The 71,014-nt window shown below is 46.8% G+C and overlaps 2 protein-coding genes across 2 annotated transcripts; one reads left to right on the top strand and one right to left on the bottom strand.

Moving 5' to 3' along the window:
- Positions 1-1,674: 1,674 nt before the first annotated feature.
- Positions 1,675-14,500, bottom strand: Rsad2 (radical S-adenosyl methionine domain containing 2). Its single transcript, XM_006980933.4, has 6 exons — positions 14,110-14,500; positions 11,772-11,933; positions 8,104-8,333; positions 6,217-6,366; positions 4,662-4,694; positions 1,675-2,976 (listed from the first exon to the last, which is right to left on the bottom strand). The coding sequence occupies exons 1-6, from the start codon at positions 14,453-14,455 to the stop codon at positions 2,812-2,814; spliced, it is 1,086 nt and encodes a 361-aa protein (XP_006980995.2). The 5' UTR covers positions 14,456-14,500; the 3' UTR covers positions 1,675-2,811.
- An 8,787-nt stretch (positions 14,501-23,287) lies between these two features.
- Cmpk2 (cytidine/uridine monophosphate kinase 2) lies at positions 23,288-34,561 on the top strand. Its single transcript, XM_076559455.1, has 5 exons — positions 23,288-24,355; positions 25,709-25,823; positions 28,614-28,815; positions 31,292-31,525; positions 32,711-34,561. The coding sequence occupies exons 1-5, from the start codon at positions 23,681-23,683 to the stop codon at positions 32,826-32,828; spliced, it is 1,344 nt and encodes a 447-aa protein (XP_076415570.1). The 5' UTR covers positions 23,288-23,680; the 3' UTR covers positions 32,829-34,561.
- The last annotated feature ends 36,453 nt before the right edge of the window (positions 34,562-71,014 follow it).

The raw sequence follows: 71,014 nt of genomic DNA on the forward strand, positions 1-71,014 counted from the left end.
TGAGTCAACCATATCCATAGCTTGGCTGAGTTTTAATGTGAACTCACCTCTAGCAAATTCACTATGTAAAAGTGAACAGTGAATATAACAGGCCAAAGAGAGACTAACACAGAATCTTAGGCCATGTACAGAACATTTTAATACATGTTACCATACATTAGACCAATGCTTCAAAACACAGTGTAATTCTATAGGGGAATGCATATACATATATCTCCCAACACTAAACCTTATCTAAACACACTCAGATGATATGTGGTCACCCACATTATTGTCCTTTGTCTTAAAGAGCTTATTAAACAATATCAGTTCATCAAGAGGTAGGGCATGAGCTGAATTATTGCTGGAAGGAACCAACTGTGGCTGGGTTGTTCGATTGTTTGGCTGTTGTTCTATGTAACAATGTGGCCCCAAAATCCAATGCAGATCAAACCTGAGACCATTTTTTTTTCTCCAATAGTTTAGTGAAATAACACCATCTGGCTTCCAGCATACAAGAAAACAGCCCATGATTTTATCATTTAACACTATATAATAGAGACACTAGGGGCTTTTTGGATGTCCTGCCCTCCAAAGTTCTTAAGTAAATCCCCTTTCACAGCATGCCCATCCTAAGTCAAGTAGTCATCTAACACAAACTATCTGTAACACTTAGCAAGTAAATGTCAACCAAATAGCTCTTCACTTTCCCAGTAAAGAGCATATGTTTCACAAAATGAACACCCAGATTTAAAACTGAGAAAGCAAACCAACCCATGATCTAATCCAACTTTGATTTTTACTATGATGATAAAATATCACAATTTTTCCCTTTAAGAAAGAGGGATTTTTGAATATTTTAAGCATTGAGTTCTCATATGTCCTGTGCATACATAAGGGGTTAGGAGTCAGAGAAACACTTGGCAGTGCATTTAGAACAGCTCATGTCCCAAGTGTACACTTTTCATGCTGGTTTTCCTTAGGGGAAGGAGACATACAGGTCCCCTCAGCTTGAAGAAAACATACTCTCTAACTCAGAAGATGGAGCCTCAACTCCAAGTTTGCTTTCCTGTCACATGACCAAGCAGGCATCTGCTCATGTCCTCTGGGGTTTCCCAGGTAAACTGAGTACACAGGACTTAACTAAAAATTATCAAAATCTGCAGCGGAAAATATGACTCAATTTTCTCTTTAAAATATCTACCTAGGAGTCAGGTGATATACAAGTGTAATCTCTAGCTCTTGGGAAGTTAGGGCAGGAAGACCATGAGTTCTAGGCCAGCCTGGGCTACATAGTTATATACAGTTTCAAGCAAAAATAAATAGGTCAACAACCACACACACAAACAAAACAGAAAATTCAGAACACCTGACCTATTTTTGATGAGACAAAAGTATGTCTCAGTTGAATTATAGAGACTTAATTGAAGTATGAACATCTTTTGTGAGAAAAATCCAGTTCCTTATCAAATTCTTAGTACTGATCCAAACACACACACACACACACACACACACACACACACACACACACACACCAAACAATGAAGAAACAGAACCAAATTTCACCAAGTCCTAAAAAATAGACTCTGAAGCAAAATTTCTGAGATGAAGTCCGACGTCTTATCGCCCTCTGGTGGCATCAGTGGAATTCCAGGGGAGTTAAATTTCTTGGGCATAAACTTTTCAATGATTTTTGCTCTTTAATTGGAAATTATTTCCTTTCAAGCAGTGAGACGCTGTGTAGGTTTGATAAACTTCATGCAATGCTCCCACAGGAGGAGGATTTTGACTCAGTCACATTGTCTCTTCTGCTTTTCGGTGTGGAGAAGGAACTGGTTCCTCTCATGTCGACCTTGACTGGGTCTCATTTCAGATTCCTTGGGAAATGTTCTATGGAGCCACAAGTGCTTTTATACCAAGCCAGCCACACCCCACATTCCCGACAGAGTCCCTCCTGCCCATGCTCCCTTGACCTTGGCGGAATGCACCAACACAGCCATTGTTGCTTTTTCAGAGTGAGATGGTGACCTTCTTCTACTCAAACTCCTGCTTTAGAGTGACGGACTCAGGCAGCCTCACACCAGGAGGATGCAGCTGTGCCAGTGCCATCCTCATGGCCACATCATGAAAGGCAAAGCATCTCTTGGTTTTGTAGAGAATCCTGGAGACGTTGGCACCGTGCAGAACACGCATCTTTCAAGCAGCAGCAGCATCACGTGCTGGAGCCATCAACAGCATCCTTGGAAGTGATTCCTTCCATGAGCTCTAGGCAAACGAGGAAGGCAAATGAGGAAGAGTCTCATTGATGGCTCTTTGGGATGTGTCTTCATTCTCCGTATACTTCTGAGTAAAAAGTCCAACATTCCACAGCAGAACAGCGATAGAATAGCAATGGGAGGATGTATTTTGTGATGTTTCCTGGTGACAAAACTGGAATACTTAGCAGAAAATAACTCACTTTCTCAAGTGGGGGGAACAAAGGAAAAAGGAAGCAAGGGATTCACAGTAAAATTCCTTAAAAATTCAAATACAAGTTAAATACACTGGTCTCTGAGACCTTGCTCCTCTGTGAACTGAACTCTCTCCCTGCACACAGGCAGATTGCCTGTTTTATAGGTTGTCATTGCGTGGTTTTACCTCTTTCTTAGTTCAGTCAAACTGAAACAAACAGACAGACAGACACACTGCATTCTCAGTAACAATAAACCACCGACAGCCAGAGGATGTGCAGCAGACAGTCAGGTCTTCATTCCTGGAGAATGGCCAGGAGCCTAGGGTGGTGGAGGCAGCTGCACATGGACCTCCCCAGAGCTCATCAGAGTCTCCACAGCCTCACCAGTCCAGCTTCAAGTCAGCTTTGCTCCACACATACTTCCCGCCACGCTTCAGGAACATCTTTTCATCAAATCCACTGAATTTTATTGCTTCTTCTACCCCAACATCCAGGATAGACCTGGAAGGGTCCTTCCGGCCACCAGTACAGTTCAGAAAGCGCATCTGGGAAATAAAAGGTAGAAATAAGTATGTTTGCATATGGTTTATCCTATAAAACTCAACTGAGGGTATCCTCTGAAAAGCACCTCTGACATCCCAACCATGTCAAATGTGTATTGAGATCTAAGATTCTAAAATCATCAGGCTCCATCCCCAACTCATACAACTCATGCCCATGGAGAGCTCGGCTTGAACATGTCTAGAGGCAGCCGAGAGTCATGAACAGTACAGTTTAACTACTGAAGGACTCGATTGTCTATTGGAGTGGAGAGAACGATAAGAACAGACTTCCTCTAAATATGGACCTCTGAGTCCATATTTAGACATTGTGCACTGAGGTACGTGAGAACATAGAGCACAGCAGAGTGGACTGTGGGCACTGTGCTGTGGAGAAGCTGATCTGAAGGGTCTTAGTCAAATGGCCGCTGTGCATGTGCGAGGTGAACCCTCACAGAGGCTTCTCCTGACAGGATAAGACAGAGGCTACTGAGGTGGCAGAGAGCTGGGCCAAGGACAGAAGTTCCCCAACACATCCTATCCATTTGCCTTCCTCTGACTCTTTCCTTTCCAACTTTGTGGCAGGAAGGAGGTCTTCACACTCGTGTGTCTACACTGAACATCCTGTAGGGCAGCAGGTGGTGCACACGGAGTCACAGTTAGTTATCCAGTTGGGAAAAAAAAGAAAACAATTTTATCCATGCACTTTTGTTCTAGCTATGTGGAGATCACAAAGTTTGCTAAAGAGCATTGTGCAAAATCCCCAGCCAATTATGACAATTTACACTCCAAAATAGCTTTCATTTTCTTCTTTCTTTACCTCAGATCCACAAACTGAGTGTTTCTATGGTCGCTTTCCCCCTTATGCTTCATAATCATGTTGACAAAAAACAAAATTGCTGGAATTTATCTTTGATTAACTTGAAAATGGCAAAATGCAAAAGTTGTAACAAATGTTTCTCAAAATGCCAAGGTCAATACTGAGCCCTTGGTTCCTTTTGTAGCTCATTAAAAAAACAAAACAACAACAACAACAAAAAAAAAACAAAAACAAAAAATCAAAACCAAAACAAAACAAAAAACAGAGCCTGGAATGGAATCCTCTGTCCTCTGCTGGGAATATCAGCAGAAGTTATAAATCCAAAAGTTCTAAATAACAACAAAGAAGAGGAAAGCAAGTGTGACTTCCCTTCCTTTTTTTAAAATAAGGGCGGGGTTTCCTTTGGAGGCAATGGCCTCAGAGATCACGGGGTGATGTCTGGAGGGACAACAAGACTTCCTCCCATTGTCAAGGTCCATCTGCAGTGGAGGGGTTGGCAGTCTCTGTGTTACCCAAGACAGTGTGGAGTGGAGGGGACCGTGTGCTGTCACAGGGCAGCCCTCCAACCCACGCCAGACCACACGGTGGGGTCTCTACTGGGTGTGACACCCTCATGACATCTGCAGATGCATGGCTACCTGGGATGTCACCTCGTGGTGGTTAACAGCAATGCAGGTCCAGGCTAATGCCCTGGCTTGATCTGAGAGAGAACTTGGCATGTGAAGCCGGGGTTGTACCATGCTGACAATAAAACCACCAGAGAGGCACTGGGCACAGCAGATGTGTTCAGAGTGTGCTCATTTGGGGACGCCTCTGGTGTTCTGAGCTGCTGGCTTTCCAGTGATATTATAGCTCGTGAAAAAATACTCACATATTCATCCAGAATAAGGTAGGAGTCTTTCATCTGCAGAGGAAAACAGAATCAAAATTTAGTTTTCATCCAACATTGTTTCCTTTGTATGCCTCATCGGCTGTCACTCCTGCGGTGTGTGTCTGCCTTGAATGGCCTGCTTCCCATATTCCCCCTCTCTCTGCAGCCTTTGGAGTGGTTCTCAGCAGTGGAAGGTCTGCAGGGTCCAGTCCATCCAGTCATTCTGCATTCTTCTGCCTCAGACCAGAAGAATTTTACCCTGCAGGCTGCTCTGAGCAGCCTGGCTTCTCCTACCCCTCCAGCTGTTTCCAGGATGGCTATTGTCTGTGTCTCTCAGTCCCCCGCCACAATGGCTACCATTCAAGGAATCTCCAAGGTTTTCCAAGTTCAAGCCATGCTCTCTGCACAGGACAGCGTTTCTGAAGCTCCTGCTGTTGCTGTGAGCTGACTTGTGACAGTTTTGCACTCTGAGGTGTACTGGGCACTGCTGTACTTTCTGCAGGAGGTTCTGACACACACACACCCACCCCAATATGAACTAGGCAGTAAATAATATCTCTTCCCCTTTTTTTATAACCCATTTCCCTACTTCTTTCCTCATTTTCCTTCCCTCCTCTTCCCTTCTTCCTTCTCTCTTTCCCCAACCCACCCCCTCTTTTGACAGGGCATCGGGTAGACTAGGCTGACCTCAAGCTCGCTACACGGCCAAGGATGTCCTTGAGTTTTGGGTCCTCTGATACCACTTCTTGAATGCTGGATTATAGACTTGCAGTGACAGTGTTTAGCTACACTGGGGGATTGAACCCAGAGCTTCCAGCATGCTAGGTAGGCATTCTCCCAAGTCAGACACATTTAATATTTCTTGTATGCAGGGCCCACAGTCTGTGTCCCAGTTAACCAGCTCAGTACCACTCTGTGACAGCCACTGCCACCTCCACCATCCAAACAAAAAACCAACAACAAACAACAGAAGATGGAAATAAAATCGTAAAAGAATGGAGTGCAGACCCTGCTCCTTGGCAATTTTTAGACAGAGACCCTGAGAACTAGCCGATCATTTCTTCTACATTTCATCCAGCTTTTGAAATAATCGCTAGAGAGGGTGTTATGGGACAGTTGTAATGGTGCTGACACCAACATGGAAGCATTCACACATTCCTTCATTCAGTGTTTGAGCCCTCCCCACATGCTTCCCAAACATGGAGCGAGCGTGTGTGTGTGTGTGTGTGTGTGTGTGTGTGTGTGTATTTTATATTAGAGTTATATGATTATCCATCTAATCATTTCTGAGGTGGCCTAGTTGAACTCATTCTTGGTTAGAAAAAAAATCAATGTCGTTGAAGAACCCCACCTCCAGATGACAGGTGGCCACAGTGGACCTCCATCTCTTTGACTCTAGCATTGATTACACCCCACCCCTTTCTCCTTCCAGAATGTCTAGAATAACAATATGGTAAATTGCAAAGCTCTCGAGAGAGAGTCACCCCTTTCCCCACTTTGAATCAGCGTAGCCCTGTGGTAGTGAATGAACATGGCAGCCTTTGCCGCATACAACCTTCTGGTTAGATTCGGGCACCAAACAGGACACCTCTTTGTGACGCTCTAAGAATGCTTCAAATTCTTCATTGCTTATAAGGAATCTTTCAGCTTCCCTCAGGGCATCTTCGCCAGAGTTCTCACCCTCAATCAGGAGACACTGGAAGACCTGAAAAAAAAAAAAAAAAAAAAAAAAAAGGATAAAATGTTTGTTAGGCCAAGAGCCCTACATCACCCTTCACTCCAAGCCTGCAGGAAACAAAGCCAGCCCTACGCCTACCCCCAACACACACACACACAGTTCAGGACTAGCAAGCTCAGAATACAATTGCTAGTCACTGCTAAGCCTGTGAAAACTCATAATATGAGGCTCTGAGTGATGGAGCTAACACAGGACAGACACTTTCCCTCGGGGCATTGCTTACTTCAGCCAAAAGCCCACAGATACCAGAGGTTTTGAAGAAGCAGCAGGAATTGACTCTTATCCCAGAGAGCCAGTGTCTTGAAATAACTGATCAGGAAGCCTGTGCAGAAGGCAGAGGAATGTAAGGCAAGCCCATGGGAGAAGAGGAGTCCAAGGCAAGGAGGGAAGGGGTACAGATGGATTCTAAGAATGAGAGGGTGAAGGGGGAACAGTGAAAGACAGCAAAGATGAGCAGCCTGGCAGGTGGCTGGGGGGACAAGTCTTGGGTCTCTGGGCCCCTTTATCTGAGGTCTCCATTTCTCTTTGTCCTGACTCTTTCTACCCTTCATCTTTCTTTAGTTGTTTTCCATTTATTCTGTGCCCAAGGGTGTCATTGACATTTGATTTCAATACATCCATTGTTTTAAAATACACATCATTCTTAGCTTCCTCCTAACCTATTTCCAAACATATTACATGAACGGGGAAAAATATGCTCTATCCTCATCCCCTACCGTCTTGGCTCACTTGGCATCTAAAGAAGATTCAAGGTGACCTTGAAATGACCACTTTTCTTGGAAGAGCATGACTCTGGCCTACCTTAGACCTTGCCTGGGTCAGCCCCCGTGTGGAAATTCTTTCCTGCTTTCAAAATACAGCCAAATGCAACTTCTTTCATGATGTTTTGCAATTCGCCTTGGTGTGCCCCACCTTCCCAAGGTTCGCCACACACAAGTGTCAAGGAACATGCGGCTTCCATGTCCTAGTCCTCTCCAAAGCTCAGTTTCCAAATCTTATCCTTAGGTATGTCTCCAGGCACAGATTCAAAGGAACTACACAAGGGTCACCATGTGGCTTGTTAAAAATGCAAGCGCATGCCAATGCTCCTGACCAGGCCTGCCCTTCCTGGATATCAGTGGATGTATGAAGAAGAAGCTGTTTTCTAAGCAGCCCCCTTGATGGGTTCTGAGCAGCCTGGGGCAGAAAGCTTGAATTTGCAGTGAATTTCCCCTGTGCATTGTAGGTCCTATCTGTGATGGGCTGGCTTGTATCCTTGGGAGCCTAGGACTTCCAGTGGCTGCTATCTGGGCTAGTCCTAAGGAGTGCATTTTAGAAAAGGACTGGCATTACTCTATAGACTTCCTCTGCAACCAAGTAATTCAATGCAAACCCAAGAGCATCTGCATATATGAAGAACATGTAGCCCCATCGACACAGAAGCCAGGAGTAGGAAGACATGTCATTTTCTTGACAAGCTGTTCTTCAAAGCATCTCCAAGCACCCAGCATGGCCTCAACCTCTACTCTCAGAAAATTCCTGAATAAAATAATTTCAAGATTTTGGAAACAAAGAACATTGGGGGTGTAAACTTAATAGAGCCAAGAGTCAAGGTCCTGGCTAGAAAGTTCGAGTCCTCGGTGTTCCTGTTTACAGTGTCACTGAGCCAAGCTTCCCCTGAGTGTTTTGTGGATTCAAGTCAAACAGGCTCCCGTGTGGATTTACCTTCCAGCGGACAGGACTCAGATCCTTGATGTGTTCATTCATGTCTTCGTCCACGTTGAAGCGATTAATGACGGAATTAATCTTGAAAGCCACCTTGTAATCTCTGCACCACTTCCTCAGCTTTTGAAGGTTTTCCACGTGGTTCTTCTTTCCTTGACCCCGGCCAATGAGAACATTAACGTCCTCATTGAAGCTGTCACAGGAGATAGCAAGAATGTCCAAGAAGTAACCTGTAGGAAAATGATAATGATAACAAAAAAATTCTCCCTGAGTCCTCGAATTAATTTACCTCTCTTTACAGTAAAGTGTATCATCTTCTCAGCTATGCCTTAAAGAATTTCCCGATTCTCTGTTTTAGACACATGAAAGTCAGAGATGTGAATTACGCATGGTATTATATTATCATTAAAATACATACATGGATAATGAAATCACAGAGCTACTTAATGTGATCAATTTTAAATTCTGCATACATGTGTGTGCATGAATAATCATTAGCATATTTTAATAAGGTTTGGTCTGGTGAAGCATTTGGCTGGTTAAGCTTTCAGGTTTTGAGCAGCACAGTTCAGCTGAGAGCCATTCGGATATGAGGACACAGAGGCTTCCAGTCTGAGGAAATAAGATCAGCTGAGAAGTCGGCCAGGTGAGGAAGCTGTGGCTTGTTCTGTCTCTCTGACCTTCTGGTGTTCACCCCAATACCTGGCCCGGGTTTGTTTTATTAATAAGAACTTTTAAGATTCCTGCTACACACTTGTTTCATCATAGAGATTATATAACTTATGAAGCCTATTTCTATTAATTATGAAGAGTTATAGATTTGCTTTGCCCAGCACACAGACAAAATTGTGTCCTAGATATTTACTACTTTTGCCAAGCTCATGAGCTTCCTCTTGACATGACTTATACATTTTATTTACTATGTAAATATTTGCAGACACTTTGTGCTGTGTCAGGTACAAGTGATATAGAGGCTGAGAAGACCCAGATAAAGGAGAGCTGGGTACAGGAACCCCACCCTGCAATGCCATGCATTAAAAGTTCTGATAGGGAGTCATTTGAAGAGCTATAAAATATTGAAACCGATCTCTGTGTTGGGCCTCTCTTCAATGGTTTTGTAGCTTCAATTTTTACTCTGCGCTTGCTATGACCCCCCTTCTTCCTTTCCTGCTCCCTGCCCTTCCTTACCTGAGAAGAGTAAGTACCCTTGGGGCTAAGATATCCCTTGCAGCTGACCAAGCTTGAGCTCTCCTGGTTGTTGAGAATTTCCAAACTTCTCTATTTTACCTTAAAATTCTCTTCACATTATAGAAGCTAAGAGTTCCAAAATTTCTTTCGGACGCTATTCTCTATAATCACAAAAAGACTAACTTTAGCTCCTATTTTAGGTTTAATTCTTGCTGTCTGGATTTAACAAGCACAAACTGGAGCCAGAATAAATTTCCTGTTATTTAAAACAACTCAAAGTGTTCCAAAACTTGACCTCAAGTAAATTCCTAAAGGGGTGTCACACGGGATGAGGAAACGGCACACGTGGTCTCCAACAAAACCGAGGGAAAACAGAAGTTCGAAACCAAACCCACAGAAGCCAGTCCCTTCCAGGAGCACCTCGGCTGGCTGATTGACAAGTGTGCTGAGCCCCTGAGTCCTTGGCTGGGTCCTGACACCAAGCTCCACCTTAAGCTGTGCTTGTGTGGTGTCCCCTGGTCGCAGCTCTTGGGAGGAATCATTTGACAGAGCCAGTCTGTTTGCTCAAGCCTTGTGTTTTTCCAGAAGAGCTGAGGCTCTGGTGGGGCCCTGGGCAGCCCCTGCGTATACAGCCGCTACTCCAGCGTGCAGAACAATAGTGGGTGATGTGTGTAAGCTCCAGCCGTGGGGCCATGTGTCAGGATTGTAGTGTAGACACATATATGATGTGCTTGGATGTATTGCTGGGGTCCTGGCGGCTATGCACTTAGCAATATGTGCCCGAGTGACCAGCACTCTATGATTCTCTCTGATCCAAGACTGAAGTGAGTCTCCTGTGTGAAGACAACCCAAACATTGACTGAGGTTCCTGCTAGGAAGAAAGTCGAACCTGTGTGGGCCCAGCTAGAGATGGGCTCAGGAGGAGATGTCCTCTCTGAGCTCAGTGAGGCATGCCTGTGTCCCGCTGCCATTGTGCTCTGCTTTGGCTCTCACTGAAAGAGTCCTGCTAACAAACTCCCAAACTTGGAGCGGCTGTGGGGCTCTGACCAGCTTCTCCTCATGCCCAAGCATGCAGGTTCAACTTCAGGTTAATTTGTAGACATTTATAATTGGGATATTTAACACAGAATATTGTTTTACTCATCCTGGATAATTTGAGATGGGCAAATTTCCATCTAGTATAAAAGCCGATTATCATTTGTAAATGGCATCTACCTGACTACTACGAAGAGAGCCGTGTATTTGGCTTTTGCAGTCTGTGCGTTCCTCTCTCTCTCTTTCTCGGTGATAATGCTGGGCCATATCACTATTTCTGGGTGGCCAGTCTCTGGCACTGTACTGCAGTAATCCTCCCGTCCATACTCCTTGCCACAGGGACAGATATTTTGAGCATATCATAAAGGATGAGTGCTACCCAGGTACACCCTCCAAAACATGGTCTACTGCTCTCTATTCATGAGGCTTCTGTCTTCTTTCTGTCTCACTATGTACCTCCCAACGGTCTCCATCAAGCACCTCCCTTCACAGAGGTCTGGTTGACTATACTACCCAGCGACCTCCCTGAGTCACTGTCCTTGATCCTAAGGATCCTCCTTGCGGGCCCAGACTTCACAGACAGCCTTCACCCACATGCCAGCCTCTGCCTGCAGGTGGATGCATCCTCTGAAATAATCTGGTCAGTGTCTCCAGACAAAAGCGCCAGCCTTCCCTTTGAATGGCTCCAGAGCTCCACAGGGTCACAAAGCAAGTGTAGACAAAGGGACTCTGAGGGGAGGTTTTAACTGTCTTCTAAATCGAAAGTAGTCATAACTGCACATTTGTTTGTTTGTTTTTTCAAGAACTGCCTCATGTCATGTGTTGCTTCAAAGACACTACAAACAGGACAACTCGGTCCTTGGAGTTCTCAGAAAACCTTAAGAGTCCCGAATTCAGCCAGTCCATGTGCTATGAGCTTTAATGTGGCTAGACTTGCAAACAGCTTAGTTGTAACAAAGATTTAAAAAAAAAAAAAATAAGGTCTCACTAGATAGCCCTGGCTGAGCTAGAATTCGTTATGGATCAGGCTGGCCTCAAAGTCACTGAGATCTGTCTCTGCCTCCTGAGTGCTGGGATAAAAGGCATCCACTCCCATGCCCTGTCTCTAACAGAGACATTTATATAGCTACAGAGTGTTGATTTTCCTCAGCAATGGCTAAGCTTAGATCCTAGTTAGCCATGAGCGCTGTTAGAAGGCGTAACGACAATCTGTATGCTGACCTATTGTGTTATCTCTTTCTCCGTACCTGTTTATTAGCACCCAACAGAAACAAAATAACCTAACACTGTGCACAGCTTAGGAGACATTAGAATAAACAAGATTAAATTAGATTTTCTTTCCTCCTGGTTCCCCAGATGCTCTGGCCTGGAGCCCAGAGAGGGAGGAAATGCAGGCGTCCACGGTATGAGCTGCAGTGACCAAGGTATCGCCCGAGGAAACTTACCGTAGTCCCTGAACCACCTCTCCCGGATGACGCTCCCGTTGCTCACTATGCTCACGGACGGCAGGGCCAGTTCCTCCTTGCAGAACCTCACGAGCTTGCCCACGTATTCACCCCTGTCCTGCAGGAAGGGTTCTCCTCCTGAAAAGTTGATCTTCTCCATACCTGTGAGAGGCGAAAGCTATGGTTTTGCATCTTCCAAATACTTACCTCGTTATTTCGGTTTGTGAGGCTGGAGAGATAACTCAGTAGTGACGATCACTTGCTGCTCTTTCAGAGGACCAGAGTCCACTTCCTAGCACCCGCCTTGGACAGCTCACAATTCCCTCCAGGGGATCCTATGTCTCTGTGGACATCAACAAACACATACATAATATAAATCTTATAATTATTTTGTTTTTTAGTGTGTGTGTGTTTCTGTGTGTGTGGGAGGGGAAGAGAGAGAGAGAGAGAGAGAGAGAGATCGAGATCCCAGGGTCTTGTGCAAAATAGCCAGGCATTCATGATAAGATACAGTCTCATCCATTTTTGTTTTAAAGACAAAATCAGCATTTACTTGTGGTAAAATTAATGAAATAAAACCAGTCGTTAATCTCTTTTTACCTCATCCTGTTTTCCAATATTAGCACCACTATCAATAACTGCGGGTTCCATTCCTGGTCTAAAGCAGGAAGAAAACTACTGTACTATTTTGTTACTCTGCCTTTTCTATTTGAAAACAGCTGCACTCAATTATTGGAAACCAACTCCTCATCTCCGCAGACTCTCTCAGAAGTTCAAGAGCACCATGAGTCCACCTGGAGATGCTCGAAACAAAAATGCCCATTCCAGAGGCATCTGGGAGAAGATGTTCAGGTAACAGTGAGCTCATCGCCGCTGGGATGTCTGTTCTGGGAAACACCCAAGGCTCAGATGAGTCAGCAGGTGACTCCAAAAGGTGCATGTTAAGGAGACACCAGGCTTTGAGTGAGAAAAGCAGAGACAGTGACTACCTTACCAAATTCCTGGTGATAAAAGACCAAGCCTTAATCTAGGTCCCCGTGAGGTAACAAGGCTCATGGTCTTTACCGTGGGTAATGAGCCGGTGCAGACTGGAACTGAGCGAGTCAGATCCTATTGTGCAGTACTGTGTACTGTATGATTTTATTATCACAGCACAGAATCAGGTGAGTCTAACTCGAGCATCAGAAATCCAACTGGGGGTCCCCATGGGGTCAGAGCGGTGGCTGGAGGCCAGCGTGCACCTGGAGCGCTGGCCAATAATTCTCTGGTAGAATCATCTGGAAGTGTAGTCATTGTGTTTGATGCCTAGACCTGTCCACTGTGCTTTAGTGAAAGAGTAAGGAGGGAGAGAAGGCAATCTCTAGGTGACTAGGTGTTCTGGGAAGAGAGGAGGAGAGAGAGGGAAGGAAGGTTTGGAGGAGAAGATGCTGCATTGGAACTTCACTGCTGAATTCATACCTGGGCATGATTGATGGAGTGGGACCGCAAATCTTGGGAGAAGAATCCCATGACATGCCAGTCAAAATCATTTCTAGATTCATCTGGGGCTGGAGAGGTGGCTGCGTGTGTGATACACTTCCTACACAAGTCTGAGAACCTCTGCTCGGATCCCCAATACCTGAGTAAACCTGAACACGGCAGTGAGGGTTTGCAACGCCAGCCTCCCTACTGCAGGACGGGAGGAAGCAGATGATGTGTGAGGCTCAAACGCCAACCCACGCTGCTGCACATGGGCAGCCGGTGACAGAGACACCCTGTCTCAAACAAGGTTGACAGCTAAGAGCAGGGTGACTTCTGAAGTTGTCCTTCGATGTCCATGGGCTTGGCGTGCCAAGCAGGTGACCACACACACACACACACACACACACACACACACACACACACACACACCAGGTGTACACAAATAGTTTTTTTTTTAAAGAGAAAGAAAAGTTTCCAGCATGACCACAGAAGGAACAGGGTGAACAGCCTGGCTGCTCACACTGGGGACGTGGGTTTCCCCTTCCCCTTTCCTCGCTTAGTGTTTCTGGAAATCAGATTCCTCCGGACAAAATCTTCGAGTGACAAAACTTTTCTGAATGCCTGTTCCCAAACACCAGGAGGAACAGGGGCCACTGTCCACATACCTCTGTTCACAGGAGCCAGTGTCTGTTACATGGTCCTGACCTCCCAGTCTGGAGGTCCTTCATGTCTTTGCAACGTTCCCTTGCCCATTCATGCAAGACCTGCCCGGTGATGCTGTGTCTAGTTCTCGGGGAGCCCTTCCCACCCTCATCCTATGCACAGCCCCTGCTCGCGGTCATCCACGCCTGGGCTTCTGCCTGGGTTAGGGGCTTACCGGCCTGCTTGAGCAGAAGCAGCCCTCGCTTGGCCTCCTCCAGGGGCAGCACGAAGGAGGTCTTGGCTGTGTGGAAGCAGAAGCCGCATTTGTAGTTGCACTGACGGGTGAAGTGATAGTTGACGCTCACGGGGGTTGTGGGCCGAGAACTGTTCGGTTCTTCCTGGGTCTCCTCGAGCTCGGTCGGGACCTGTGGCTGTGGCTGTCCCCTTCCAGAACCTAGCCACCCCAGGACTATTCTCAGCCAGCAGAACAGAAGGGCCAGGCCACTCCAGAGGGAGCCCAGCTGCTGCTGGAACAGGCTCAACAGCCGCGCAGCCAGAGCAGTGGGCACTAGCATCCCCATGGTGAGCGGCACCCACCTGCAGCTGCCCCAAAGGACTTATAAGCTGCTGCGGCCGGCCAGCCACACCCCCGAGCATTCTGTCACAAGGCTGAGGGAAACACCTCCCTTGAGCGAGTCCCAGCTGAGCAGAGTTTCTGTTTTCTGAAATTGAAAGTTGAATCGGAGCCAAGACTGAAGCTCCGGATGGAGGCCACCCGGTTGCCTTGCTCTGGCTCAGGGCTGCCCCTATGACCCGTGTAAACACCGTCTGTCCCGATGACGCTGCAAACATTCCAGCGGCCACCGCTTTCTAAACAAGGGTCTTGGAGACCGTCACACAGCTGCCTCCTTACAGGTGATTATTTGAACACAAAAATATGTGTTAAGCCTCTTGGTACGAATGTCTATGCATACTTAACAATTTCTAAATATCCTTCTTTCATTCCCCACATGCCTCACAAACAAACAAACAAACCAAAAACACCGAAAAACCCTAGAGTTTCATGACTTTGTAGGTAGCAAATCAGATGTACCCTGACCTTGGTAGTGCCTGGCAGCACCTGGCAGCTCTCTCAAAGAGGAAAGAAAAGGAATTCAAGACTGCAAACAAACAAACAAACACAGGCAGAGAAATTCCACAAAGTAAAGTTAACCATTTGAAAACTTGAATACTTAGTAATTAGACATTTCTCTTTTTATATTGTCAGAGGCCATGTACTGTAAATATTTCTCAAACTCTTTCTTTTAAAGCTTTGGCATCATGGTACCTTTCTGGAAATCCCAACAGTCACACTGTGCAATGTGGGGCTGGTGCCTTTCCTCCAGGCAAGCTCCTGTATTTTGGTAATAAGGTCCCTCGGGGCAACACATTAACCTTGCTTTGCTCAGTCTCTGGACTTCTCTTCTGATGACTCTGCCCACCCCTGACATCTTCCCCTAGGAGCTCCGTGTTCCTTCTTTGTGATGCTTCTAGTTCTTCTGGGGTTTGGGAGAAGCAGGCAGAGTCTTGTGTACACTGTCCCTTCTGCCTGTGCGAAGGAAAGGACAGGGCCAAGGCTCAAGACCGCAAGTTAGCAGGGTTCATAGATGCTGGTGGAGATGTATTAACCAAGATGAGGCTTTGGAATTCTCCTGTATATATCCTTTCGTCGTTTTTTAAAAGTCTCCTCAACGGAACATTTTGCATTTTTTTTTTTAACACCGGAAATTCTGTTCCCAATTCTTCCTCCTTTGCTTCCAATGCATCTACTCTCTCCTGTAAATAAAGAGAATGCAGGTTGAGAGTTCCTTATCAAACATCTGGAGGTGAGATGTGGTTCTTCGTGGTTTGCTTGTCAGATTTGGGGAAAATTTACATAGCATGTGGTGGGGGAGGGGTGACAGCCCAAATCTGACAATAACATTCCTTGACGATTCATCCACACTTACAGCCTGGTAGTAGTTCTAGACACATTTTAAAATGGGTCTACACTCGGAGCAGTTGCATATGTGGAGTTTCACGTGTGTGTGTGTGTGTGTGTGTGTGTGTGTGTGTGTGTGTGTATCATTCCAGATTTGAATTTGCAGGCATTCAGCTTGAATAACCATGTGGCAGCTTCTTCCTATGATTCTCATGAAGTACTCAGGGTTGCTTATTGTGACAGCCAGATAAAGAAGCGTTTCCTGGGGGTCCAGCTGGCCAACACTGGTTATATATTCAAGGTAAGACGTCAGTTGGTCAGAGGGATGACTCTAAGCCCAAGTTCACTGCAGCATGACATAGCCAGGATGTGGGTCCATCCAAGGGCCCATCTACAGACTGACAGATAAGAAAATATAACATGGGAGCTGGGAAGAGAACTTTGCTGGTAAAGGGCTTGACTTGGATTGCGTTAACATGCCTGAGGCAATGAAAACAACCACTGTCTTCTCATCTCAGATGGGGCAGCAACGAAGGACAGGAGCACAGTTCCAGCCAAGTCCAGCTTGGTGAGCCAATGAGTTCATTGGATTTAAAGAGCATGGGGGATAGGCTACTTACAAAGAAAAGCATCTTGGCAAAGTCCCACCCCATCATGAATGAGGACCTCCTGGACACCGCATCATGCAGGGCCCCTTTCAGCTAATCTTAAACTTCTAGTGTATCCTAGCATTTCCCAAGATCACTAGAGTTAGTGAGAGCAGGAAGGAGTCACAGGGATATACCAGGTGAGGGTCTTGTGACATTCCCCTTTTCTCCCTACCAAGGCACCACGTCAATAGTTCTACTCGGTTACCACAGACTTGGATACCACTGCACTGTTTTCCTGCTTAGTGAACAAGAAAATCTTTGCTCCAAAATGACAGTGAGGTGAATGTGTTCTGCCCTCATGGGGGAAAGAGCATGCTGTAACACCTTACAAGTGTGTGGGCCTGAAATTGGTTCCCAGGACTATATAAATAATGGTGTGTGTGGTATCACCTGCCTGGAATCCCAGCACTGGCGAGTAGAGACAGCCAGGTCCCTAGGACTTGCTAACAGATTTAGCTAGGCTGAATTCACGGCAAGCTCCAGGGGATCTACCTGCCTTTGCCCTCCTCATTGCTAGGACTACAGGCACATGCTGCCATACCTGGCTTTTTTACATGGATACTAGAGATCTGAACTCAGGCCTTCATGCTTAGATGGCAAATTCTTTACCAGCTGAGCCACAGCCCAGATCCCATTTTCACCTTTTCTTAAGAAACATAACAGACTCCCGAATTGGGCTGTTTTAGGCCCCTCTTTTGATCAGAATGATGGTTATATATGTTCTGTGAAAAGTAAAAATGTCCCATGCTGAATCTTGGGTGTGGTTCTCTGCTCAGGGTCTAGGTGATACTGCTGAGGTACTGTGCTCAGGGTCTGGGTGATGCTGATGAGGTGCTGTGCTCAGGGTCTGGGTGATGCAGCTGAGGTACTGTGCTCAGGGTCTGGGTGATGCCGCTGAGGTACTGTGCTCAGGGTCTGGGTGATGCAGCTGAGGTGCTGTGCTCAGGGTCTGGGTGATGCAGCTGAGGTGCTGTGCTCAGGGTCTGGGTGATACTGCTGAGGTACTGGGCTCAGGGTCTGAGTGATGCAGCTGAGGTGCTGTGTTCAGGGTCTGTGTGGTGCAGCTGAGGTACTGTGCTCAGGGTCTGGGTGATGCAGCTGAGGTACTGTGCTCAGGGTCTGGGTGATGCAGCTGAGGTACTGTGCTCAGGGTCTGTGTGGTGCAGCTGAGGTGCTGTGTTCAGGGTCTGGGTGATGCAGCTGAGGTACTGTGCTCAGGGTCTGGGTGATGCAGCTGAGGTACTGGGCTCAGGGTCTGGGTGATGCAGCTGAGGTGCTGTGCTCAGGGTCTGGGTGATGCAGCTGAGGTGCTGTGCTCAGGGTCTGGGTGATTCAGCTGAGGTGCTGTGCTCAGGGTCTGGGTGATGCAGCTGAGGTACTGTGCTCAGGGTCTGGGTGGTGCAGCTGAGGTACTGTGCTCAGGGTCTGGGTGGTGCAGCTGAGGTACTGTGCTCAGGGTCTGGGTGGTGCAGCTGAGGTACTGTGCTCAGGGTCTGTGTGGTGCAGCTGAGGTGCTGTGCTCAGGGTCTGGGTGATGCAGCTGAGGTACTGTGCTCAGGGTCTGGGTGATGCAGCTGAGGTACTGTGCTCAGGGTCTGGGTGATGCAGCTGAGGTACTGTGCTCAGGGTCTGGGTGGTGCAGCTGAGGTACTGTGCTCAGGGTCTGGGTGGTGCAGCTGAGGTACTGTGCTCAGGGTCTGGGTGATGCAGCTGAGGTACTGTGCTCAGGGTCTGGGTGGTGCAGCTGAGGTACTGTGCTCAGGGTCTGGGTGGTGCAGCTGAGGTACTGTGCTCAGGGTCTGGGTGGTGCAGCTGAGGTACTGCACTGTGAACTTTCCTCTCCTCGGCAAACATCCCCTGAGGTCTGGGAAGTGGGAAAACTCTCATTTTCCTGAAGGAAGGAACAGAACACCATCTGCACTGAGCCATTGTTGTGAATGGAAACAGAAACTTGTTTTCCCTGCACTGGGAAACTGAAAGTAAACTTTGTAACACAACCTGGTAGCTTAATGAAGCCAATTGTGCCAGGGTTATCTGACCCAAGTCCTTGAAACCCGAGGAAATAAAGATGCTGTAATCTCTGGCACAACTGGAGAAATGCCTTCTGGGAGGTCACATGCATATGACATCAGTGCAAGAGCCGGGCAAAGGTTTCAGCGGATAAATCCTAGCTGAGCTGGAATCACACGCTCTGGGGTAGATTTCGTTACCTCCCCAAGATCTATTTTATGTCATTCTTTCAGGTATTAGAGCCTGTTTTCATCATGCCGTCTTCCTTTTCTTTGAGGCATAGTGATTGAGAGTGCCCTGTGAAGCTGTCATATGTAAATGTCATCAAGTATGAATGAAATATGAATGTAGTAGTTAACTCCACTGTCCACTTGACTGGATTTAGTATTATGAAGGGAGCATCTGTTCGTTCTGTTTAGGTGAGAGGTAGGTCACCTCTCAGCTCCAGACCCAGCCATTCATCTGCCTGACCTTCTGATACATCTGGGAAACACAGATAGCCGTGCCTGGCTCACACATGGCATCACAATATCACACGTGGCTTGGTGCAGGTTAAGCATGAAGGGCAGTGGTTGTCATGATGGAGTGAGGAATGTCTGCTCCCCTTGTGAGCATGGCTCTGTGCGGTAGTTTGCACGCTGATTCACGCTACAGCTTGGGACACCTACCTCACTCAGGGAGCAAGATCTCAATGGGTGTTTAAACACTGGCCACACTGCTCCATAACTGACTACCATAACAACGGTATTACCTTATCTTTGCTGGTAAGATTCTCTGTGCAGGCCAGTTTCCTTCCTTCCTTCCTTCCTTCCTTCCTTCCTTCCTTCCTTCCTTCCTTCCTTCCTTCCTTCCTTCCTTCCTTCCTTCCTGACATTCAGGCATGCTTTCATTTCCTCATCTTTCTTTTCTTTGATGCATATTGATTGAAATTTCCCTGTGTAGTTGTCATATAAAAATATCAATAAGTGTGGGTGAAATGTAAATCTGATAGTTATCTTCACTGTTAACTTGACTAGGTTTAGTATTACGGTGGAAACATTTGTATATTCAGATGTTTCCAGGAAGTTTAACAAAGAAGGGAAGGCCTCTCTGACTGTGAGCATCACTATCCCCTAGGCTGTAGGCCCAGACTAAATAACGTGGAAAGAGGAACCAAGCCCTAGCATGTATCTCTCTCTGCTTCCTGACTGCAGACACATTGTGACCAGCCCCAGACACAAGGTGACCAGCCCCATCACGCTCCTGCCTCCATACCTTCCCTACCATCTTCCATCACACTCTGTGCCAACAAGAATTCTTCTCCCCTTAAGTTCAGGTCAGGTACTCGACCACAACAGAGTAACTAATACAACTGAGGAAGTGAATCCCTGGTGTTGAGAGCTCACAAGTCAGTCATTTGCTGTTTCTGAGTGCAGGCCCGGTCTCTCCTAACTCCTGTTCCAGCGGAGAGTAGAGATCGGGGGAGGGCACACCCAGTTTCTGTATAATTTAAGGAGTTCGTGTGGTTGTGGGGGTCAGAGTACAGCCTTGGTGTTGAGCCTTGTCTTCCACCCTGTTTGAAACGGGGTCTCCTGTTGTTTCACTGTGTACTTCAGGTTAATATGTCCACAGATTTCTGGGGATTCTCCAGTCTTGGCTTCGCATCTCCTTTAGGAATGCTGGGACACACACACACACACACACACACACACACACACACACACACACAGAGAGAGAGAGAGACATACACACATACACAAGTATGCACACCTCACACTACTTGGTTTTGTGTAGGTTTATACTGTTTTGGCAAGTGCTCTTTATCCCTATGCCCCTCCCCACAACTCCAGACTTCCTGCAGAACTTATGGAAGCATTTGCCTTGAGCTACAAGACCATGGTGGGTACTAACCAATGTCCTACCTCCACAGACACCTGCAACTTGTAAACTTGACCTTTGGGCTCATTTACAGTCCAGCTGTTGGCAATAGCTTGAAGGCCAGTGCTGATGGCGACGGCAGGATTCTAGATCTGTTCAGGACTCTCCCCAGACCCCCTCACACCATTTTCCTCCTCCATATTCTAGCAAAGGCTGTCACATGGCTGTTGTGCCTTCCCAGGAGGAAAACAGCAGCCTTCAGGGGCCGAGATTCACTCCTAGTCACGGTTTGCAAAAGCCAGGGTGGGTGAGCGGATCCTCTGCAAACCTCTGAAGGTGGGTGTGGGCCATGGCTGACATCATAGAGGCCCCTGTTGGCTCTTCTCTCCTTGGGAGTTCTCACACTGAAAACAATTCAAAGGCATTGTAACAGCAGCCAGAGGCACTTGTGCATTCCTAACATGGCCCATGCACTCTGGTGGGGATAGCTCTCCAGCAGGGGCTGTGATGCTTTGCTGGGTTATGGAATCTGTCTGCTGAGTTGCGAATGTCATCGTCTCTAGGAAATCTGTCATGGAATTGTCACAGGGAGAGCGCATCTGTGATCAAAGCACAGCTTTGGGATGCTTCACCTTGGTGTCAGCTGGGCCTGGCTTGGAGTCACCTAGGAGACGCACCTCTCTCCTGGATATTTGGTACTTACATAACTGCTCTGAGCTTCTTAACCCTTTCATTGTACTTGACCTGGATTTGAACTCTACAGCCATCATTCTTTGTGAATCTGTTTTGTTGACTTCTGTTTTCTGACTCATTTATATCATGACAACTAATTCATTAATATGTAATTATGTAACATGTTCTCTCTGTGAGGAGTCCTTGACATTCTGTGGCTCTGTGTAGTTATGTGTTCTCACAGTTCTGATTTCTTTTGTCTTATTTCTTAAACTTAACTAGCTAAAGCATAGGTAACTGGTGCTTCAAACCCTGAGCCATTTTTCATTTTATATTAATTACTATATTTAAATGTCTTGAACTTACTCTCCTTGTCTCCCCCACCCCTCTTATCTATGAATGCCTAGAATGATTTCATCTTTCCCTTTGGTCTGACACCAGGAAGTTCTGAGCATGGGCCATTGTTGTGAATGGGAACAGAAACTACCTGCCTGCTTGGGGAAACTGAAAGCAAATTCTCTAAGTGCTGAAGGCAATAGGTCTTCCTTAGACTACATGCCTGCTTTCTCTGAGTTCGAGGCCAGCTTGGTCTACAAAGTTACACAGAGGGAAAAAAGGAAGAAAAAGAAGAGTAAAAGAAGATTACAGGACTGCTACTCATTAATTCATTCACTCATCCATTCAGCTTCTAGTTTCTCATCTCTGTGCCCCCATGGGCAAATTGCTACAGGCACAATCATTCAATCCAAACCAGATGGTGCCACCAGGTTCTCTTTCCTAGGAATCTTAACTTGGCACTAAAAGTTTGACTTAAATTGGCCGCTGCTGTCTATTCAATAACCATGTGCACAGAAACCAAGAGCTGCAGTTTCTATTGTAGCCTTGGCAAGCATTCCCTCTGAAGGGTCTCTCTGTTGGTGGTTAGAGATGTTGTGTGTATTTGCATGCCTTACCAGCTTATTCCAATGACTTCACACAAAGGTCAAAGGTCAAGCTGATCACCTCATTCTATGAAGAGGAACCTGGCATGTTGTTATGGGTCCTGGCTTCAGTATGTCAGAAATAATTTTTTGTTTTGCTTTCTATCAAAGGAGGCTAGCTCACCAAGGGTCAACATTCTATAAATCTCTCAATTTTGTTAAACTTTTGTGCAAAAGCATTCAAATCATTTCATCTAAATGCAATTTTTTAAAATGAAAACCCTATCCTCTACATTTCTGGAACCTGATGGCCTGGAGAGGCTGATTCCTTGCCCCCTTTTCATTCCCTTTGCCCCCCCCTTTTTTTTTTTAGTTAGCCAATCTGGAAAGGTTGCGCACCAGTCAATGAGAAAAAAGACACAGCTACCACCTTCATTAAAATGACTCCAAGTAACTTCTCCCCTTGGTGTGCTTCCTAGCCAGGGTTAGGTCTTGGTGCAACCCCCCCCCCTTTTTTTTTTCCAAAAGCAAATTGACTTTCATTGTGTTTCCTTGTGTGACACCCAAACTACTTACTTCTAAGAATTACAACCCTGCACTCTGATACTCTATCAGGTGTCCCGGGCTATGATTTCACACAGCTCACCCTTGGAGGTGATGTGATCCTTGAACAGCCCACTCCAGATTCTATTGCACATCACATCTTCTTGCTCTACCAATTCTATTGATGGTTCTCACACCATGACCTTAACCCCTCCTGGTGCTGGGGTAAATCCTAAGTTGGGAACATCATTGAGACACACATCTTTATTGTGAACCAGCAAGGTGAAGGTGATCTAAAACACAGCTAGTACACACACACACACACACACACACACACACACACACACACACACACACACACGAGAGAGAGAGAGAGAGAGAGAGAGAGAGAGAGAGAGAGAGAGAGAGAGAGAGAGAGAGAGAAATAAACAAAAATTTCAAAACACCAGACATCAATGCAGGAGATTTTAATTGGCAATCATTCAATGTTTCAACCTGGCCCAACCTGGCCACACATCCCAGTTTGCAAGAGGATTCCATGCGAGTACGGAGCCCACTGGAGGAGTCCGTTTGCAAAGCTGAAAAGCTGCCCAAACTGGTTGCAGGACTGGCTAAGTGGGTACTACACGGTAAACTGAGGTCAGATACCGCTAGGCACCTACGTGAAGGTCTCTGGAGTCAGGTGCCTGAGTACTGGTGGGTCATGAAGCTGTGTGTGTGCGTGTGTGTGTGTGTGTGTGTGTGTGTGTGTGTGTGTGTGTGTGTGTGTGTTCTCTGAGAGGAGATCCCTTTGTGCCTCAGTCTCCACCTTTTCCAGTCCTCACCGGTCAGGAATTAAGTAGCCTGGAAGAAGTTTAAAACTCGGACTGGGAGCACCTGCCCCTACAGAACCAAGCCAGACAAAGCTGATGGCTCCGGAGAGGCTGGAATGCTCAAGGGCAGGCGTTGCCAGGGGACCACAGCGGCGATAGCAACGAGCCGGAGTCCCAGGGCCGGGAGAATTTCCTAACCGCCCGCCGGCGGTTAAAAGCGCGGCTGGGGCGGGAGGCGGAGAAGCCCAGGCGGAGAGTAGCGCGGCCACACCCGAGGTCCCGCCGGCAGCCGCCTTCGCTTTCGTTTCTCACCGATCCCGGGTCTGTGGTCACCCGCAGTTTCGTTTCCGAGGCGTGGCTGAGGGCGCGGCCCGGGACACCCATGGCCTTAGTGAGCCGCCCTCGAGCCCCACTGTGGCTTGGGCGACTGTCGCGGCGGCTGTGCGCGCGGCACCGGGCCTGCGCTGGGACCATGGCTCGGCCGCGGCGCTTCGCGGTGGAGATGCCGGATTGCTCCCTGACTCACTTCGTCCTAGGGGACACGGCGGGCCACCCGGACCCACGCCTGGCAGCGCTGCTCGGGCCCCCGGGGCGCAGCTACGCGCTGTGCGTGCCATTGCCTCCGGGCTCAGGCTGCGGGCCCCGGGTGCAGGCGGCCCGGATGCATCAGCGTCTGCTGCTGCAGCTGTGCCGGGGCCCTTGGCAGCGGTGCCGGAGGAGTAAGCTGCTAGGCTACGGTCCCGGCGACCAGGACGGTGAAGCCCAGCATGGCTTCCTGCTGCGCGACCCTTGCGACCACCCGGACACTCGGAGCGCCTTGCTGCAGCTTCTGGGCTCGTGCCAGGAGGTGGCGCACCCGCAGTTAGCCGAGTTCCAGGCCGACTCTCAGGGTTTGCTGTGGCAGCGCATGTGGGAGCTGCAGGGAGACAGGCAGGTGCAAGTGGACTGCGCATGCGTCCTGCCGGCCCCTGAGCCTCATCTGCACCCACTGCTGCCAGATCTGCTCAACTCTGCGGTGTTCCAAGACCGGGATGCTGCACGGGCGGTATTGGAGGAGGTAAGTTAAGATTTTTTTTTTTCTCTTCGTCCCCGAGTGGAGCTGGGTGTTCTGCCCCAGGCTGGCCAATCAAGTGCTTTCCGCCTGGTTTATTTATTCTTATTCATGAGTCAGTTGGTGTAGGCAAGCTGTGCAAGGCTCTGTGTTAGACACTGCCGTTGCCTTCAATATTTCCTGTGCAGGTTTCTGTCAACCGAGTGCTGAGTGCATGCAACACCTGGCTGAGCAATGCTTGCTAGGAAGACATTCTCGAAGTCCTGCAGGTGGAGTAAAGAGTCCTCTGGGAATTGGGGAGAACGAGGCCAGCTAGTTAAGGGGACATTTTGCTGGATATTTGCTTCCAATCTGGGATCTTGGGGGCGCAGAAGATAAACTACGTGGGTTAGAGGATATAAGCATTTAACTGGTTTGTGGACCATATGCGGTCCCTCACTGCTCAAGCGTTTTTTTGTCTTTATCTTTCCCATCATCTGTAAATGTTCCTGTGAGCGAGGACAAGAGGTTTCTGGCAGTCTCCAGGGAAAAACCTAAGGTTGTGTTGGTGCCTGGGGCCGGCAGATAGGGCCTGCTGGTCTATGTAGTTAACATTACTTTTTACAAGCTGTCGGACAGGGCTAGAGGATGGTGAAAAGCCCGTGGTCAGCCAGGGAGGTGATGAGGTTCCTGGCATTTATCAAGAATGCACTTCCAGCTTGCTTCTTCTCTAAGGTGGTAATAACAGAAGCATTCGCACAGATTGGCCAGTCCACTACTTATAAAGCTCTTGGGTGCTTGCCTTGCTCACAGGAAGCATATGTATGCATGAGAGTGGGCCTCAGATGAAGGTCCTAGGGGCATGGGATGTGGTGATGGAGAGTAAGGAAGTTCCAATTCTCAGCAGAATCTCAGCTTGAAGCTGTACCAGCTTCCACCACCGATGTCAGCTTTCTGGGCCATTAGGAGGATGTGTGTGTGTGTGTGTGTGTGTGTGTGTGTGTGTGTGTGTGTGTGTGGTGGGGGGATGCAGGGTAGATGCGCTTACCTGGTTATGTCTACAGGGTGGTTCACATGCCTCCTGTTCTCAGCAGGGCCTGGAGTTCTGTTGTGGCTGTGGTTGGAATTATGTGCCTACTTGTCCTTCCTCTGGGGTAGGCTAGCCAGTGAAGGATTGAGGTTGTGTAACACAGACATTTGCAGCCCTCCCTTTTTTTAGGTGTCTCAGCTTCTAAACTCTAGGAACCCATGGGCCAGGCATTACGTTCAACCTAGAAAAGGTCTCTTTAGCACCAGGCGGTGCTGTCCTTGGCAGAGTCACAACAGGTTCCCAGAAGCCACAGTGCTTCCCTGCTTATGCAGTTTTTCCTCCCCATACAGTGTACATCCTTTATCCCGGAAGCCCGGGCAGTGCTTGACCTGGTTGACCAATGCCCAAGGGACATCCAGAAAGGAGAGTTCCAGGTCATTGCCATCGAAGGACTGGATGCCACAGGTAAGTGAGCACTGCTTTCTAGTCTCTAGTCAATACCATGGACCGCACGGTTGCAGGAGATTGTTCTTACAATATTAAATGCCATGGGACGCAACTTTTTTTTTTTTTTGTGTGTGTGTGTGTGTGTGTGTGTGTGTGTGTGTGTGTGTGTGTGTGTGTGTGCGCGCGCGCGCGCGCTAATGGGCCTCTCAGGAGGTCCTGTTTTGCTGTAACTTGCAGAGAAGACCCAAGGTCATACCCAAGCTGTAGTCTAGGAACAAACAAGAGCAGTCTGGGTGATGAAAACCTGGAAGGTGGAAGCAGTGGCTGGGCAGAGGTCCAGTGCTTTCGCAAACAGCTTACGTTCAGGAGCCACAGGACATCCAGAGGCCCCCGATAGAGCAAACTGGGGCAGGAGGCCATGGAGCTTCCTGAACTACTCAAGAGGGGTCAGAATATAAAAATGTGTTAGCACAGTAACTACAACACTCAAGCCCAGGAGAAGGCTGATGGAAGATGCTATTATCTTTAGGCTTCCCCTGCATCACTTGGAGGGGTTAAGACGGCTGTCATTCTCTTTGTTTTGGTGGTTGTATTTTTTTTTTTTTTTTTTTTGTCAACTAGACACAAATTAGGGTTATCTGCCTACAGGAGATCTCCAATGAGAAAATGCTCCCATCAGATTGTCCTGTGGGAACGTTGGCGGAGACATTTTTTTTCTTGATTGATGATTGGTATGGGAGGACCCTGCCCACTGTCGGTGGTGCCACCTAGGGCAGGTTCTGAGCTGTATAGCAAACAGTCTAAGCAGCACAGGTGGAGTGAGCCTTGAGCAGCATCGCTCCATTGTGTCTGCTTCAGCTCCCTGTTTTCCCTCGGCAATGCAGCGTGACCCGGGAGTTGTAAGATGAAATAACTTCCTGGTGATGGTTTCAGTCAGCGCTTTATCACAGTGGCAGAGAGCAAACTACGGTCAAAGTACCGATGACTGAGTCTAGGGATTTCTCACATGCTAGGTAAGGGCTTCACCACAGATCCACATCCCTGGTCACAGGCTGTGATCTTTAATAATGCCAAAGGTCATTTCCACATGGAAACTTCTGTGTCACAAGGAAGTGGTACACTGGGATGACTGTTCCCTGCTGTCCTGGCTCTGCCTGAAAGTCAAAGTCATCACAGGGAGAAGCAGTGTGCTCAGCATTCAGCACTTCTCATCACCACGCCAAGACCTAGCTGAGGTTCGTTTTTAGCCACGGCTAGAATTTTAACATCAGCTGTCCATGGTGGTTTTTTGGGTCATATTTTTTTTTTTGGTCTGGTATGTCTTTATGGTCATCTATTTTTTTTCACTTAGAGATAATTCAGATTCTGTGGGACAAAAGGAAAATACAAACCTTTAACCTCAACACACCTATGCCCGGACATGTGAAGTTCAGAAAGTGATAACAAGGAGAGAAGAAAGGAATAGCTTCTATTGCTACAGCTGCATCCTGTGTCCAGCCCCATCAAGGAGGCCACTGTGGATGGCTCCATTCCCTTCTCTGCTGCTCAGTGACTCAATGAGTACTCTTATGTAGAATAGGGCATTCCGAGCATGCTATCTGTTAGCGGTGTGCTCATAGCACAAACACCAAAATGGTCAGCACTGTTGGGATCTGCCTAGTAGTAAAAAGCAGTTGGTGATGAAGTCTTGGTACCCTGAGTGTTAAATATGACAGAGGGAAAAGGCCTTAAGTGTAAACAGTGGGTGCTCAGTGAAGCCAGTGAAGAACATCTGTCTAGAGTAGATTATGCCTTATCACTGTAGTCCTGTGCTCAAGGCAAAGGATGGGCCCAGGAAGTGGCTCCAGGCAGTATGACACCCAGGGGTGTGCAAAGAAGAGTCCAAAAATATACTTAAATGTACCCTAATGGGGGAACTTGACCTCTGACAAGTCAGTCTTAGGAGCTCCAAACGCCAAGCCAAATGCCAGGCACAGGGTAGCAAGAGTGGGGGCTGGGACAGAGCAAGGTGGACCTTGGAGGGGAGTTGAGCAGAAGTAGAGTGAGCTGGACCAGGAGCAGGTGGAGAAGCTGAGAGGTGGAGTTAACTAGAGATGGAGCAGGTGGAGAGGAGCTGAGAAGTGGAGTGAGCTGGACCAGGAGCAGGTGGAGAAGCTGAGAGGTGGAGTGAGCTGGTGTAGGTGGAGAGGAGCTGAGAAGTGGAGTGAGCTGGTGTAGGTGGAGAGGAGCTGAGAGGTGGAGTGAGCTGGTGTAGGTGGAGAGGAGCTGAGAAGTGGAGTGAGCTGGTGTAGGTGGAGAGGAGCTGAGAAGTGGAGTGAGCTGGCGCAGGTGGAGAGAAGCTGGGCAGACGTGCTGCAAGGCTGGAGCAGGTGGATCTCGAAGAGAATGAACAGACGTGGAAGAAGAATGTGAAGGGGCCCTGAAGGGGGGCAGGGAAAGGAGAAGGTGTCTTAGTTAGGTTTCTGTCGCTATATAAACAACCATGACCAAAAGCACCTCAGGGAGGAAAAGGATTATTTCATCTGACAGCTTGCAGCCCATCATGAAGCAAAGTCAGGGTAGGAACTCAAGTAGGAACCTGGAGGCAGGAGTTGAACCAGCGGCTGCTGGAGGGATGCTGCTTGCTGGCTTTCTCCTCGGGGTTTTGTTCAGCCAGCTTTCTCATAGAACCCGGGTGTTATTTAATCACTTCCATCGAATTACAGATTTTGACATTTACTCTTCCTTGGCTAATAGGTTAGTGTTAACCTTTGGGAGGACTGTGGCAGCTTCAGCTAAGAAGTGGTCTGTTTTGTTTATGTCCTGCAGGTAAAAGCACCTTGACCCAGTCGGTGTCAGAGTCTCTCAAGGCTGTCCTCTTGCAATCACCACCCCCCTGCATCAGCCAGTGGAGGAAAGTCTTTGACAATGAGCCTACTATCATTAGAAGAGCATTTTACTCTTTGGGCAATTATCTTGTGGCTTCTGAAATAGCTAAAGAATCAGCCAAGTTCCCTGTTATTGTAGACAGGTGAGTAGCAAGATGCCTTCTCTGTGACACATCATTCTCTCTGTCTCTGTTTCTGTCTCTGTCTCTCTCTCTCCTTTCTTCTCTCTACATGTATACTTAGGTACTCAGTTGTGAACATGCATTATGATTACAAGAGGAATATTAAATTATGAACTACATACATCACACCCTGACATTTTATACTAATATCTGAATAGTGCCTTGGGTAGGTTGGAATCAGACAGTCTCTACAATTAACGAATAAGGAATGTGGGTCTGAAAAGATTGTGTCATAACCACCAGGCATCATTCTTCTTAATATCATAACCAATGGCAATCCCCAGGCTAATGCAGTGGACCTATCATGTGGTCCCCACTGCGCTAGCCCTCTGACAAAAAGTTCCAGAACTATTGAAAATTAAAGGACTGAGGAGTAGCTATGGTCACACAGGTTAAGCTGTCAGCCTTGGAGAATCTTCAGACCTAGAAAGGGTTTTCTTTTTCCTGGGAACTTCAGTTTATATGATAAGTACTTGCTATAGGTGATTCTCCTTTGATGTTGGATATGAAGTTTCATATTTATTCACTTTACATTAGAATGTTGCCTGAACAGGGCAAGAATCTGATTGTAACAAAGGCTTGGAGGGTACCTTCACTAACAACATTTTGCATTAGGACCAGTAGAGGCCCCCCCAATGCTCATTAATGCCTGATGGGTTACTTAAAAAAGAAAGAGAGAGAGAAATAAAGGAAGAAAGGGAGGAAGGAAGAAAGGAAGAAAGAAAGGGAGGAAGGAAGGAAGGATGGAAGGAGAAAGGGAAGGAAGGAAGGAAGGAAGGAAGGAAGGAAGGAAGGAAGGAAGGAAGGAAGGAAGGAAGGAAGGAAGAAAACAATAGAAAAGACAATGCTTGGCATCTTGGTCTCCTTTGCTCTGAGTCATTCTGTCTTGTGGCCACCTTTGATTCCAGGACATTGTCTGTATCATGGGTGAACATCTTCCAACAAGGGTTGAGTCTACCCACTCAGCAACAGCAACTCTTTCATGGGGACCACATCTCTCCTGACTGGTCCTGAGTTTGTGATCAGCCAGGTCACATCCAGACCAAGACTGACTAGCTATGTGTGTATCTTCTATCCCAACATTTTTACCCTTTCCCTACTTAATATTGGTGCTCATATCAGTGCCCCCAAGGACAAAACTAGGAATACAGGTAACTTCTGTCTTCCTGGTGTGACTGCAGTGACGGGAACCCCTTTCCTGCTGGTCACCATTGGTTTCGGTGACAGTGGTTGGACTTGGATTTTCTGGGACACACATAGTTAAGTTCCTGTTCTAGTAATATCACACACTTACATTAGAAAATATTATCTATTGACTTTTGCATGCACATGTGCATCAATAGCTGTAAGGATCATTATTTATTACATGCTAATAAATTTCATTCATTAATAGACATAAGAGGCATTCGCCCATTGTATAACTACCATGTGCTGGTTTTGTAGTTTTTATGTATGAGAATACGGAAGTGACTAAGAAGCATTTCCCATGGTTTTGTAGTTTTTATGTATGAGAATACGGAAGTGACTAAGAAGCATTTCCCGCTCCGTGGAGGAGACAGGATCTCCCTCCTGAGACAATAGCTGTGGTCCCCAGTGAGAAGCTCCTCAGTAGAGTCTCCTCTAGGGTATGAGGAGCCAGAGGAGGAGCTTGGATCCTGTATGGGGCCTTCATGGGAGCAGGACTGTGAAGGCAGAGGTGGGACTTCCCTAGTTGAGGGTATCACCCTTGCTAAGAGACAAGGAGTAAAGATGGTGTGTGGTCCAAGCTGGGGGGAAGTTCTATGCCTCACGGGGAGACAGACTCCTTTCCTGTGGGTGGTAGACAGCTGTTGGGCTTCCAGAAACAGTGTGCTGGGTTCTTTTCCATTTATGGCCATGGCTGACCTTTCTACAGCTGCCCAGTCTGGTCTCCTCATTGTCTAATCACCGCTGCACAGTTAGACAACTGGGTTTCGTTTTGTTTTTTTGTGAAGGGAGGGAGGGTGGCATTCTAGCCTCTGCTCCATGAACATGGATTTCATGGGCAGTTTGAGTTTGGCACTGTGAGAAATGGCTCAGGCCTGCCTGATTTCACTAGCTCAGGACATAGTGTTAACTAGAAAGGCACTGCTGAGCAAACCAGTCATCCTTACCCTCATGGCCGCATAGAAGAAGTTAGTGTACGTGAAGAAGGGCCAGAACGGTTTGATGCCTGTCCTTACGGTATAGGATAGTTTCAGTTAGATATATGATTTCATGACTAGCCTACTTGTTACTACTGTTGTTGACTCTGTTTTTTTTTTATGTGTGTGTGTTTTACACATTAATAATAAATCCAAATGTAGTTCTTTTGTGTGGTGCTGGGAAGACTTTAGCAGAGCCAGCCTGGTTTGATGGTTCTCCAATGGTACCCTGACTCCTTCCATAGATGAGAGCTCACGGCTGCCTCGTTTCCCAGGTACTGGCACAGCACAGCCACCTATGCCATAGCCACAGAGGTGAGTGGAGGCCTGCAGTACCTCCCTCCTGCCCACCACCCCATCTACCAGTGGCCAGGAGACCTGCTGAAGCCTGACCTGGTCCTGCTGCTCACGGTGAATCCTGAGGAGAGAGTGAGGAGACTGCAGGGCCGGGGTGTGGAGAAAACGAAAGAAGAGGCCGAACTCGAGGCCAATAACGTGTTTCGTCAGAAGTAAGTGTCCCCAGGGTGATGTGAATGGTGGGGAGTCCCTCTCGTCCCCGAGCCAGGATCAGAACTGCTTTAGGACACAGTTCCTGTGCTTCAAGTGCAAGAGGCAACGTCCCCTGAGACACCCCTGTCTCTATCACTATGCCTGTTACCATCTGGCCTTCAGCACGGCCAATTAAAAACAATGGGGTTGCTGTGTCAGAAATGGTAGGACTTGGATTAGAACCCAGAGTTTCAGGACTGGGGACGTACTCCATCAATAATGTGCTTGCTGTATAAGCAAGTGGACCCAGGTTTGACCTTCAGCATCTGTCTTAGTTAGTGTTCTATTGCTGTGAAGAGAGACCATGGCCACAGCAACTCTTATAAAGGAAAGCATTTCTTCAGGGCTGGCTTGAGGTCTCAGAGCTTTAATCCATTATCATCATGTCGGGGAGCATGGCAGCGTGCAGGCAGACATGGTGCTGGAGAAGGAGCTGAGAGTCCTACATCTGGACTCATAGGCACGGGGAAGGGAGAGACACTGGCCTAGCTTGGGATTCTGACACCTCAGAGCCCACCCCTAGTGACACACTTCCTCCAACAAGGCCACACCTCCTAATCCTTCCAAGCAATGCCACTCCCTCCTGACTAAGCATTCAAAATCTATGAGCCTATGGGGGCCGTTCTCATTGAAACCACTACATTCCACTCCCTGGCCCTCGAAGGCTTGGAGCCATTTCACAGTGCAAAAAAATGCATTCAGTCCAACTTCAAAAGTCGCCATAGGCTGTCACAGTCTCAGCGCTGTTCAAAAGCCCAAAGAGTCTCCTTAGAGACTTGTGGCCCCTGTGCAGGGGACTCTGACTGTAGGGTGATCTCGGGGGATGCAAAGCGGGCCTTGGCTGGATTGCCTTCTCTGCCATGAGAATGAAGGTGGTCTTTCCCAGTTAACTCAGAGTATAAACTGAGAAGAAAGGACCAGGAGACTTGATTGGCAGGTAATAGGTTGTCAGTTATTACGCATCATGGGCTGACTCATCCTTCACTGAACGAACTTCACTGAATCTGTCTAGGGACAGTGATGGCTGCCAAGGTGAGTTAGATGGGGGTTTGCTCCGAGCTGCCGTGACAAGGTAAAAAAGCTGCTTTTTCAGGATGAACTGGGTAGGAGAGGGAGCTGACTTTTCTCCTTCTCTCTGTCCCCAGGGTGGAAATGACATACCAGCGGATGGAGAACCCAAGCTGCCACCTGGTTGACGCCAGCCCCTCGAGGGAGACTGTCCTACAGAATGTTTTGCAGCTGATTCGGAGTGCTGGTCATTAACTGTAGTTCCTCTGGACATGTGCCTACTACACCAGAAGAGAAGTTGTGTGCTGTACACAGACCAACACTTGTCATGCTGCTTCTTAGATTCAGGTTGCGTGAGAATACAGAGAGGAGGAAACTGGAGAATGGGCATTTTTGCTCTATTTCTGACCAACAAAGCCAGCCAGCCGCTGCTGGTTCTTTTCTGCCTGGCCATGTACCATCTCCTTGGGATATATTTTAACACTGTGACCACCTGGAAAGATCTTCTGATCCAGTGGTGAGCCTGTGGAGGTCTTCCTGCACCTGGAAGCTGAGGATGTCAAATGTGGCCCACAATGATCAATTGTGATGGGCTAGCCTTGTCTCCTCTCACCCCAAATCCTATAGCTGAGCATTGTCCCAGAGTCTGGCTGTCCCATCCTGTTTGCTTTGAGCCATTTACGGGTGGGGACACTCTCAAAGAAGCCATTGATCTTGTTCTTTGAGCTCAAAGGCTCAAAGAACACCTTGGACAGTTCCCGGAGGGAGCGCCTCAGACCTGAATAGACACATGCCCCTAAGCTGCTAGCATGCCACCCCCATCTTGTTCTCCTTTCCTTGTCTGTATTCCGTTTCTCTCCTCTGAAATCCAGTGCTGCGTGTAATGAGCCGTCTGCGCTGAGCTGGATGCGTTGCACTTACCCAACGCACTGATTTGTTTATATTGATGTTTACGTGTGTGTTTCCTCAGTGTAGGAGCTCTGAGTCACTAACCAAAACCGAGGCCAAGGAGCTAAACGCAGTGTTGGCTGTGTGTTTTCACAACACAGATTTAACTTATCTTAATAAACCCTGTAGATTCTGGAATGAGATCTCATAGTAAATTGTCTTGCACTTTGAATGTCTCCTGATTGCATGTGAAGTCAGCATTAAGGGCTCTTCGGATAGAGGAAAGAGCCGTGGAAGAGAATCCCGGTGGCTCTGTAGCCTTGACTGAGGCGTTTAACATCAAGAGCGTTAACGGTTGGGTCTGAAAGAGAACAGTTGGTGGGCCAGGTGGCATAACCCTCTGGTAACATTTACCTGGGAGGCTGAGAAAGGAAAATGGAACATCCAAGGCCTTCCTGGGCTGCAGCATGGGTTCAGGGCTATTCTGGGCAATGTAGTGAGACCTTGTCTCAAGATTAAAAACTACGAAGAGGACTGGGGGGTGAAATTCCACAGTAGAACACTGTACTGGACATTCTATCCCTGGGTTCCATTCCCAGTACCATAAAAATAAAAATATGAATGAACAATTAAACAATAAAAAGAATTAAGTAATTTTTGGTCATAAGGAGGTGGCTGGGTCAGGCTATAATTTAACATTCCAATTCTGATGTAGATGCCTTTCTACATCATTTTGATCCCACATCTCATTTCTGAAGAAGAATTCATCCCCAAGTAATGACATGTAACGCCTTAACAGGTTTACCCTAATCTTAAATTATAATAAGATTTAGTATTAACTTAGAAAATATTTTTTTTTACTTTTGGAACTATGTATAACTTGTAAATAATATGTCTATTATCTAAATACATTGCTGGCTTCAGTAGAGCATGTTTTTAAAGCTGATAAATAACGTTAGGGCTCTCTGTCATGTGGCAGCTACTTCCACAAAGGGTTTTGTTCAAGCCTTTCTGAGACGATTGTGACAGAGGCTCGGAAGAAAGTCTTAGTGCTCTCTTCATGAAACCTGCAGTGAATAAACTTGCTGTGACTTTCCTAACCCGATCTGTTATTATGGCTGTGTGACATACTTGTCTGGACATCCCCATGGGTTTGTCTTTCTATAGTCTTATAGTTTATTAGTCTTATAGAACTTTCCATAATTCTTATATACTTGAGAAGGTGGAGGGTGTGAGTTTGGAATCTGTGGTCAACGGGCTTTGGTGGGGGAATGTTTGTTTCAAACGTTATTTTCATACTATAAATATGGAAGGGATTTAAAAAATTCCATTCTCTGTATGGCTCATAGGTAGATGATTTATATCAGAAAACTCCGTGGCTCTTACCAATGCCAAGATGCATGGCTCTGCTCACTGCAGGATGGGACTTGATCTTATTACAGGGTCCATTCTTTGTTCTCAATAATGGAAGTTCAGCTCAGCACGTTGCTGCTAAGGCCACAGTGTTCAGGTCTGAGTTTCTCATACACTTAGATGTGTCTGGTTGGCTGGATCTGGCAAAAGGAATGTGAGGAATGTCAAGTGAATATGTTCCCTTTCTCCTCTGTCCCTGCTGTGATCAGGTAGCAGCCAGGAGGAGATCCTGCAGAGAGGTGACCAGCAGGATAGGTGGGGGTGTACAGAGTGAGAAGGTCTTTGCTGATTAGGGATATATAGAATAGATGGGATCCGATGTTCATAGGTTTCATGTACCTAAAGCATGACTCACCATGGTTTGCTCTCCCATATTCCTATGCAACCACGTGCCTGCTGTGATGGTTAATATTGATCGACAACTTGACACTATCTAAAATCCCTTAGGATACAGATCGCTGGGCATATCTGTTGGGGGAGTTATTTGAAGCAAGAAGACCCACCCTTAACCATGGTATTATTCCATGGAATGGGGTCCTGGGCTGGGTGAGAAGGGGAAAATGAGCTGCGTACTCACAGTCACTGGCCTCTGCTTCCTGACTGCAGATGCAGTGTGACCTCACTCTCTTACCATGCCTTCCCACCAAGGTGAACCATCCATCTTCAACTGTGAGCCGAAACGCGTCTCGTCTTTGTTACCTTGCTCTGGTCAGGCATTTTTGTCGTGGCGATGGGGAAAGTAACCCGTGAACAGTCTTACTGCGATGCCCAGTCCTCCTTCCAGACACGATTTCTTATCTTGACATCCCATGTAGCTATGTGAGCCTTAGAACCTGGTCTGGCTGGTGGGGTGCGACCAATGGGCATTGATGATAGCATTTCAAGACTGTTGTTTGTACAGAGCCATGCTTGGGTCCTTTGTGCTTTTCTGTCATCGGCGGGGGGTGGGGGGGGAGGACGACAATCAGCACAGGAAGAAATGTTTTGTCTTCAGAGAGGGAAGCTGGTCATGAGGTCAATGATTGAGTGAGTCTACCAGCCAAGACTGTTTACCCTGGAGCTCTATGGGAGAGCACCATGCATTTCATTGTGTGAAATGGTCTCTCATTTTCGCTCTTACTTTTTTATAAGCAACTTGTCTTCCTTTTAAACATATATCCAGTATGTTCATTTACTGTATAGTGAGTTGGTATACTGGATCTCTCAGCTGCTTCTAACATTATAATTCACAAAGTAAATATACAATAAAATGCTATTTGATGTGCACTAGGCAAAGAGGTGGTATAAGAGACAGAGAGGATGACTAAGCTTAGCTTTGAGAAATGAATGGTTCTCCTTCAAAATGACTTTTATCTTACCCATTTGAGACTGTAGATAAAAGGATAGTGTTACAACGAGTCCAAAATACTTGTTCTCTTCCCAGTATGTGTGTGTTGGTGGTGGGGGGGGTCTCTTGATTTACTTGAGTATTATATTGACATTTATTTTCATCCTTGATGTGACCTTGATTTCCTCAATCTTTTGCAATCTCTGGTATAGAAGTGGGAAAGGCAAGATGTAATTGATAGAGATTCACAATATGCCCCCATGTCCGGCGGACCTAGACACTTCTGCCTAGCCATTTCCTGGGCCAAACTAGCCATTTCTGGGTCAAAATGTCTCGCATGACCAGGACCCTGTGGCTTTGCATGGTTGCATAAAGAGTGCAGCACAACCATGTGATCTACGCGCATGCGTAGAGTAGCCATATGAGCCTGTGTATGCAGGCGCGGCCCAGCCTTTATAAGCCAGCGCCATATTCCCTGTGTCTCTCTTTAATCACATGTGTTACCACAGGCCTGTCACATCTGTCTCTCTTTCCTATCTTAATAAAAGTCTTGTTGGTGGATTCTGTTTCGTGACATTTCCTCTCAGGGTAAGAGCTCACAAATACTAACAGTAACCACATTTCTGGTTGCAGATAATTTGTTACTTTTATTCTCTGTTCTTTTCTGGGTTCTGTAATGTCCCTATGTAAAGAGAAAACCTTAGTTTTCGCCAAGCATGCCTTCTCAAATCATCTGTAATGATTGTGCTCCTGGAGGGCTGAGCAGGCTCCTTTCATATCTGAACTTCCTGGGCATGGCAACTGTATGCTTTGGGGGAAAGGGTGAAATGTTCTGAAGGTTAAAAGAAAAGGAAGATTCTAAAGATTCCAAAAAATACTTGGAAGAAATGTGGGGTAAAGAATGCCTCTGGCTTTCATCAGAATGGCATGCCAACAGTTCCTTCATTTCCTGTAGAAAATCCATAGACCTATAACTATGGACTGAGCCCACTAGAAAGTAAGGGGGCGATCTTGTAAAAAGATAGCCAGAAGCCACTTGAGTGGTGGTTAAGTGGACTTGTGAACTGGGTGGGATTTGGAACGACTTAGGAGGTATCTCTCCAAGCATATCTATGAAGGCATGTCTAGAGAAGTTTCAGTGAGGAGAGAAGCCTGCCCTTTGGTAGGGAAGAACCTAGTTTCTGCTGCTGATCCAGATAGGCAGCGGTCTGAGGAAAGAGCCACGCTGTCCAGCTGCCTCCACTCCTTCATGAGTGGGTGCTCTCATCTCTGCCACTGACACCCTCAGTTGGTGTCAGAATGAAGCTTCCCCAGCCTTCTGATGTGAACTAAATACAAGTGTCTCTCTGGGAATCTTCCAAGTCTTGATCAGCCAACTGGGATGGCTGAGACACCCAGTCTTTTGGAATTAGCAGCCACCAGGCTCTCAGCCTCTTCAGCATGCAGATGGCCACTGTTGAACAACCTAGGCCCTATTGTATAAGTCAACCCAACATATATTACACACACACACACACACACACACACACACACACACACACACACACACACTGTTCTGCTTAACACATGTGGGAAACCTAATTTATTTTATACATACTTTAAATTTCAAGATAATCTACAAATCATACATGGACTCCATACATATATCCCAGCTAAGGGCAAGATAATTACACTGACCTCTTAAGCCCAATGAAATTACTTGCCAGCTAAAACAACAATAATGAGATTCCTATTGCCTTTAAAGGACTTAGAGGGAGCCCAGAGCATCTACAACATAATGCTCCTCAAATCTAGGATACAGTCCAAAATGACCCAGCTTGCAACGAAGGAACACCCATGTATATTGTTGAAGAAAAAGGAGCCAAGTCGTGGAGAGCACCTCCAAGGTGACCTTGAATAGATGGGAGCAGCTGGGAATTTAGTGTAGCTTTATACCTGTGCTTGAGGATGGAATGGGGACATGCCTATCACATATCATGAAAAGGTAGCACACACAAAGAGACAGACATTCTGCAGAAGTAAGTCTTGCTCTTAGCTAGAATATATGTGTAGAGTCCGTGTAGGGTTTGTAGATTACCTTGAAATTTAATTAAAGTACATATACAAAATCAGGGTTTTCCTCATGTGTTAAGCAGGGTTCTCTAGAAAAATAGAGTCAATAGAAGAATGTGTGTGTGTGTGTGTGTGTGTGTAGAATATTCATTGGAGTGACTCATACAATAGAGGCTGGGTATTACTGAGTGGATATTATTCAGTGAAAAGAGCGCTATCTAGAAAAACAGGCCACTGATGGATTGAGTTATTAGCGGAGCAAGTGTGTGAAGGGAAGAGTCCAGATACTTTGATGTATAAAAAGTATTCAATCAGAATAATGCCAGAAATATAAACAAAGCTGTGGAGACCTGAAATATGCAAGTTTGAGTCCTAGAAGAAAAAAGGAAGAACAGAAAAGGAAACATCATATAAAATTAAAAAACGATTTTTCTCCAATAGGATGAAGTATATGTGTACAGATTCAAAGATCTCAGCAAACACCACATCCTAAACACACAGAACACCAGGGCTATGTTCATCATGGTTATATGTGTAGGACCCTGAGAGTCACATCCTTCTGGGAAACCCAGACCATCCCCTCACGAGGACATAGGATCTTTGTAGATATTGTCATTTACCAGAACATGGTACTGGAGTCAAGTCGTCCGGATCCTGGATGATTAATGTAGTTACACACAGTGGAGAGAAAAGGTGGAATTGATGCCATATGATGAGTAGCACATGGGTTAGGATGATGCAGCTGACGAACACCAAGAAATGATGGCCAACAGAGGCTGGAAGAGACAGCAGAGAGTTCTACCCAGAACCTCAGAGGGACCACAATGCTACTGACATCTCCATTGTAAATTTCCAGTTTCTGTGGATGCAAAATATTGCACTACTTAAAAAAAATTGTGTGTGTGTGTGTGTGTGTGTGTGTGTGTGTGTGTGTGTATGTGATGTGTGCACATCCACGTGTAACACAGTGTGGGTTTCCAGGTCAGAGGACAACGTTCAGGAGCTGGTTCTGTCCTCCTACCTTTATGGGAGTCTCACGATTTTGTGTCGTGTGCATTGGTTCCTCATTTTATTGGTTTTGTTATGTTATTATTATTATTATTAAGAAATTTTTTTCATTCATTTTACACACCAATCAAAGATTCCCCCTTTTCCCTCCTCCTTCTCCCCCAGCCTCCCCCTCTGAACCCCCCCCCACTCCTCCCCACAAGAAGGCAAGGCCTCCCTTGGGGAGACACATCCAGTAGAGGCAAGTCCAAGCCCTTCCCCCTGAGTCAAGGCTGAACAAGGTGTCCCATCACAGGTAGTGGGCGACAAAAAGCCTGTTCATGCACCAGGGATGGATTCTGATCCGACCACCAGGGGGCCCTCCAAGCAGATCAGGCTACACAACTGTCTCATCATGCAGAGGGCCTAGTCCAGTCCCATGCAGGCTCCACAGCCATTGACCCAACTTTCATGAGTCCCAGCTAGTTTGGTTTGGTCATCTCTGCAGGTTTCCCCATCATGATCCTGATGCACTTGCTCATAGAATCCATCTTCTCTCTCCCTGATTTGACTCCCGGAGCTCTACCTAGTGTTTGGCTGTGGATCTCTGCATCTGCTTCTATCAGTCACTGGAGAAAAGCTATTTTTTTTTAACATCCTTGATTCAATGTTTCCTCCTTTATTGTTTCTGATGAGAAATGGGCTGTCAGTCTTCTCTTCATTGGTGTGTGTGTGTGTGTGTTTGTGTGTGTGTGTGTGTGTGTGTGTGTGTGATTTTTCTGGCATCTTTTCTCTATATGACTGCTTTAAATAATTTGATTATGCTTTTCAAATTTACTTATATGCTTGAAGCTGAGTATGTAGATTTATAGTTTTACTTACTTTTGAGCCAACACTTTGTGATAATAAATGAAACCCTCTTTGGTGCTATTAACTTAGGGGAACACCAGCTTCCTTCCACCAATCCGAGAGCTGGGAAGGTCACCAGACAGCATCTTGGGTCTATAAGCAAGCTCCCCTCATTTCCCTCTCTGGGGCACCTACTGATGTATTGAAACCCGCCTTGCCTTATGACTGTCTTTGTTCCATTCATTATAAAAACCCCAGTGAAGCCGCATCCACATTGGAACATGGAGTTTGGGGGTCACCTAAATCTGTGTTCCCAGGCCATGGTCACTCATAATGGCTCCAGAATAAACTTTCTCTTGTTCCCTTTAAAGTGAGAGCTGTGGCGTTTATGTCAAATTCTGACTACATTGCAGGTTCTATGTCAGCCCTGTATACATGAGACTCTATCTCAAAACAATGAATGAATGAATGAATGAATGAATGCAGTTTCCAGCATGGCAGTTACCAGACAACTGTCACCCATTGTGTCCCACTCTCTGATGCCATCTTTTTCATCCCTTCAAACTGTAAGGGGCAATCAGGCTCCCTCAGTGGGGAGGCAGACACAAGGTCAGGTGGGAAGAAGCAGCCTTCTTCACTATGGTCCTCCTGTAATGGCTGTAGATTTGTGAGATAAACCCTTGGTTTGGGGTGTCCGCTAAGGTCCCAGAGAGGTACACTCAGGAGACCTCGTCTAGGATATGCATCATGCATGGAGAACTGAGTTGAAACTAGCATCTCTCCCGCGGGACTCTGATGAGCAGGCTCCTGTTTCCCAGAGCGCTAGGATCTGCCCAGCCAGTAGGCGTCACCCATGCGCTCTGCGCTTTCCATTCAAGAACCAATTTTAAGACACGAAAGGATAAAACTAGATGCAAACCATCTCCTTTGGCCTGTGAGTTGTCTTTGAAGACCATGCATCGGTCTTATTCTCCTTTGCAGTTTTTCGTTTGGAATCAGGAGCTCCTTTAAGGAAGTGCTATGTGCAAGATGGCTTCATGGAAAACCTTCACTCTGGCTCCTGGTCCCCTGGCTTGCCTTTTTGCTTATGGTCTGAGGAGTGATTGGACCGATGAGCGACAGTCCACTCCATTCCCACTAGAGGGAGGAAAAGCGCAGATTTCCCTCATTTCCAGGGAGCTGCTTTCTTTGCTGGATAACCACCTCCCTCATTACACACAGCCTGGAAGAACAACAGTAGTTCCCTTCATTTTTATTTAAATGTCGTCTCTAATGGGAAAACAAAGGACAGACTGAGGAACATTTCTAGGTCAAAGCAGCAAGTCTCTCAAAGTGGCTAATTTCGTGCTTCAAGAATTCTAAATACAGCCCCGAGGTCAGAAAAATATTCAAAGAAAGGCCATGGTGATCACAGGGTTCAATCTCCTTAATAGTTCTGGAAAATGAGGCCCAGAGAGGGACCTGCCCTGCTTTGGGTCATATAATTTGTAACAGCACATGCATACTGGAGTAATAAATTCTTCAACTCTTTCTCTGGTGCCGTTTATAACTCCATGGCTTGTGTCAGCATATTGGAGGGGGGCGGCGGTAAATTATATACAACCATACTTATATACACACACTTTGTGTGTGTGTGTGTGTGTGTGTGTGTGTGTGTGTGTGTGTGTGTGTGCATATTTTCCTCCTTGCGAGGTTTATGATTTGGGATCTGGCATGAAAAAACATTCTCCACTTTTATGTGACCTTGATCATTTGTTTTTAGAATGTCCTTCCCCTGGTCCCCTCATTCCATGCTGCTGTGTGTGTCCTGCTTAAGTCGGATTTTGCTAATGGTGCCTGCAAGGTCTCTGCTCTTGGAATCACTGAACAGCCATCAACATACCAGGGTTTAGAAAACACATCGTAAACTTTTTTCCCCTGTGGAGTTTTCAGCATTTTTATGAACATCCACGATTTTAATGGCTGTGTTTGTTTTGACATAATTGAGGATGTGTCCCATTTCTCTAAAATAAGGGTGACATCAAAGTTCACTCTTGGCTTACCTGGTGTGTTGGCTCTTTCAGTCCTAATTCATTCTTGGATTATCTCTTAGGTGAGGCAGATTATTTTCTGAGTTTTAATTGAAAGCAAAAACTAAATGAAAGCAACAATGCAGAGTTCCCCTGTAGCCTGGATGTTGTAACCTGTATTTTCAGCTATTTTTACTTGTACAGAGCTTGAACTAGAAGTAAAGGGCTTAGAGTTGATGCACTTGAAGACATGGTTTTGATGTGACACGTGGGCAGAACCATTCGGGTTTTTTTCTAATTAAAAACAATGGATGTCCCCTCTTTTTTTTTTTTTTTTTTTTTTGTTTTTTCGAGACAGGGTTTCTCTGTGTAGCTTTGCGCCTTTCCTGGAGCTCACTTGGTAGCCCAGGCTGGCCTCGAACTCACAGAGATCCGCCTGCCTCTGCCTCCCGAGTGCTGGGATTAAAGGCGTGCGCCACCAACGCCCGGCTGGATGTCCCCTCTTTTTTGTGCGTAAATACAAGTTGATGGATGAAGGAACTCCAGGCTGCAAGCAGAGCTAGTATCTTTCTCAACTAGGTGGATATGACCTCAAAGAAGTCATTCTTTGTCTCTAGGCTTCAGTTTTTCTATTTACAAAATAAGACCAGGCTCCAAGAGGTCCAAGGGCCCTTTATTTATGCCGGACCATTGCTGAATCTGAATTAAAATGGGATTTACTTCTTCCGTTCTAATGAGTAACAGGATTGCATCACAAGGTGTAGGTGTTTTTCAAGAACTCGAGAAAGTGTGGATTTTGCATATTATATATTTTATACATATCTCTTTCCACAATACCTTTAAATAAGTGGGTGTTTTGCATCAAGATTCCCCTGTGAGTTCCCTAGGGACAGCGAAAGGACCAGTAAATAGGTGACCACTCACCTCATTCCCTCTTAGTTCTGCACCTTGACCTCCCGGGGGGTGAATGGAAATCATTTCTTCCCTGTTGGCATGACACTCTACTGCCCCCTCTTGTGGAATATTATTTTAACTAGGCAAAGATGTATGACATTTGTTTATGCTGTGGAATATTACTTTAACTGTGGAAAGGTGTGTTACATTTGTTTATGCTGCATTTGTTTAATTATGTAAAGATGTGTTGAATTTGTTTCACCTTGCCTGCCTAAGGCATCTGATTGGCCTAATAAAGAGCTTTATGGACAATAGCTAGGCAGATAGAATAAATAGGAGGAGAAATCTAGGCTCAGAAAAAGAGCAGAGAAGGAGAGAGAAGAGGGAGAAGGAGAGGGACATGCCCGGGGCCAGAAGCCATGCAGCTGCCAGCCAGCCAGACATCAGAAACAGTGAAAGTAGGACATACAGAATGGAAAGAAAAGTAAAAAGCCCAAGGCAAAAGGTAGATAAACAGAAACAGGTTAATTTAAGCTAAAAAAGGTTGCCAGACATGAGCCTAAGCTAGGCTGAGCATTCAAAACTAATAAGTTTCCTGTCATGATTTGGGAGCTGGTTGGTGGCCCAAAAGAAAAAGCCTGGTGCAGCTGCCTACAGTCTAATCATTGAACTGTGTGCAATGGGATTCCTTCAATACTTAATTCTGATTGTAATGCCCCCACCTATTCATCTCACTACTCATTCAGTTCTCCTTTTAGCATCACTGTTCACACAGACCTTCATTATTCCTCAATCTACATTAGTACCTCTCATCAGCCGAGTTGGCTCAAACTCATGAGTATTTTTCACATCTATCTTGCTTATATCTGTACTCTACATCCTGATTAGAGTTTCACTGATACCCATGATCAGGTGCATTCCTATGTCCCATCTACACCCATGAGCAAGTCTCTATCTTCTACAATATCTTTCTATATTTTTATCATCTGTATCTCTGTGGTTGTTATCTGTCTGCACAATGTGTTGATTATTTCTACTTCCTCAACTCACTGGCCACCCAGCAACTTTATGTTACACATATCTATAATTTCAGTTTCTACATAGCAGCCAACACCCATGAAGCACTTAATAAATGCTTGTCAATGGAATGGACAAGTTTTACATCATGTTTGTGGGGCCTGAGCTGAGGTTAGTATTTGAAATCATATAAGGAAGGTGATTGTGGAAGAATTATTTAACACCAAAATGACTTTGTTCACTGGTTTCTAAATAAAAATATCATCCTTTCCCTCTGAGATCTGTTTGGAGGATGAGCTGAGATGATGTAATAGAAAGGGGTGACCCCTATACCTGGAGGAAAGGCTCCAGGTCTGGTGTCTGACTCCCTCCTCTTCCTACCTCCTTGAGCCAATCAAGGAGATTTGCAAGATTTCCTAGCCCCACTGAAAGTACACATATCAATATTGCTGCTGTGTTATTTTGAAAGCTGGCATATTGAGATTTCCCAGGTTAAACATAACCATTATTTTCCATGAGAGGAACAGTCACAGTGCATAGCACTTACCTAAGAGTTTGTGATGGTGGCATGTAGGTTCCTTTTCCCATAGCCCAGAACATCGTTGGTTAATGACTTAATTTTACCAAAAGACAACTGTTAAAGTGTTATGAGCCAGTTATGTAGCCATGGAAGCATTTTCCTTAGTATCCAACACAAGCAATGCTACTTCATAAACGAGAAACCTTTCAAGGTCTCTTTCTACAGTTAAAGATCAAACACTTCCAACAGGTAAGTGTCTACTCTGGCCAATAAGATGATTCCCACTCAGCTCTGGCCAAGAATACCCAGGAGTCTTGAGACACCTCTATCACAGTTGTTCTGAACTTACGTCATCTGCCCAGGGTTGTGAAGTTGGACAGCAATGACTCTTGGACATCTCACGTGTGTCTGCCTCTATAGACAGAGAAGGAAGGCTGTAGCTGAGATGTCATAAATCAGTGGTTCTCAACCTTCCTAATGCTTCGACCCTTTAATACCATTCTTCATATTGTGGTGACCTCCAACCATAAAGTTATTTTCATTGCTACTTCATAACTATAATTTTGCTACTGTTATGAATCATATGTAACTATCACAATATGTGGGATGCCTGAGAAGTGGCCCCTGTGAAAGGGCGATTTGACCACCAAAAGGGTCACGACCCACCAGTCGAGAGCCACTATCATAAACATTGGGAGAGCGAGCATCAAGTTAACGTTCTTGCAGAACAGAGAAAAGCCAAACCAAACTGGAACCCCCGGAGCCTTAGAGGAGCAGAGCAGCCCTGTGTGGCGCTCTTTATTGTTTATATTATTATTATTATTATTATTATTATTATTATTATTATTATTATTGTGGCTCTGGTCTAAGTCAACTCCAACTATTTATCCAAGAATAGCTCTGCTCATTCTTTCCATTCTCAAGAGAAGAGGCCGCTGACAACTCTCCTGGGGAGCGCTGGGTCGTAAGAACTAGATCCCAAGTGATTTCAAATCTTGGTTCTTTCCACACAGTTAAAGACCTACTAATCTATGAATAAAGGATCTTCTTATAGACTGTGTGTGCATGTATATGAGTGTGCAGATGGGGGTCTTCATGTGCATGTGTGTATGTGTGTACAGATGTGTGTATGTGTGTGCATTTGTGTGTCTGCTGATGTGTGTATATGCGTGCATGTGTACGCATATGGAGGCCAGAGGTTGGCCTCTGTGGTCATTCCTCGGGTTCTGTCCACCTTATTTTTTTGAGACCCGGGGCTAGTTAATTTGGCTGTCTGGCCAGATAGTCCAGGAACATTCTGTCTTTACCCCCTGGGCACTGAGATTATAAGCAAGTGCACACCACTGCACCTGGATTTTTCTCAGTCTCTGAGGAAGGAGTTCAGTAAACGTTTGACTAATGGATCCATCTCCCCAGATGCATAGTGCATCTTCCACCCACTGGCCACTCTGGTGCTGTCGGCAGAGTACAGGGCTTGGACTAACAGGGGTGATGCTTTATCTTTGTTTGGCTTTCCTCCTGGACTACAGAGACAGATGGGAAATAGGGAAGCACGCAGAGCTGGTGTAAGCATCTAGATGTGTGTATCTGGTGAGGGATCCCAGACAGGAGCAGCATGGAGGTGTGACACTGGTTGGTGCAGGGACACTGGAGGATGTTCCAATATCGGATGAAAATGAGGAAGCCACATAGATGATCGTGAAGGCTTCAGCGGGGGCCAATGCAAATGCAAGACCCTAAGGTGATGGGAAATATGGGTTGTATTCAAAGAACTGCAGCGGGGTGAGAAGGAGGCATTGGAGACTTGCCCAGCTGTTTTGAGAAGTAAATTCTGGGGTTGGCTCCTGTGTGTGTGTGTGTGTGTGTGTGTGTGTGTGTGTGTGTGTGTGTAACAGTGGGTCAGGGCCATCAGTAAATTCAGGTGGTGTTGGCTTCAGGGCTACAGAAGAGTAGACTTTGAAAATTAAATAAGAAACAAATGTGATTCAGGCACATGCATGCCTCCTACATCCTCAAACACATTTCCTTTAAGTAGATGATTTAATTTTCTGAAGCAAGCAGCTCTGGATAGGAGTTGAAGTCTCATGTAGCAAGGGTCCAGCTAGCAGCTAGCTGTCAGTCATGTTGGAAGCTAAGTCCTCATCTAGACTCATGCCACCTTTCAACTCTGGCATTCTCAGAAATGGGATTCCTGATCCTGTCTTTTCTCAGAGACTTGGGCCAACTGATCTTTTCCAAGGGATGGAAGACTTCCTGGAAGTCATCACTACTCTTTTTTTTTTTTTTTTGGTCACATTTCCCAGAAAAGCCCGGCTTCTCAGGCCCATATATGTGAATTATCTATAGTGCTAAGAAATGTCAAGAAGAGGCAAGAGCCTCCGTAATTAATCGGCTTCATAAGCACTCAGCGGAAGTCGGGTGATGGGATCCATTTCTCTTCCTCCTTGACATTTACGTAACACACTTTAGCATTTAAAATATATGATCTCATTTTATTGTCACAACAAGCCCATTAACTAGTTAAGCATAAAGGACGGCCCTTCCCTGCCTTCCCTGTCCCCCCTTTCTTCAAAGACTGAAAAGTAAATGGATTTGGTATAATAGAAATTCCTATAATCCTAGTGATGTGTGTGTGTGTGTGTGTGTGTGTGTGTGTGTGTGTGTGTATGAGTGTGTGTGTGTTTTAAATAAAGAGACATTTTCCATCTATCAAAATTAATTAGTATTTAGGGCCGGGCAATAACTCAGTTAGTAAAGTGCTTGCTTCATGAGCATGTGGACCAGAGTCTGATCTCCTGAAACTACATTAAAAAAATTAGCATGGTGGTGGTGCTTATAATCCCAGCGCTGGGGGTGGCAGAGACAGGGAGATCTTTAGGGCTCACTGGCCACCCCGCTTCATGAGAGCTCCAGGCCATGAATCACCTTGTCCCAAACAAACAAGATGAAGAAGGACTGAGAAAGAGACTTGAGGCTGATCTCTGGCTTGTGTACATGCACTACACACACGTGAACACAAACAAAATTAACAAGCATTCAAAGAAAACATGTTAACTTGGTGGAAAAAAATAGAAAGCAGCAGCCATGGCTATGGGAAAGGACAGATCCCCAAATTATGGAAAGTTGCATTAGAAAATGTACCAAGAGTTTTAAAACATGTTTACCTTTTGACCTAGAAATTTATAAGCAATTTCCCTAAAGACATATTTAGAACGGCAATAAACGGCTAATAAACTGAAAACACATGAACACATTGTTAAGAGTGACATCTTGAATAAGGCTAAATGTCCTTGACAGCAGAGCCAGGCATCAGAGAGCCCCGGAATAGTACTGGAAAGTTAGCTGTTCACCTGTGTTGCCCAAAGGTAATGGTCTTCTGGCCTCTGACTGTTTGCAAAGCCATTTCAGAATCCCGGAGTGAGGAGCAGATAACGATACAGCTGTGGATGGGCAGAGTCAGCTGGCTGCCATCGCATCTTCTGGAATCCTGAAGAGAAACGGCACCCTGTCAAGGACTGAGGGGAGATGGGCGGAGGGTGGGCCCTTGCTGGCCTACAATGAATGCTTCTCAGGTTTTCTTGCTCCAGAGGGTCAGAACCAGGTTCCTGAACCTGGAGGATTCAAAATAAATTTGGAGAAACTATTTTGACATCCCGTCTGCCAATTTTTTTCTTTAAAAAATTATTTTAAAATATTTAAATTTGTTTTTTTAACATTTGCATGCATGTATAAAACACACTCTGATTACTCTGACCTCCCACTTCTGTTGGCTCTACCAACCCACCCCACCTTCACCTATAAATCCCTTTCCCACATCTGTCTTTCTGTTTTGAGATCTGCTGAGTTTAGCCCAGGTTTGTCTGTGTGACCATTTTCTCACCCCTAGAGGGTGGATGAAAACTGGAGTTAAGTAAACAGTATTTCTGTGCCTCATATTTCTTATCAGTCAGGGTTCTAAAACTGTTGCTAACTCATTGGTTTTGAAGATCTGATGGGGCAGGGAATGCCATTTTGTCCCTTTTACACACAGGAACTCAAGACTAGATGGGTTAGTCACCAGCTCGAGGCTGCGGTTTTAAACCCAGCACTTCTGACCCTCCCTGAAAACTCCCCAGGTCCTGCCTAGCATTCTGTCCATTGCCTGGAACTCTTGGGTTATTTTAGATGGGAACCTCTTGCTCTGCTTGTGGTCAGGCAGCAGTCACGTGGGTTTTGATCTCTTAAGGTGGGCTTCTGCCTGAAGTTGCCTGTCTGTTCCTTCATAGGAGACATGGCTCATGCAGGAAGCCAATACTCAGGACCCCAGTGTCCTGGGTGTCATCGAAACTTTATGTTTTCAGCTCCTGCAGGTCATCGGGAGCTCAAGTGGAATGGGGCTGCTCTCATTTACCCTCCCTTGCTTCTGGTCACCTCTCTCCTCTGAGGACCCCAAACCACACTTAGAGAGCTCTTGGTCACCCAGCTTCTCCCTCTGCCTGTGTGTGGATTTGCATAGCTTCAGGAGCTCGTCTGTAGAATAAATTCATAACAGAAAGTCTGCAGAGCTCAAGATTATATTTATTCTATTCATTTCTAATTTGTTCAAATTGGATAACCAGCATTGGCAGAAAAAAGCACATTGGTTTAATTATGCCCACAGTGTAGAATACTCTCATGTTTAAATGTGTGTGAGTCACATATGTGAATAATTTTATTGCATATATATATATATATATATATATATATATATATATATATATATATTGAGCTTGAGTATCTACATTTTTTTTTCTGGGTCTATTTCTGTCTCTTCACAAATATGCTGATTGAATCCTATTGATTCTTGTCTTTTTAGAAGTTCAAGGTATTTCTTTATCCATGTATAAATGTAGGCTCTGTAGTCCTGTGGGCTATACATATATTTTTCAGTTCAGTGTTTGGCTACTGATTTTCTGGAAAATGGTCTCCATTTGTGTACTGAAATTCATACTTCTGTGCTGTGGTGGTTTGAATGGCCCTCATAGGTTCATATTTCAATACTTGGTCCCCAGTTGGTGGAACCATTGGGGACAGAGGTGTGGGCTTGTTGGAGGAGGTGTGGCCTTGTTGGAGGAGGTGTGGTCTTGTTGGAGGAGGTGTGGCCTTGTTGGAGGAGGTGTGGGCTTGTTGGAGGAGGTGTGGGCTTGTTGGAGGAGGTTGGGGCTTGTTGGAGGAGGTGTGGGCTTGTTGGAGGAGGTGTGGGCTTGTTGGAGGAGGTTGGGGCTTGTTGGAGGAGGTGTGGGCTTGTTGGAGGAGGTGTGGGCTTGTTGGAGGAGGTGTGGCCTTGTTGGAGGAGGTGTGGGCTTGTTGGAGGAGGTGTGGGCTTGTTGGAGCAGATGTGGCCTTGTTGGAGGAGGTGTGGCCTTGTTGGAGGAGGTGTGGCCTTGTTGGAGGAGGTGTGGCCTTGTTGGAGGAGGTGTGGTCTTGTTGGAGAAGGTGTGGCCTTGTTGGAGGAAGTGTGGCCTTGCTGGAGGAGGTGTGGCCTTGTTGGAGGAGGTGTGGCCTTGCTGGAGGAGGTGTGGCCTTGTTGGAGGAAGTGTGGCCTTGTTGGAGGAAGTGTGGCCTTGCTGGAGGAGGTGTGGCCGTGTTGGAGGAGATGTGTCACTGCAGGTGGGCTTTGAGGCTTCAGAAACTTCACATTGTTCCCATTTAGCTCTCTCTCTCTCTCTCTCTCTCTCTCTCTCTCTCTCTCTCTCTCTCTCTCTCTCTCTCTCTCTCTCTCTTTCTCTCTGTCTCCCTCCCTCCCCTCCCTCTTCCTCCCCCTCTCTGCTTCATGCCTATGGATCAGACAGGAGCTCTCAGCTGTGTTCCAGCGCCATGCCAATCCTCTGACACCTCATCTCTTTATTTCTATTTTTGTTGACCATTTACAGTGATTTCAGTGTTGAGATAAAACGGACATTTCCAAGTTTGTGACACAGCCAAGACTTGTTGCAATCAGAGGGTCACGAAACACAACCAAAAGGTGTGGATGTGGAAAAGGGGCCTTTTGGGGAGGAGATGGGGGATGACAGGAGTCAGAGTCAACAATGCATTATGTATTTGTATGAAATTGTCACAAATTCAATCAATTTTAAAAGAGATGTGTCTTTTTTTTTTAAAAAAAAGATATTTTTAAAATCATGTGTGGGTCTGCGTATGTGCACACATGTGTGGGTGTTTGCAGAGGCCAGAAGAGAGGCTCAGATCCCCTAGAATTGGAGTTGGAGGCAGTTGTGTTGTGAGCTGCCTGATGTGGGTGCTGGCAGCTGGATTGCGGTCCTGGGGAAGAGCAGCCTGTGCTCTTACCTACCCTGCCATCTCTCCAGCCCGTTTTCCTTTTCACCTCTCCTGTGAGCTATTGATGCCAAGAGTCAGGTTTTGCACTAGAAGGCAAGGATGAAGTGTTCTTCATGGACGTGATACTGAACGCCCCGATGACTGCCGTCAAGATGTGAATTTGCCTTCTCAAACATGGGACAGTACCAGGACCACGTGGTGCTGTGCATGGTGCTCACCTTGTGAGCTGGCAAAGGCTCTGGACCCTTGGCCACCGAACTCTAAGAACCCAGAGGGCACACACACCGCTGTCTGCAGCACTCCATACTGCACTGCTCGTGAGGTCACACATCTTAGTGGCAACACGAATCGGACTTGAACCCAGGTTAGTGTGTGTCTTAACGCTGCAGGGCCGGGACTAGGGAGGGGCCGGCTCAGGGAGCGGCAAAGGGGGCTTGCTGTGCACATAGGAGGACCTGCGTTCGGATCCCGAGAATCTATATGAAGGCAAGCACGTTAGTTCAGTTCTGCCAGCCAGGCCTCCAACAAGGAGACGGGACGTGGAGACAGAACAGCGGCAGAACAGGGTAGGTCGGCTTGCCTGACATACATTGTGGCGGCGGCGGCGGTGGCGGCGAACGCGAGACCCTGTCTGAAGGTGGTAGGTGAGGAGTGGAACCCAAGCTTTGTCCTCTGATCCCCACACACTCACAGATCACACACACGTCGCACGCACACTCCAGGACTTCCTGAGTTGACTCCTGCTGTCAAGGGTAGGAGAGACTGAATGATACATGAGTATCTAAAGGGACCCCTCTTCCTGACCCACTAATCATAATTCATAACCCCAAAGTTTCAGGCTTTGCATTAACTATTTTTGTAGAACTAGATTTAAACCTCCTCACCACGCACTGAAGCTGATGCGGTTAAGACTCATGAATGTTACATGTTGGCTTCTGTCCCAGGGCATGAGATAGGGCACGCCACGGTGATAATTCCCTCCTAATTGGTTGTAAGTAATGCATTGCCATTCTGGAATTTGTCACTTACCAAAATGGACCTTAGCAAATGGACCATGTTTTCCATCTAAATGGAAATTCACACACACACTAAAACACAGCTCCCTGAGAGGTGGTGGGGTCAGGAGGAAAAGGTAACAGGAAGAATGCTCAGCCACAGCTGGCTGCTGGCTCACCTGTTTTTTTTCTGATGGTGGGGAAAGGTAGAAAGAAGCCAAATTATTATTGGAGGGCCTGGGACAGACAACCTGGCTCAATGCTGTGTGGGTCTCCTGAGTATGTAGGTATTCTTTGAAGGTCTGCTTTTTTGTGAATATTGTGAAGAGCCATGGGCACATCCAAGCTTCCCACCTTCTGCTCTGGGAGATCCCTGCTGGCCATGTTGGAGGAGATGGTCCTGAGACAGTGTGGGTCCCAGTGCTTCTCTGTTCAAGCCCACAGGTTCCCATCTTAACCATTGCATCACCTCTTAGTTCTTGGATGACAGCATTGTAAAGAGTAGTTCAACAGTCTCACCCCCAGGTTCCTCTAGCTCTCACACTATGAGATATGGCTTCCCAAACCCATCTTCAGGGTCACCTATTGGTGAAATTATTAAGGCTACTCCATGTAGTTAAAAGGGAGGTTTATTTAGTGGCATAACTTACAAATGAAGGGATAGGTAGGTTGCGGGTCCTGGGGAAGATGTAGCGCAGTTAGGCAGTGTTCTCTGGAGAACTCTGCTCCGTCTACCTCCAGGGTCCAGGGTCCAGGAACCAAGAGAGACAGTGCATCCAGATCTTGGGTCTTCAGGGTTCTCTCTTGGCCCCACCTTGTAGGCGGGAGAGTTACCGAAGCCTCAATGGGGTTGGAACATCCAGATCAAATCTGGAATGGCTACCCACTACAGTCACCCTCCTGCAAGCATGTGCGGCAGCCAGGTAGGAAAGCATGAAGTCTCCCCGATCTCTTGCTCAATGAGACATGGGAGAGCCAGATCCATGATGTTTTCTGGCCTCATGTTCTTCTCACCAGATGCAGAGACTGCAGAGAAAGAACAGTGTCAGAACTCCAGACAGCTTCGGGACTCCACAGAAGCAAGTCAGCATGCCTCACAGGGCAGCAGGCCCATCCCGCGAAAGGAACTGGCACAGAAGAGGATGGCATGTCCCTGTGTGAGACTTCAGGGCTGGCCAAGACTGATAATATAGGAAGGTGCCCACCTGACCCAGCTGGCCTGAGTGGGCAGCTGACCTGGGCCAGGAAGCCATCACCAACTCACAGGTGTGCATTCTCAAAGGGCAGATTAAACACACAGGAGGCATGGGGATGTGTAGAAATTTCCAGATAAGAAACATCCTGGCTTTGTTTTTGTTATACAAATTATCAATGATCTCTAATCTCCCTTGCTCTGACTCCAGTTCATCTCTCTTTTGTGTTCTTCTGAGCTGTGATTATTATTATTTTTTTTAAGAACTCCAGTAGTCGTAAGGTTTCCATCCCAATGTAGTCAATTTGCATGAAAAGTATTGGTGTAGAGGAATTCTGAATTCTGGCTGCTCTGGGGACTGGCTGAAGCCACAAGACTCTGGAGGAGAAGCATGCATGTGAGAGAAAGAGATACATGGAAGAAGAGACACAAGTGTCCCTAGCTCCGTCTTTTTCAAGCTCCTGAGCAATCATAATGATGACATAAGCTGCCTGTTGCCCTCTCCTGCAGTTGAGGCTGGACAGACAACTCAACAGCTAAGAGCATTTGCTGCACTTGCCCAGGACCCGAGTCCAGTTCCTAGCACCCATATGGCATCTCAAAACTGTCCATGACTCCAGCCCCAGGGAATCTAATGCCATCTTCTGACCTCTGTGAACTCCCAGTACACACAGGCTTTACATTCATACATTCAGGCAAAAACACTCATACACATAAAATTAAAAAAAAAATGAAAATAAGGGATGTTGGCTAGTTTTAGATTTCAAGTATCTGCCCTCTAAGTGGGTTCTGGGAACTGTTAGCAAAGGGATGGTCTTTTCTCACCTAAGATGTTTGTTTATAGAGAACAGCTATTAATTCACAAAGGTTAAAATGTGCCCTGGCTGCTGTGTAGGTGTGTGCTGCTGCTGCTGTCAGGATTTTGTTTTGCGTTTGGCTCCCTCCAGGCAGACAGAATCCATCATGCACACAGTATGGGTTGTCAGCCTGTAATTTTCCTGCACTCGTGGAAAAGTCAAGAATATAATTTTGGAGAGAATGAATGTAAACATTTAATTCCCGAAGGGCAGTTTTCTAACCTCAGATTCCTACCTTTCCTCACTACTGTTCCCAGTAAATCCCCAGCCCTTCCAAACCACACAGAAGTCAGAAGTCAGTGCTGGCCCCAGCAAAGGGCTTGAGTTCCCTCACTCATTTCCTGCTGGTTCTGTAAATGTTGCTTCCTGAAGGGTATTGCCAGTGGTGGGATGCCATGCTTCCCACATCCATCTGGAGTCTCTGGAGTTTTGGTGATTCTTCTCACTGCATCCCAAGGCCATTTGTCTTAAGGTTTCTATTGCTATGATGAAACACCATAACCAAAAGCAAGTTGGGGAGGAAAGGGTTATTTGGCTTACACTTACTGTCCATCACTGAAGTCAGGACAGGAACTCAAACAGGGCAGGAACCTGGAGGCAGGAGCTGATGCAGAGGCCATAGATGGGTGTTGTTTACTGGCTTGCTCCCCATGGCTTGCTCAGCCTGCTTTCTTATAGAACCCAGGACCACCATGGGCTGGACCCTCCCCCATTGATCTTGAATTGAGAAAATGCCTTGCAGCTGGATCGCACGGAGCTTTTTCCTCATCTGAGGCTCCTTCCTCTCTGATGACTCTAGCTTGTGTCAAGTTGACACTCAAAACCAGCCAATAGTAGTACATCATTGTTTCCCCACTGCAACCGGAGCCGTGCACCAGCCCCAGCTTATGAGGGAGAAAACGGCAAGAGATGTTTACAGCCCGCTAAAGTGGGGCCTCTCTGGAGCTTTTCTCCTGGCTTGAGTTCAGTCTCCTACCACATCTGAATGGCCAGCTGGCCTCATCTCTTCTGGAAATGTGACATTACTAATTTTCCAGTACCTCTTTTCTGGGCAGTGTGGTGTAGCCCAGGTGAGTTGTGATATTCTATGTCCCTCACAAGGTAGGCCTTGGAGATACACACTAGGGCTCCATTATGAATTTCACAAGGTTCTAACGACAGATTTAAGACATGGTACGTGTTTCTGGTCCATTTTAAGGACACTTATTATGTTTCTTACATTAAACGTTTGATTTTATTCTTTTGTTCTTCCCTCACATCTTTACTTTTTTTTTCATTTTTATTTTAATTTCAGGAGCAGCAAGAGGTATAGAGCTTTTTACTATCTTATCCATTTGTTTCTGACTCTCATGGTTCTGGTCCACGTTCCTATCAGTTTGCAAAGCTAAAACTATGCTCCTTAAGCACCTCCCTCTGACTTTCTGCCCCAGCTCTTGGCCACCATGACTCTACTTTGTACGTGTGATTGGACACCTAAGAGAAGTGGAATCACACAGTGTCGACCTCTCTGGGCCTAGCTTATTTCACTCAATGCAGAGTCTCAAGATCCATCCATGTTGCAGCCAGCGTCAGAATTTGCTCCCGTCATGTGAACACACCACACCTCCATTATCCGTGTATTTTTTTAAAGGAACACTTGAGTGGCTCCCACCTTTTGGCTTCTCCGTAGAAAATAACAACTCTGATTTAGAGGATAAGAGAATATGTCAGTTCTGAGCCAAATATGGGGGCATGGCTAAGCACGCAGGATCAGGTTCCCTGGATGCTTGTCTTGCTGAGAGAGGTTACATGAAGTTTGACAGCCTAAGCGTAGAGAAGATCCGGGAGGAGGCAGTGCCCCCCGGTAAGTATATTGGCAGGGCGTCACGAAGGCAGCTGCGGTACAGCAGAAGAGTTTCCGTAGATGGCAGGTGATCTCTCAGAATGTCCTGGGGTGTTGGTGGGAGGTGGAGACAGGCTAAGCTTGGCGGTGTTAGGTCAAATGGAGAGGCCGTGATAAACTATCCAGACATAAATCAACATAGAAGAGAAAGGGTTTGTTCCAGCTTGATGTTCCAGGAGGGACGGAGTCTGTCATGGTGGAGGGGTAACCATAGCAACCAGGCAGAGAAGGTCACTATGACCCATGCACAGCACTTCGATCTGGATGATGGATGCACCATCTGCCTAGCCCGTTCTCATGTAACAGAGGAGTCATGGTCTTTTCTGTATTTTCAAAAAGATTTCTCCTTTCCTCCAATCAAGTTTTTTTTTAATACTCCATTATTTTTTTTTCTTCCTTTTTCATTGTGATGGCTAAACTTGGTTGTCTACTTGACACCAACTAAAGTCACTTGGGAAGAGGGGCCCTCAGCTGAGAAATTGTCTCCATCAGATTGGCCTATGGGCATGTCTGTAGGGCATCCTCTTGATGGCTGATTGACATAGGAGGGTCCAGGCAACTGTGGGTGGTGCCATCCCTAGGCAAGTGAGCTTGAGATGTATAAGAAAGGTAACCAAATGTGAGCCCACGAGCAACCAGTGGACATCATTCCTCCATAGTTCCTGCTTGAGTCAAAGCCATCACTTCTCTCAGTGATGGACTATGACCTGGAAGTATAAGCCAAATGAACCCTCTCATCTCCATGTTGAAAATGTTTAGAGTGCTTCATCACAGCAAACTTGAACACCTGCGGTGAGTTGAACAGTGCTGGCCATAAAGATGTGTCAGAATCCTAACTGTGGGGTCTGTTTCTGGATGGGAGATAGGTCTGGGAGAGATGAAGCCATGGATTTCAGGGAGAGATGACCATGGCTTTCAGAAAGAAAGAGCCCCATGAAGACACAAGCAAAGACTGGTGTTAAGAAATCAGAGCCACAGGAGGCCAGCAGGGCTGGGCGTTAGATCTTCCTCTGGGACTGTGGGAGGGTGCCTGGCCCTGTCGCCATCCTGGTTTAGAACTCGCAGGCAGTGAGTAAGCACCTTGCTTTTGTTTAAGTCACTGGGTTTGTGGTCACTTGCTATAGTATTCCCAGAATTCCTCCCCACTTTCCTGTTTTCCTTCCTTCCCTCCTTTCTCCACATGGCAGATTTCCACTAATGGAAAGGATTCTTCACATGACGTGTTATATAGATCAGGCCAAACAAGCAGGTGGGGGGCTCTCAGGGAGCTTGGGAGTATGTGTGTGCGCGTGCGTGTGTGGGGGTGTGTGTTTGTGGGGGGTGTGTGTGTGGTAGGGGCTGCTATGTGCTGTTATGCTGTTCCTCGGGTAGACAAGTCTTCCATCTGTTTTCTTGTCCCTACAGTTAGAGAGCAGGGCTGGCAGAGACCTCCTCATTCTGCGAGCAGACTGACGGTCTTGGGATTCCTCGAGTTTGGGTATGGCTCCTTTCATGCTATGCGGCTGGTGACCTGAACTTGGGGTCTTTCCCTCACGCTGTCCAGCATGGCCAGTCTTCCATGAGTGTAGGGATTGCCAAGTCCTCATGGAGCCGAGACAGGAGGGAGAGACTAGAGGGGCCTTTGTTTTTGTTCTTTCCACTAATTTCTAACCTATTGCCTATTTCTAGCCCTTCTTGATTCTTGACTTTGTCGTCTCCAGGGCCCGAGCCCTTCCGAGGCACCAGAACCCCGGACAGCTATTGCTGGATGAGGCTCTCCAACTCCATAGCTTCTATTCCTGACCCTCCAGACACTGTCCGCACTTTGGTTCTCCTTGCCCTTTTAAGCCTGTGTCTTTTGCTCTTTTCTCTTTACTGACATTTTAATGGGGTTATAGAGAGCAAAGAACATGGGCTCTGAATGGATAGAAATACATCACAAACACCTTTCTGACAAAAACTCACTTTTGGGGTTAGAATCAGCGTCCACACACTGGTGTTCCCAACCGGGACACGTTGCTCCTGGAGTGTGTAGCTATCTAGACACTCTGTCAGCTGGTCACCTCTGGCAAGGCCACGGGCTGTGTCTCTAGAAACACGGGACAGGGTTGGGGGAGTCAGCTTCCCCCTTGGAGTCCTGGACCCCGCTATGTTTGCGCTGTCGACCCACCGAGAGACATGGAAGTACCGCCCTCCCGGCATCCCAGGGGAAGCTCTGCTCTCTGCCCTGTGCTTCACCCTGTAAACGATCAACTACAGATTGTGCTGCCGCGGTCTTTGCACTCTGCGGTCCCGTCCACCTCAGCTGCACCCGCTCAGCACACTCGGCTGCGGTCAGCCTCCTCCTCCCTCCTCAGGAGGCCCACACGGAGTCCGAGAGAGGTTGTTGGGCCTCACATCCAATGATGGGACGAGATGTTTTAGGGAGATCGTGGTGTGAGATGTATGGACAGGGCTTGTGAGATGTATGGACAGGGCTTTCGGGTCAGCTCCTACCCCAATGTCTGCCAAAACCATAGACTTGGGTGTAGCAGGAATCTTAAAAGTTCTTATTAATAAAATCAAACCCGAGGCCAGTTATTGGGGTGAATACTGGAAGGTCAGAGAACAAGCCACAGCTAACCTCACCTGGTCAACTTCTCAGCTGGTCCTGTTTCCTCAGACTGGAAGCTTCTGAGCCCTCATCCAGAATGAATCCCAGCTGAACTGTGCTGCTTCAAAGCCTGAAAGCTTAACCAGCCTAATGCTTAACCAGCCACATGCTTAACCAGCCACATGCTTAACCAGCCAAATGCTTCTAGTTTCTGGTCCTCACGCCTTATATACCTTTCTGCTTTCTACCATCACTCCCTAGGGTTAAAGGCTTGCTTCCTGGGATTAAAAGTGTGTGTGTCACCATGCCTGGCTGTTTCTAATGTGGCCTTGAACTCACAGAGATCCCAGATGGATTTCTGCCTCTGGAATGCTAGGATTAAAGGCATATGCTATCACTGCCTAACTAGTGGCTTTTCTGTTCTCTGACCCCAGATACGTTTATTAAGGTGCACGATATTTTGGGGAACACAGTACCACCACAGGTGGGCTTGGTCTTCTGAGAACGTGGTTGGATGACAGATGCTCAGGACCCCGTGAGGCTGCAGAAGGAAAACCTTACTGGCTTTGTCTAATGTGTGGCCTGGCTCAAGTTCTAGGATACAGAGACAAACTCGTCCGCTCATTCATTTGCCGTATTTAAAAACAATTGTTTATTTTTAATTGTGTGTGTCCAAGCATCTACCTGTGTGTATGTAAATGTATCGTGTGTGTGCAGTGAGTACCCGTGGAAATTGGAAGAGGGAATCCAACTCATAGAATTGAATAACAGACCATTGTGAGCTGCCATGTGGGTGATGGGATTGGAACCGGGTCCTCTGGAAGAGCAGCCAGTGCTCTTAACCACAGAGCCATCTCTCCAGCCCCAGCCGACATTCCTAACCAGCCATTGTATCAGGACCACAAAAAATAAATGGATTAGCTAAAATAAAGTAAAATGGGCAGGGATAGTGGTTGGTGGGTACTTGTCACCCCAGAGCTGAGGAGGCTGCAACAGGTGGATACTTGACACTCGCTGGCCAGCTAGCTGAGCCTATTTGGCAACTCTAGAGCTTAAGAGCTTATCTCCAAAACCAAGAAGGATAGCACCTGGCATTATAGTTGAGTTTGACCTCTGGTCTCCAAGTGGGCATGAACACATATGTGCACACATGTACATATGGGTGCATGCACACACACACACACACACACACACACACACACACACACACACACACACACACACACACACACAGAGTCCCAGATCTCCAGAATATACCCATAACAGAGGGTGTCAGGAAAAGCAAGCACCCAGAAACTATTGAATAGTGCCACTTGGTGCCACTGTGACAAACAGGTGATTCAGCCACAGTTGTATGTGGAAAGGAAAAGGAAGAGTCATAGGTGTGTGTGTGTGTGTGTGTGTGTGTGTGTGTGTGTGTGTGTGTGTGTAGGGGTGCTCAGTGCAGAAGGTCCCGAGTAGGTAGGGCAGAAGAGGGAGTCTGCAGAGCAGTAAGACCGTGTAGAAGGTTCTGGAGTGTTCACCCCAAAGGGAAGCTTAGGTGAAGAGGCCGCACAGACAGGCAGGGGGAAGCAGGCTCCAGAGCTTTTGAAAACCCACAAGTGTGTGTGTGCCTTGCTCCAGATGAAGGGCCTCCTCACTGAGAGGAACGGCTGTGTGCACTTCCACAGAACTCTCTGACGTGAATGTGAGTGAGTCGGGTGCAGGGGGTGACTGATCGTCTGAGGAGCCAGCACGGAACGGGTGGAGCAGGCTCAGGAAAGATTCTCTAACAATAAACAGCATACATCCTGATCCTACACTTTGGAGGGATGCATCGAGCATTCCAAAAGTACGGGCTGTATTTTATTTTTCTGGATGGAAGCCCTTTTGGCTCTGGGCAACCAGGAAATGAGGGAGAAGCAGGAAGCTGTTACTCTTGATGCACCGCAAGAAAATCTCATTAATTTAGACGACAAGTGATTCAGTGAAATAGATCCCAAATTAATTAATTAGGGTTGCAATCTGTGGAAGTACTGCTAAGAAATATAGGACATTCTGCTGGCCAAGGAATCCCCATTCACCCTGTCACCTGATGCTATTTCATGCCAGTTCACTGTAACAGTGGGATTTCCTAGATTTGGCGACCGGCGGTAGGTTGTCTGGAACATGTATTATTTAGCTCATTCAGCTTTCATATTGAAATCGATTGCGTTCCTGCCTGTGGCCACAGCCCATGGCTGGATCTTGCAAGTGATTGATTCCTATACTTCAAAACGCTGCTTCCTGTTTGCATCCCACACACTGTCATGGTCTGCCGCATATGCTATGTTGTGGTGCCCTTAAATGTATTGATTAATAAATGTAGAATATTCTTCCAGCTTTTTTTATCCCAGTGTCTTTCATCCTTCTGTCAAAGGTGGCTGATGTTCTTTAGAACATTTTTGACCTCTTAACATCTCTTTGTGTGTGCCTGTGTGTGTGTATACGTGTGTGCTCACACATACACATGTGTATACATGGTAGAGCATGCACACGTGGAGGCCAGAGGTGGACACCAGGTATCTTTTGTTGGTAATTTTTCATTTTTTTTTTTTTTTGAGACAGGGTCTTTTTCTTTTTCCTGGAACTTACTAGGTTGGATGCCCGGCAAGCCTCAAGGATCCCCCCTGTCTGTCTCTGTCACCTCAGGGGATGGAGAATACAGAGACAAACTACTGTGCCTAGCTTTTGATGTGGGTGCTGGAGCTTGACTCGGGACCCCACGGCTGTGGGGCAGACGTTTTACCGACTGAGTTGTCTCCCCATCCTCATTATTTCTTACGGACCTTGCCGCCTCCGTTCCACTTCTAACCGGTATGCCTGCTCTAGCAGTTTCCTGTGGCACAGCTCCCACTTTGGTGTGTCCTGGCACCTCTGCTGGACAGCTTCTGCTGCTGTAGTTGACTCACTGGGAACACAGGGAGACACACAAGCAATCACCAAGGCTGGGCTACCTGATCTTTTCTTTCGGTGTTAAAGTTGGCTTAACCCGGGGCTCGGCTGTGATTAAGCGGTAACAAAGCACTCGGCATCATGGGAGGACGGTGTCAGGGGAGGAACAATGTGGTTCAGAGCAGAGGTGGTGTTGAAGAGCATCTGCAGTTGGGGTGTGCTCCCTGTGGCTGGAACACTCCTCCCTCCTCCGTCCTTCCTCTCCCTCCTTTCTCCTCTTGCCTCTGTCTACCTCTGCCCTTTTCTTCCTCTTCTCCACATCTCAGAGATTGAGAATAACCTTTCCTCCAGGGCTGCCCCTCAGGTAGGTGATAACCCCCCACCCCCTAGCCCCCCACCCCCCGCCGCCATGTTTTCTCCTGATTGCCCTTGGGTAATTTTTCTATTCATAAACATGAGCCCTCTGTTAGACAGGTCATACCTACCACGTCTATGTCTGTAGCCCCCAGAACTGGGCTTGCTTCTGAGTCTTTGCCAAATAGTACTTACGAATGCTAGGGAAGACAGAAAGCCCTCCTGTATACCCAGAAGAACCCTCCTGTCTTCCACGGGGCTCCTTTGGCTCTTCTCATGGTTAGGGGCCTTTGCATCTTAGCTGGCAGGAACAATTTCATGAAGGAAGGGTTTATCTTGGCTGTATATGGACCAGCCGCAGCAGGAAGAGGAGTGTCCCACCCTGAGTTTCAGGCTGCTGATAAAGCAGGAGGGTCACTCGTAGGGCATGCCTGCTCTAAGTGGCCAACTCCCCCACCCCCAGCCAGCACCCTCAGCGTCCTCCTCACTGCCTTCAGAGACCTTGACTGTACTTCCAGAATCAGAAAGAAAGTGGGAGAGGGGCTGAATGTCGCTCAGTTTGTAGAATGCTCACCTAGCATACACAGCACCCTGGTTTCCACCCCCAGTACTTCATGAAATGGAGAGATGCAATGCCTGTCTACAATCACAGCACTGAAGAGTCAGAAGCAAAAGAATCGGGTGTTTAAGATCATCTCTGCCTACAAAGTGAGTTCGAGGCTAGCCTGAGTTACCTGAGACCATGTTTAAAAAAAAAAGAAGAAGTAAGAAAAGAGAAAGAGGCAAGAATCAAGAATCAAACAGAGTTAAAGGTGGCCGAGAGGAGCTAATCTTTGTGGTTGGAAGTGAGGATTGAGGGAATCAAAGAGTTTTGTTCCGTCAAGGAAATGTACTGAGAGAAGAGAGGAGTTAAGGTTCTGTCCACTGAGATTGGAAGAAACATCCAGAAAGACACCGGAGGGATGGATCTATGTTTACCCAGAAGGTGAGGTGAAGAGGTGAGGGTGGTGGCAGGAACACATATTCTCCTTACTGAGGTGGGAGAGGAGAGTCTTCATGCAGAGAAAAATGATGTGTGTGCACGTGCATGTGTGTGTGTGTGCGTGTGTGTGTGTGTGTGCATATGTGAGCACGTGTGTGTGTGTGTGTGTGTGTGTGTGTGTGTGTGTGTGTGTGTGTGTATGTGTTCTGTGTCTTGTTTGAATGCAGGATGCTTATAGCGCCAGTTTCACTTGTGCCCTCTTTGAAGCAGAACTCAGACTCAATTTCAATGATTTCCTTCCTTTTTGGCAGCAGTCTGTCTTGCTGCAGGGCACCCCCTGCTGGCAAGCCTGGGCTACTGAGGAAGAGATACTTTCTTCCCCTAAGTCTTGTTGAATACCTCTGGTGGGTTTGGGAAGGGAAGCACAAGCCAGCAGTGTTACCTGACAAGAGCAGGGGCTTTGTGGCTGTAGACACTGTCTAATTAAGTGCAAATTCCCCATGACTTTTCAGGGCCTGGAAATAATGTCTAATGAAGGTGGAGAAAAAAAAATCTATTAAGCTTTTCTGAAGGATATTGACCAAATGTACACACACTCAAGCTCTCCCTGGGGAAGCATGGTGACCAACTGGAGTGCAGGGTGGCATTTTAGTTTAGTCTATACTATGTTATTGGGTATGTCCTCAGCTTGGAGTGCCCCAGTGTCCCTCCTCGGTGAACAGAGAAATGCATGGCTGAATGGCATTCTCGCCTGCCTGTCATTGGCTGGGCCATCTTCAGCCTCCTTCCAGCAGAAGGACACTGAACATCTGCTCCAATTTACTCTGAGAATAGGCTTAGACTTTCTCAACCTGTGACCGATGAGGGGAAACAGGCACCCAAACACATCCCCACTCATCAGTCCTCCTCGTCTTCTCCCTCACCCCCTCATTCCTCGTGGCTCCTTCTGGAATTTGCCATTCTGTAGGTTGTATCTACAGTTCCAGCTTTCCCGTGGTTCCCACTGATGTCAAAGCAACAGTCCCCAGACTCTGGAGAGTGTGCGTTGTTTACTTTTCTCATTGTTGCTGTGATAAAATACCCTAATGGGATGGCTGAGTTGGGGGAGGGGCAAAGGGGGAGAGCAACAAAAGAGATTCCTTGATAGAGGGGGGCACTGTGGGGTTAGGGAGAAAGCCAGGGAAGCTCCCAGGAATCCACAAAGATGACCCCAGCTAAGACTTCTAGCAATAGTGGAGAGGATGCCTGAGCTGGCCTTCTCCTGCAATCAGATTGACGGCTACACTAATAGCCATCATGGAATCTTCCTCTGGTTAATGATGGAAGCAGATGCAGAGATTCACAGTCAAGTACTGGGCCAAGCTCTGGGAGTCCAGGTGAACAGAGGGAGGAGGGATTATATAAGCAGGGGGAGGGATCAAGATTATGACAGGGAACCCACAGAGACAGCTGACTCAAGCTCCTGGGAGCTCATGGACTCTAGACCAACAGCTAGGGAGCCTGCATGGGACCGACCTAGGTCCTCTGCATGTGGGTGACAGTTATGTAACTTGGTCTGTTTGTGGGGCCCATAACAATGGGACTAGAATTTGTCCCTGATGTGTGAGCTGGCTTTTTGGAACCTATTACCTGTGGTGGAATGCCTTGCTTATCCTTGATGTAGGGGGTAGGAGCTTGATCCTGCCTCAACTTGATATGCCATGCTTTGTTCACTCCCATGGGAGGCCTTACCCTTTCTCAGGAATGGATGGAGGGGGTAGAAAGGAGGTGGGGGGAGGGAACAGGAGCAGAGGAGGGAAGGGAAACTGTGGTTGGTATGTAAAGTAAATTTTAAAAACATAAAAACAAACAAAGAGCAACCTCAGAAAGGAAAGGATTTATTTATTTGGATCAAAGTTCAAGGGTACACAGTTCATCATGGTGGGGAAGGCATGGAGGCAGGAGTTTGAGGCAGCTGGTTACATTGCATCCACAGTCAGAAAGCATGGAGAGATGAATGATGGGACTCAGCTCAATTCCTCCTTTTTATTCAGGCCAGGATCCCAGTGCATGAAACGTGGCCATCCTCATTTAGGGAGGTCTCTCCACATCTGTTATCCTAATCTAGAAAATCCCTCACAGACATGCCCAGAGGCTTGTCTCCTCCGTGACTGTAGACAGTACATACTAACCCTAATACCACCTGTCCTTGTGACCTGTCTGTGTCATCCTGTAGCTGCACTCCACATCGCTCTCTGAAGTTGTCATTTTGTCCTTCAATATCAAATGCCTGTTGGAAGAAGCCTGATGCTGAGCAGGTGTGCAGGATGCCTCAAAACCCACCATTCACAGGGAGTTCCAGCCAGAGAGGTGTTAGGATCTAGGTTAAGGCAAAAGAGAGATGAACATTCTTCCTAGGTATCAGAGTGACTTGCTGTGGAATAATCCTTTTGCATACTGGGAAGATTTGTCACTCAGATTGGTTTAATAAAAAGCTGACTGGCCTGTAGCCAGGCAGGAAGTATAGGAGGGACAACCAAACTAAGGACTATGGGAAGAAGAAGGATGGAATCAGATGCCAACCAGCCTTGAAGAATCAGGACATGTAGAAAATGAGGTAACAAGTGGTGAGCCACATAGCAGAGGGAAAATAAGAAATATGGGTTCATTTACATGTAAGAGTTAGCTAGTAACAAGCCTGAGCTAATGGCTAAGCATTAATATAAGCCTCAGTGTGTTTATTTGAGAGTGGCTGTGGAACAGAAAAACTTCACCTACAGCTACTGTTCCCCTTTTTGGCTTGCTGGGGTCCAACTCACTGAGTTTCTTACAAAGACCTGTCTTGCTCTCTATTTAATGCTATGAACAATAGTAAGCAGACCCCCCCCACACCTCCACCCTACAGTAACTCCTTGTCTTTGCTCCCAGTCTTCAATGCACTCAAATCTTTTCCTTTTGTTCACGTGACTCAGTAAGAGCTCCAACCTGCATCACTGTACACAGGGAGTCCCAGTGGCGTTGCAAGTGTCTACACTGTCAGTGACTGGGGAACCACCGGAGATTTCCATCTAGAGCCTCAAATGAGATGATTCCTCAGAGTTCTTTGAATATGAAAATCTTGTTTTCTGAGCAATCAGGAGAACTGGAGAGACAATGTTTGCTCGTGTGGCAGTAGGCAGAATGCCTGCAATCAGCACTCTTCCAGAAAGTCCTGAGATACTGCCTCTGAAAGCCAGTTGAGCTGGATGAAGGAGTGTGCAGAACAGAGAGAAGAGGCAACTCAATGAAGGCCTGTTTTGGAAACAGGTAGCATTTGAAACAGGAAGACACAACACCAGATGGACAGCACACCACCACAGCCTCTCCACTCCAGGTTCTACTGTAAGAAGTCCTTGTGGATGCTAGCGCTGATCTCTACAAAGCCACATCCTGGATACTTACTAGCTGCCACCTCTCCCTGGAGCGCATAATCTCAAGTCTCCATGAAGTGATTGGCTCAAGCAGATTGACAAGATTCAGATCTAGGAGTGACAGGTGACAGTGTTTGTGTGTCTGTCCCATTGCCACATGTCAGGAATATGCCCCCATCTAATCAGTCCCCTTCCCTGGACCAAGTCATCGCTGCTTGGGACCATGTGGCATATCATCAGAAGTGTCCAATGCAATGAGCATCAGGTATCGCAGCCTCCAGGAGGAACTTAACAGTTTTCTCTTGCTTCATTTGTAACTTAGTTTTTTTTTTTCTCCCAAGATTTTCTTATCTTTGGGTTTTCTCTTTGATTCCTTCCTGCCTTACTGTGTGCTGTAGATACTCTTGCCTTGTCTGGTCTCATTCTTGATGGCTTACTCTGGAGGTTCTTGTTGGAGCCCACCCACCAAGGTTTCCTAGTGGCTGTACCCAACAGGACTGCGTGAGAGGGTGATGGGACCACAGGCCTGGGTACCAGGTGTTTGGGAGGGTCTACACTTGGTTGTATCTAGCAGGGGGAGTCTTTTTGCCTTGCCCCTTGGCGTTGTTATAAAAAGCCCTTTTAAATAAAGTTCTGGGCCGGTGGGAAAAGATCCAGGCTCACCTGAAGCTATTCTATGTTTCTATCTGTTTCTCTCCCCTCTATATTTCTAAGTCTCTTATTCCTCTCTCCTCAAGAGTCCCTGGGGTAAATAAACGTGGGAGCTGGTCTCCCACAGGTTCTGGCTTCTCTTATCCCAGCTATGTGCCCCAAGGACTCTTCATGTCGTTGTACATGGTATTCTCCAAGCTCTCCATGTTCTTCCCACGGGAGAATCCTGTGGTCTCAGGAGATAGTAGACATGAGGTGAATTCATTCCAGAAATAGAAAGAAAAAGGAGAAAAGGAGTTGAGAGGAAGGAGCTGTTTGGAGGCGTTATGGTCAAGGAGGGATGGCGCTTTGGTTTTATTTCCTGATTCTGTGATGAAATACACACACACACACACACACACACACACACACACACACACACACCCAAAAACCCACAACAACAACAACAAAAACAAAAATACCCCCCAACATCAACAACAAAAACCAAACAAAAACAAAAAAACCCCAAAAACTTAGGAAGAGTTTATTTGGCTCCCAAGTCCAGGTTACAGCCCATCACTGTGGAAAGTCATGTTGGTGAGAACTTGGAGCACCTAGTCAAGTTCATAGTCAAGAGTAGAGAGCATTGCATTCATACATGCATGCTTATGTTCATCTCATTCTCTCTGTGTTAGGGGTTTCGTCAATGTGAATCAAGCTAGAGCCATCTTGGAAGAGAGAAGCTCAATTGGGAAAATGCCTCCATCAGACTGCCCTGTCTGGGGTCAAGTCTGTGGGGGCAGTTTCTTGATTAATGATTGATGGGGAAGGGCCCGGCCCATTGTATGTGATGCCTCCCCTGCGAAGATGGTCCTGAGGGGTATAATAAAGTGAGTTGAGGAAGCCACAGAGAACAAATTAGTAAGCAGTATTCTTCTGTGGTCTCTGCTTCGGGTTCTGCCTCAAGTTCCCAGCTTCTACTCCTGCCCTGAGTTCCCTGTTCGAGGGTCTGTGATAGGATGTGTAAGCCAAATAAACCCTTGCCTCCCCCAAGTAGCTTTGGCTCTTGTACCCACACCCAGCATGGCTTGATCCTGGGGTGCCAGGGAAGGAAGAGAAGGGCAGACATAGACACACAGAAAAACCAGGGTCAGGCAGGCTGTGCACACCCTGATGGAGGGCCACACAGGGAGCCTCAGTGCATTTGTTATGTACCACACAGGAGGAGGAGTTAGCTAGTCTTGGTAGGAGGACCTTACAGTCTACCAGTCTCATGCTATAAACATCTGGGAGGAGGAAGCTGCAGGTGCTAGTCTTTGCTCACAAAGATCAATTGTTCATCAACACTCATGCTTGTACATACTGTCAGCATTTGTATTTAGACAAGAGGAAGGCTTCACCATCCCCCTAAGACTCACAGATCTGGGATAGGGGTTGGGGAGAGCCTGGCGGGGCTTTCCCAATTTCCCACTGTTCTGGGCAGTGGTTCTCACATGCCCATGTCAACAATACACAATCACTCAGGACTTTATCTGCTTTTACACATTCACTCAAGACTTCCTCTACTCCCCACAACATCTATCACAGCAAAAGAAAGCGAGCTCATACTCTCTCCCTTCCGTTCAGTCCTGGGTCATACACAGGGAATGGCCCCACCCACAGTGGGCAAATCCTCCCACCTCAGTTAACATAATCAAGATGCGCCCCTTCCTGACACGCCCGCAGACAGTCCCTCCTGAGACTCCTTTCCCTAGGTGATTCTAGACTGAGTCAAGTTGGCAGTTAAAGCTAACCAGTGCAGAAATAGAGGAGGCCACTCAACTCTTCCATCGCAAGCAGCCTTCAGTGCCAAGAGTGATGGTAGGGATGCATTGCACCTGGAAGACAGCCTGAGCCACCTTAGCGCTAAGTTTTTATATCATTGCTACATTGCCTCTCCATCCTATTGAGTGGCTGCGACCTTTAGACCCCTGTTGTGCCCTTGTAGGCTACTCCTCCTGTGGAACCTATCAGGTTATGAATGGATTGCCCTGGATTTGACCTCTTAAATGCTGACTTCCAGTTCATGCAATTTGCCTAGTAGAAGCCAAGAAGACCAGCTATTTCAGAATATGCCAATAAAATAGCTCATGGGACAAAAAGAACCCTGGGCTCTTTTGATTTACATTAACGTGCACTGGTGTTTGTCAAACGTGCTCTGAGGTTCTCCTCTTGAAATTTCAGGCTGTAAATAAGAGGAGCACCATTTGCCTAGAGAGTACCTGTCTCTGTACACGTATTCTGATAATTAGCCCAGTGAGATCAATGTGGTGGGAACTGACGGCCTGGCAGAATGAGCAATGGCCTGGCTGGCCCTTGGATTTAACCTTGGTAAACAACAGCAAGGAGACCTGTGGGTGGCAAGGGAGATGTGGTTTTGATAGCTATGAGCAAATAGCTGATAGATTATTCTTTCAAAGTCAATAGAGAGGAGTCTGCTCTTGGCTGCTCCAATAAGAACAACCAAATCATGTTTTGCCACCGTTGAGGGTAAATTAAAAAAAAAAAATCTCCACTGTCTCATCTCATGACATTTAAGAACATTATTTTATATTCACATCCAACCTTTGATTTTTAGGTGCCTGCTTTGATTTTTGTTTAGTTGTTTTGTTTTTGAGATAGATGAACTCAGGTAACAGAAGTTGGTCTTGAACTTGCTCTCTAGCTGAAGGTGACCTTGAACTTCTGATCCTTCTGTCTTCACCTCCAGAGTGCTGGGATAACAGGCACTAGCTCCCACCATGCCTGCCTTGGATCCCTGTTATTGTGCAGTCATAATTATGGACCATAGATGTTTGGTAAGAATCATGCTTTTGAATTTGGACCCAGATCTTTAGAGTCCTTCCTTAGATCTCATGATGACGGATGACATCAATGTGTATAAGTAATGCAGTGTTGCACACAGTGGAGTTATAAATAATCTTCACCTCTAGATTAATCAGATACCGACATAACAGTCACATGTGACATTTTTCTGCTGATGACCATTTTGGGCCTCATGCTAAGTACCGTGTGCTTTCGTAGACTGGAGCTTCGTGGATGCAACAAATCTTTGCAATTGCACACAAATTCTTGCAAGAATCGAGTGTGCTGTCTCTTTATTTCCAGTCATAGAACACAACCCTTTGTAAGTTCCATGAAGCGTCTTCCCACTGTCACTTAATAAACCGAGGCGCGTTGCTTTCCACCCCGTTGCAGACCTCAGTTTCCTTTTCCTTTGTCATTGGTTCTGATAGATTCTATTGATTAGATGCATTCCACGCTCTCCCCATAACTTTCCGGAGAATGTGAGGTAATTGTGCCATCACAGGGTATCTAGCTGGGTGGAATGCATTTGTTTGGGAGCTTTTACAGAGCAGCCACACTTTAAAAAAAAAAATCTGGCCAAAACAACTGACATCTTCTGCATGCTCTCTTGCTGCAAAGCTTGGCCAGTGTTCTCCGGGGAATGAGTGCAAGGAGGGAAGAGCTGGGCAGTAGTGGAGATTGTGCTGTCAGTGGCTGGGGTGTCAACCACAGCTGGGGAGAACCAAGCGAGATCCAGGGCACAAGACAAACCTGGTTATCAACCAGCTGCACTGCTTACTGCGCACAGGACAAACCATGCATTTCTTTGTGTGTGTGTGTGTGCATATGTGTGTTCGTGTGTCTACGGGTGCACGTGTGTATACGTGACTATTTAGGCGAGAGGCCAACCTCGGTACCATTTTCCAGGCATTGTCCATCTATTTTACATCTGAAGACAGTCTCACTATGTAGCCCTGGCTGGCCTGGAACTCATTGTGTGGACCAGGCTATCCTTGAACTCATAGACAACCCCTTGTATCTAATCCATGAATGCTGGGATTAGAGGTGTGGGTCATCGAACCTGGCTACCTTTGTGATGTTGAGGTGGAGTGTCTCACTGGCCTGGGGACCCTTAAATAGGTCAGATGGGTTGTTCTGTTGTTCTGCAAGCATCTGAGATTTGGCTGTCTCTGCCTCCCCAGACACTGGATTACAAGTATATGCCACCCTGCATAGATTTTTTTTTTAAATGTGGGGTTTTGTTACTGAATATCCATGTAGAACTTGCACACAGCCTTACTCTACCCATCTTACCAACTTCCATGCCCCTCCTTCATTTCCCTGGTGTGATGGTTAATTGCTAATTTGTTGATTGAGAGAGGAAGTTGGTGTCCTAATGTGAACAGTGCCATTCTATGGGCTAGGGTCCTAGGCTGAGTAGAAAGGAGAAAGTGAGCTGGATGTAAGAATTCATCCCTCTTTGCTTCCCGACTGTAGATGCAATGTGACCAGTCATGCTGCCACACCTTTCCCGCCACAATGGGTTGCATCCCCAGTAACTGTAGGTTGAAATACACCGTTCCTTGAGTTACTTAC

This window comes from Peromyscus maniculatus, chromosome 22 (assembly GCF_049852395.1).
Source record: "Peromyscus maniculatus bairdii isolate BWxNUB_F1_BW_parent chromosome 22, HU_Pman_BW_mat_3.1, whole genome shotgun sequence".
NCBI lineage: Eukaryota > Metazoa > Chordata > Mammalia > Rodentia > Cricetidae > Peromyscus > Peromyscus maniculatus.

What these genes read in the sequence shown, in the direction of transcription:
- Rsad2 (XM_006980933.4), bottom strand. Translation starts at nt 14,455, where the DNA reads ATGGGGATGCTAGTGCCCACTGCTCTGGCTGCGCGGCTGTTGAGCCTG. An exon ending in GCTTCTGCTCAAGCAGGCCG is followed by an intron (nt 11,934 to 14,109) that starts GTAAGCCCCTAA and finishes CGCCTCTCACAG; the next exon opens with GTATGGAGAAGATCAACTTT. An exon ending in ACCTTATTCTGGATGAATAT is followed by an intron (nt 2,977 to 4,661) that starts GTGAGTATTTTT and finishes TTTATTTCCCAG; the next exon opens with ATGCGCTTTCTGAACTGTAC.
- Cmpk2 (XM_076559455.1), top strand. Translation starts at nt 23,681, where the DNA reads ATGGCCTTAGTGAGCCGCCCTCGAGCCCCACTGTGGCTTGGGCGACTG. An exon ending in CACGGGCGGTATTGGAGGAG is followed by an intron (nt 24,356 to 25,708) that starts GTAAGTTAAGAT and finishes CTCCCCATACAG; the next exon opens with TGTACATCCTTTATCCCGGA. An exon ending in AATAACGTGTTTCGTCAGAA is followed by an intron (nt 31,526 to 32,710) that starts GTAAGTGTCCCC and finishes CTCTGTCCCCAG; the next exon opens with GGTGGAAATGACATACCAGC.